Genomic DNA, 63,131 nt, shown 5'->3' with positions numbered 1-63,131 from the left:
TGTTAGCTAGGGTAATCTAACTTGTTTTGAAGTTTCTACTACCTCTATATTGCCTCATTACTTCTCTAGAAAGTCGGGATGCAGCTTTTAACCTATTGCCCGTGTTCACAAGCCCATTTCATCCCTATTGGATAAAATTCGGCAGCGGAAAATGGAGCTTTTAAAAAAGTAGGTGGATTATGTTAGAATTCTGTTTTAGTTCGGGCTTTCGTTGTCTTTTACATTAGGCACTGTGCTCATGCATATGTTAGTTGCAGATCCATTTCTACTATTGATGATAATGATGATGAATTCGCAAGGGATGTCCAAGTGGATGATGGATCTCGGCGTGCTTGTCTTGGGGATGACATAGCTGATAAGGTTGAACATAGTGAACGCCAAGAAATATTTACCAGTCCTGCGGACACGACGAATAATTTAGACCCATCACACTCAGGGGGTCAGGCGCTGCTACAAATTCTTTATTTGTGAAACCGAAGGCATTCGTTGTCCGATGGTTAGTGTTCATGCTCATCTAATACAACCGAATATGTTAGGAACTAATGGACCTTGCCATGGTCTTAAGAATGGAGTGCTGTTAAATATTTAAACTTCTTCAGCAGTCACGTGCATGCATAAGATATATAGTGAATACTGTCATTCGAATGTTTAAGTCTTTTGTCTATTTTGGGAATATATCTAGTTATCGTTCTTGCAGTCTGACTGTACTAATGTCCCCATTGAATCTCAGGTCATGGATTCCGAAGCTGACAATGTGTTTCGAGCTCCTATTAATGATACTCAGGTTTTTATGTCAGCTGTTTGAGAAGATGCTTCCTTCTAGTATTAGATTTTGCACACTGATTGTCTGTCTGTCTGCAATGTCCAGGAGCTCTATTCTGATTCCTCAAGAAGTGACACCACATGCGAGGCATTGAACGAGAAGCCTGCTAGCCCTTCAGAAGTTATTAAACCACCAATCCCTTCAATGAACTTGCAACTCGATTCTGCACCTCCTGATGATGTGTGAGTGCTTAAAAGTTTCTTTCTCCTTTGTGGTCTTTGAATTGAGTGCTGCCGACAATTAATTACATTAGAATTTTATATAATTTTCTGAACGCCATTTGCTTGGATATTGGTATTGCGTTTTTTTTTTTAAAAGCATGGGACATGTTAGTTTAATAGTTGCTACTTCATGATATATGGGTTTATTTGCAGATTAGATTAGTATAGGTGGGAATTTGTTAGAAAATTTTTGCAATGATGCACAACAGCAGTGGTTTAACATTGCAATGATGACTAGCGTATCCATATTTTGACATATTATGTTATGACCGTTGAACTTGCTGTAATTAAAGAGCTACTATCGCTTTTCCTTATTCTGGGAGTTTAATATGACAAGCTCTCCTGTTTTGTTTCAGCTCTTCTGATGAAGAGGACAATGAAAAGGAAATATAGATCCACATCCACATCGATCAGCCGACTCTTCACCACCAAGTGGTGACCCTGTGAAGGCTTTCGTTGATGAAAGAAGCAGAAGAGGAGGATAATAGTGACAATGACCTTGTGCGCTTCCAAGAAGATGAGGATGACGACGATGAAGATGATGCTGAGGAGCTTAATAATATGATAGCATCTGGATATGAAGAAAATCTAATTGATAAGGAAAGGCGTGACCAACTTCACCAGCAGTGGCTGGAGAAACAGGACGCAGCTGGAATGGATAATCTACTCGCAGAAACTTAATTGCGGTTCAAAATTGAGGGACACGACATCAATTGGTGAGGAAGACGATGAGGAAAGCAATGAAACTGGAAACGAATCAGAAGATGAAGAATATGTTGCCCAGCAAATGCAGCCCGAATCAATCTGGAAAAAGTGAGGCAGATGATTCCTCAGATGTTTTCAGATAAAGATGACGCATATGTATCATCCGATGACGAGGAAACACAGAAGATGCTGCCTAAACGGTGCTTATCTGCCAAAATTGTGAGTTCATACTTCTCTGCAACCTTGCAGGGGTCTACTGTAGCCGTATAACTGTTTTTTTTTTTTTTTTTAAATTTATAGCAAATGTTGACCTTATTATGGGGTCTAACACATTTAAATCTCTGCATACGCTGAGTACTTATGTTTTATTATTTGTATAAACTTTAATTGGTCATGTGTACTATGGAACAGGAGGAGCAAACTGCGTTCTTGTCACCGGCTGAGGATGAAAGTAGCCGGGAAGTTTTCAGTCTTATAAAGAAACTGAATACTGTGCCTGACACCAAGAGGAAAGGCAGGACACCCTGTAAGATGCTAATAATTTCACCAAAATTGGGCCGCTAGATTTTGTAAGATACTGATTGTTCCTCCTGTACCCTGCAGCGTTCTTTGATACTCCGCTCATTGGACAAAACATCAACGTATTATCCAAGGTGAGCTTGTTTTAATCCCATGATGTTTGAAAATGAATTGCTACTTCTTCTATGCCAGCTATGAGAAAGTAATAGTTGTCACTAACTATATGGTACAAATAGGGCCCCTTGATCTACAAGATCAGAAGAGTCTTTACTGATTCTTAATGGCCTGCTGATTTTCCTTGCAGAGGCATCTAAAAATTTCCACTTGGGTCCAGATATCTATATTTTTGTCTGCCACCACGTTTACCGTTTCTCTTTCTATTAGGCATGCGGGTATTGTGAACTGTGTTTAGAATGCCATATCTGAACTTTCATCTCGTAAATGTGGCAGTCATCATTCCTAAATCGTGCTTCCAATCATTCGTTGCCCTCTTCTCAAAAGCATGGACCAAACAAGGCTCGTTCTTTCATTTTTGGACGAGATGACAGCAATAGCAGGACTTCAATCTCAGTGTCAGAGGACTCGTTGGATACGGTAATGACTATCTGAATCGGAAGTTTGCACGCATTGTATAACTTGAACATAAGTACTGGTCTGAACAAAATAGTTCTTCACTATTTAATTTTCTTTATTACTCCCTCCAACTTAATAACTGAATTATTTAAGTATTTACACTTGAGAAAAAGGTAAGGAAAAGGATTTCAAGGTAACCTTCCACATCCGAGATGTGTCTGGTGTGGAGACCGTAGATATGGTGTTAGAAACTAAGAATTATGACAACGACATGACCGCTATGGAAGTTTTAAGTCACCTCACTCTTATTCACTGCAAAAATCGAATGTGCAGTTTCTTTCACTTCGTCGTTTATTCCTTGTGACTGCGGTGCCATCACTAATAAGGCTATATTATATCGATCTAACTTGCAGATCCAAAAGGAGACTCAGCCGCCAAAATCTGCTAGTGCCAAGTATCAGAGTAATACACAGAACCGATATCATAATTCGAACTCCTCATCTCAAGAGTCAGGTACTTGTCTTTTGGAGATATTAAGGAAATCGTCGCGGCATGCAGAGCGACGTGTCCAGAATGACACTGTTCGGCAAACGGAATCTGTATTTGCTGCATTCAAGTTAGCAAAGAAGCCAATTCAGACCGAGGGAAGAGGGTGATGTGCCGTGAAATTTTGGTGTTTAGTGAGAAGAGGAGAGGATCCTCTCGCGTTTAAGTATGGTCTTTTTTATTTGGCCATAAAAGAAGTTATAGGCTCTTTTACCGTATGTTTGGTACGCGAAAATTGAAGGGAGAGGGGATTTTTTTTTTTTTTTTTTTAACGCGTTGGATTTAAAAAATTAAAAAAATTATAAAATTTTGATGAAAAGAAAATATAAGATAAAAGGGCAAGTTAAATTAACTTAAAGTTTTTAATCTCATTTTTCTATTTTTTTAAATTGAGTTCATTAATTTTTTTTTCTTTTTTTTTTTCTGCTTCTCTTGTGCCAAACAAACGTTGATTAAAATTTGGTGCCTCTCTTAGTTCAGTAATGGTGATTAGTTTTTAAAATTAAGTTTCTTTCCCTAATTGTTATCTCGTTTATTTATATCATTTAATAACAAAAATAATGAAGTCCAGGTTAGGAATTGATGGCCCCGCAAAATTTTCAGGTATCACAAAAGCTTATCTGAAAAAATGGTTTCAATGCTCATTGTTGTAGCGATGAGTAAGGGTTTGGATTGTATTCCTTTGATCCTTATTATAAGACTTCATTTGACTTTTTATTTGGTTTTAATTATAAGATCTCAATTCATTTTGTCTCTTATATTTATATTTTTTTCAAAGATAATCCTTCTAATAATGATAGTTTTAGTCAATATACTTAATTAGCAAAGATATTTTAGGAATGATAATTTTATTTATTATAAATAACCATTTAATTAACTTACTTCTTTAATCTCTTCAAATAAGTCAATTGGGTCTTATAATTAGGATTGGAGGAGTACATGTTAAAACTGGACGGTCAATGCATAATATTATTTTATTTTCATATTTTTGGTATCTTGTTAGTTTAATATATGTTTTTAACTTTTGCTATTAAAAGAACAAATGTCATTTAAATTGAAAAATTTTAAATTGAAGTTGTTTGCATGAATACCTTCCCCCTTCCTCATTTGACGATGGATTTTTCAATTTTTTTATTTTGTGTAATAATTAACCGATTTGTATATTTGCTAATCTATTTTTTTTTCAAAAAAGTTATGTATAAACATATAATTTGCCTTTTTATGGGAGACATATTGTGAGGGCAAGCTGCAAGGTGTGGCAACAAAGATGTTGCTGCCCTTCAAATCTTCTAATGTTGATCCACGTGGCATGCTTCTTTTAGGTGTTGTCACTGGCTTTCGCTATGTTATGGATTCTTTGCCTTCGATCAGAGCTCTCGGCTAATTTCTAGTATTTAGTTGTATAATAGAAGAAATCCAGAAATACGACCAGACCAGTCGACCACTGTGATACTTATTAAATCCTGAAAATTTATCTTTCTTTCTTCATTTTTTTAAATTATTTTTTAATACAACATTACACGGTCAAGTACAAGTTTAAGTACAAGAAAACAATTTGATTAATTGGGTGTTTTATCCCCTGAAAGTTCTTGAATCTCCGACACAATGCGGGGAAAAAAATCTGAGGCTCGAACTGAGCAGAGTACGTGAAAATACTACTATGAAACGAATCAAGAGATCAATTAAGAACATTTAAGGGCAAATTAAATTATAGTCACTATATTATCAAAAAGGAATCATAGTCACTACTCCCTCCGTTTCTTATTATAGAGACATTTGATGCTTATGGCATGTTCCTATATATAAGAGACACTTACAGTTGTCTCTACTTTTGTGTGTTGATTACATTTTTACCCATACTTATTATCTCCAACTCACATTCTCTCTCCCTCCTACTTCTCTTTCTTTTAATAATTTAATTGTTCTATCTCATGCTCTCTCTCTCTTTATTATGGGGTATTTTTGAAAAAAATTATACTTTTTGGGACATTATTGTTCTTAACTAATTTTACTGTTTTTTTGATCAACGTACTTCGGTTATTTGTCTCTTATAATAAGGAACGGAGGGAGTATTAAATACTACCTCTGGTCCTTATTATAAGACTTTATTTGACTTTTTGTTTGGTCCTAATTATAAGACCCCAATCTATTTTGTCTCTCATATTTATGCATTTTTTCAAGATAATCCTTCTAATATGATAGTTTTAGCCAATATACTAATTAGTAAGGATATTTTAGGAATGACAACACTTATTTATTACAAATAACTAACTTAACTTACTTCCTTAGGGTATGTGGCTCAATGAGAGGAGGGAAGGGGAGGGATTTTAATGGAAGGAAGGGGAGGGAGGGGAGTGGAAGGATTTTAATATTATCTGTTTGGATTTATAAAAAAAGAGGGGAGGGGAGGGACAAAACATTTTAATATGGATAATTTTGCTCTTATTTTATTTAAGGTGTGGGCATAATGGTCATAACATGACAAATATAACATAATGGTTACAACATGACAAAATATGGGCATAATGGTCATAATATGACAAAATATTGCCCTTTCCCTCCAATTCTCCCAATTTTGAGGGGAGGTTAGGGAGGGGAGGGGAGGGGAAATTTTAAAAAAATTTCCCTCCCCTCCTAATTTGTGTGTTGCCAAATAAGGGAAAATGATTAAAATCCCTCCCTTTCCCTCCCCTCCCTCTCAAATCCCTCATACCAAACACACCCTTAATCTCCTCAAATAAGTCAACTGGATCTTATAATTAGGACCGGAAATAGTACTACCTCTGGTCCCACTATAAAATATGTTTGTAATTTATAAATAAAATTTTATGATTAGGAACCGAACTAATACGAAAGAGACACAGAATTGACTGCCTCTTGAAGAGCGAAGACCATGCAAATATCCCCTCCTATTTTAAATAATAAAATATTTAATCAAACCGACCTGACTAGAACATCATTTGCTTTTTGTTACAGTGGAAATCGCTCGGCTGATTTTGATTCCGGGAGGAAAAAGCGTTTGCTTGCCCTAATTTACCTCGTGGACCCAAAGTCAAACCGGTAAAAAGCCTCTCCAGACGGTCGGAAACTCCCTCCTGAGATTCTCTAAATCTGACACAGATTTAAGCTTCTTTATCTATTCCAGATCCAACTTCTTACACCCTCAAATACATCAGCGACTCGTGCCCCTCACTTATGGCTGCACGCTGACATATAACCCTCCAAGTTTCTTCTTCAATGGCGCGTTCTTCAAAAGGCAAGTTCTTTGTGCTTATTTTCTTGTTCTTTTTATCATCTCTACATGCTTCTACTGTCCTTGTAAAATCTGAATCTTGTTCAATACAATCCGAACATGACCACCATCCACGCCATGATGCTATTTCTGAACCTGAAACCAAAAATAATCCGAATCAAGAGATTTTGCTGAACAAGCTGGAGGAGCTAGTGAGAAATCTTAGTGATATAGTGTCCAGATTAGAATCAAAGCCGCCGGATCTCTCAAAGGTGGTTCTCGAGGACGAGAGATCGGCGCTGGAGGGGCAGGGAGCGTCTATCGAAATAAAGTATGAGAATAAAAGATCAAATAAAAAGGCTGAAGATGGGGAGTATGAGGGCAAAATTCGAGATGCAGAGAGAGCTCGAGGGGTTTCTGTAACGAAGTACTCTCCGTTTTGGTCAGAGAGGTTTCATTTTGTATCGACTGTGAAATTAGATTCAGATGCAACCTGTATAAATGTTCTGCCATTTCGGGACTATGAGGGTCTGAGTAAGTACGTAGCTGTTGGGGATGAGAGAGGAAGAGTCTACGTATTCTTGAGAAACGGAGATGTTTTGCTGGAGTTCTACACCTCTATGGCCTCCCCCATTACGGCAATGGTTTCCTACACATCTGCTCGCAAAAATGAGAGTGTCGTCGTAACAGGACACAGGAATGGCGCAATCTTGATCCATCGAATTTGGGAGGGGTCGAGTGGAGAAGATTGGAGTTCTCTTTACATGGAAAATGTTGGTAAAATGGCGTCACCAGAAAGCGAGGAGGTCGGACGGCCTATAGCGATCTTGGAAGTTCATTATGTTGGAAGGATGAAATACATTTTATCTACTGATAGTAGTGGGAAGATTAAGGTTTTCAGGGAAAATGGTACATTTCATGGTTCTGTCATGCCATCAAGTAAGCCGCTAGCATTCTTGAAGCAAAGGCTTTTGTTTTTGACTGAAACTGGTGCGGGGTCATTGGATTTGAAGGGCATGAGAGTTAGAGAATCTGAATGCGAAGGGTTAAACCGTTCCCTTGCTCGAAGTTATGTTTTTGATGCCACAGAGCGTTCTAAAGCATATGGGTTTACCTCAGAAGGTGATCTGGTTTATGTTCTGTTGCTCGGAGATGTAATGAACTTCAAATGCAGGGTTAGATACAAGAGGAAGTTTGACATGGAGGAACCTCTGGCTTTCCAGGCTATTAAGGGGTACATGCTAGTCGTTAGCCCGGAAAAAGTTTTCGTGTATAATGTTTCATCTCAGCATTATGTGAGGGTCGGTGTGCCTCGGTTTCTTTTCTCGACAAGTCTTGATGAGATCAGATCATCATTTTTGAACTATCCAACCTCGAGTTCGGATTCTAGAAGAGTGATACCTTTGATCGCTAGTGACCGTGAAAAGCTTGTCATCATCGGCCTTGGAGGTGGGTATGTTGGAATGTATTATTCTAATCTTCCTCTATACAAAGCGGAATTCAATACCATATTCTGGACTAGCCCAGTATTGTTCTTCATACTGTTTCTGTTTGGGGCGTGGCATTTTTTTGCAAAGAAGAAGGAAGCACTTACTTCTTGGGGGCCAGATGACCCATTTACCTCCACATCGGCTACAACTAATGCTCCAACCTTAGTATCAGGCTCTGGAGACAGATCCTTTGTAGACTCCTCAAGAAATACAGAAGTGATGGAACTTAGAAGCGGTGGTCTCAGGGGTCCGACAAGAAGATACGGCTCTCCTACAAGATATCCTGGTGGCGCACAGAGTTCATACAGGCTGAGCGCAGCAGATCACAACTCAAGGCCTACTTCAGTTGATCCGGACTATCGAACAGCATCAGAGCTCAAATTCAGGGGCTCAACCATGGAACCTCCTCCGGGTTTCCCAAAAAGAAGAGAGGGTCTATTTGTAAGCAATCAAGGTGTAAATGATCGCAGTTGACTTGTTTGGGTTAACTGCATGAGCTTCTAACTGGTATGACTCTCACATTTCCTTTGATTTTCAATCCCGAGGCGACACCGTGGCATTTGGTCTCGCCATCTTTCCAGTTTTCGGCTTGTTGCATAAATAAATAAATAAAGCTAAGCTTTACTGCTTCGTTTTCCTCCCCCCGCACACCTAACTTCCCCCGTTTCGGATATTAAGGATGCAGTGTGATTTTTAAAATTTCCATTCCCCCCGGGCTTTAAGAGCTAACTAGGCGATGATCTCCTTGGCAACCCGGATTGGACTTGGAAGTTTACGAGAATTTGGTTATTGTGAGTTGTTATTTTTTCAGGCGGGGGAATCAAAATAAAATTTAAATGAATGCACGGGTTTTTTTCCTGTTCAGATGTAATTTTGTCAATGATGGGGTTGCCAGTTAAAGCAATTAGTGAAATTAAGAGATAGATAATCGTAATTAAGGGTTGGGCTAACCCAGTTAATAGTAACAAGTCAAAAGACAAAATTTAAGGGCTTGAGAGGGGCAGGCAGAATTGGCCACAATTATGAAGGAGCTGTTGGGAAAAGAGGAGATTCTTAACATGTAGAGGTACAGGATTGTGGCTGAGAACGTTTTCACTTTTCAGGCGGCGACGCTGAAAACAGAATTGGAGGGACATCAAAGATGGGTGGACTAGGTGGTGACGGTGGTCATGGAGGTCGTGTGAAATATAAAGTCTGCATTGCCCTTCTTTGAGATTCAGGCTGCTGATTGAATATATTTGTATTACTGCCCTTCTCGCCCAAACTACTGATAATAATTAGGAGAATAGCTTTAGAACACTATGCATGAACATAAATATGGCAATTAAAATTTCTACGATCAACAAGCTGCTTTATAAGAAAGATAATAAGAGTTTGAATTTCAGGAAGTCATTGTTTATAGAATTTGCATTTTCACAGGAGCGTCTGTGAGCACCATCAAATCATTTATAAAGTCAGTGTCACTCCCGAAAATTAGTAACAACAATTCATAAGATAACCACGAATATGGCAGTTGCATTTATAAAATTAAAAAAAGAGTACAACCCGAGTGCATATATGTAAAAAGATAAGAGAAGTGGTGCAAAAACATGAACACGAGGTGTTTTACAAAGTTTAAGCGGGTTTGATGGAAATTAAACAATAATTTTAAAAATAATTTTATAATATATAAAGTAAATATATGGTGGGAATTATCTTTTTAAAAGTGCTTTTGAGGATTATCAAACACTCTCTAATTCACTGACCGAATGTGAATCTCCATGGTCCATGCCTTTTTTCATGTATCATTTCTGTAATGTATATTCGTAGAGTTACTGGGAAAGCCGCGCTTCCTGTCTTCCCGTGGACGTGGATGTGTAGGCTGTGAATTAAATTTGCACTGCAGCTAGCATCGAAGAATGAAGCGACTTGTGAAAAAATGATTAGCATCTCATCTCCTATATCCCAACTATGATTATATAAATTCGCATAGCTCGCCCGGAAAATATGTGCAAACACACTGTGCACGTGTTCACACAACTGAAGGCGATCAATGTGATCAAACAAAATGTCAAAAAAAAAAAACAAATAACGATGGTTCAATGATTCTTGGGGGATCGATGATTTGTGTTGATGACTCATGATTGTGCTAATGGCATGCAAATTCTGGAGCCAACACATGGAAACTCCGGGAGGTGAAATCGACAAATAAAATTATTTATTTAGCTCCTGGCGAAAAGAAACATGGTCTTTTATTTAACACCCGGCACACTTGTCCCGCTTCCCTTGTATCCAAAAAAGATCATAGGGGGAAAAAAAAAAATCCTTGTTCGGGCCAGATCGGGATCTGGACCCTAACTTCACTCCATCGCTGAAGTCGTACACGTAAGGTATACCACACACACTCACAAAAGAGTGCGAAAGGAAAGTGCATACTGCAGAATTTTGGAGCAGTTACGTTACATCGCCTTCTCCTCCTCCCTGTAACCTCTCCCAGCACCGTAAAAGAGATAATTACTTTCCGGTTCTGCTACCGAGTTGTGTGAAATCACAATCTTCGTAGCTGTAGTTACCGACATGGATAATTCTGGTTAGTTATGTATGCTGTGTGCACTTTCTCGTTTCTTTCATCTCAGTTTATTCTTATGTCACGTCCCTGCTTTGTTTCTATGTTTCCTCTTCCTTTCCGATTCTTTTTATGCTAGGAAGGCAATTCGAATGTCAGTTACAACTTATGTTATCCAGTTTCGAATTTTTCGGCACTCCCACTTCCGTTTCTTGTGCGGCTATTTCGTGTGCTTGCATTGGTGCTTAATCTTCATTTTCCGCTTGTTCATTCCGTTTTCCTTTTTCTTTATTTCTTACTGTATTATGCTCTTAAAGGAGCTGAACTGATCTATGGCAGTTGTAATCTATGAGGTCTGGGAAATAATTCCAATGGCTTTGATAGAAAGTTTTAACTCAGAGTTCAACTTATGAAGAATATTATTGTTCCGTTAGCACAATTTGTGAGACGTGAATAAGCTGTATAGTTGCATTTGAAAACGCTTTTGCTTTTCTTTTTCCTTTTTAATAATTTATGGAAATAACTTGATATCACTTGATCTGTGAATTGCGAATATGGAGTGATGCCTGAGAATGATTTGGAGTTTAACTGCCTAGATATTCTTCTTTATTGTGTGAGACATGGATAGAGGCCTGGATATTTGCATATGCTGTGTATGACCTCTCTCTCTTTCTTTCTCTTTTTCCTTTTATCTTTCTTCGCTCTGGGTTGATCGTGAGCAGAACTGTTAAAATCTAACTTTCATTCACCTCATCGTCTTATGTCCATTTGATGGGTGCTATGCTTCATCTAGTTCGATGACATGATTTCCCGGAAGAAAGTCCATAGGCCAGACATTTTAGATGTTTTTTGTATCATTTGAATTTATGACAACTTGTTGAGGAATTGATGATTGTAACATGTGAGACCATCTTTCTATTTGTAATCGTTATATTTTGCCTTAGAATGACATCTTTTCCATCAAATATTGATGCTCATGGCAGGAAATCCTCAAGATGTGACCGTGCCACCAGTTGAAGGTGTTGCTGGAGGAGGAACAGCTTATGGTTGGAATGATGGTGGTACACAGGGTTTGAATCTACACAAGGGATCTGTTGACCCTACAGAGATTCCAACTAGGGATATAGTATATGTGTGGAGCATGCCAAGCACAGCAAATGTTGGATCACAAGATATGCCTAGGCATTTGGAGCCCGTCAGTCCTGTGATCTTATTAGTGGCTTATGTTTATAATTTTCATGCGATAGTTTTATTTTGCCTTGTAGCTTGAAGTTTATATCATGCATGGACATATTATGCATAACCCCACTGTCTGTAAGCGCGACTCTAACATTACTTGTTTATATGAAATAGCTGCATAGATGAATTCGTGAACAATATTCGTTTCATGCTTAATCACATATAATTATTACTTTTGAATATAATATTATCTTTATTCTTGTGCGCTTTCTCTTCTTCCCCTGAGTAGGCATATGATACGCATGCTTCTGGACAAATTCGTCCTTACTCCATTCCATGAACAATGGAACATTTAAACTCATTACCTGAATCAACATGATTATTTATTATACAGATGACACATGACGCACTTGAATTTTTTGCGAAAAGAAATTATGGATTTCAGCGGAATATTTCTCTATGGACTGACTAATACTGTCATCTTTGGAATCTTCTTGTATTCTATGGTGAAGCCTGGGGATGTGTATGTTGCATTACGATGCTGATGCATAGAAGTCATGTTATTCCAAAGCTGGCATTGACTTAGTATTTGCTTTATGTTGAAGATTAATCTGCTGGCAGCTAGAAATGAGAGGGAGAGTGTTCAAATAGCTATTCGACCAAAGGTTTCTTGGGGTCGTACTGGTGGTGTTGTGGGAACTGTGCAGGTTCAATGCAGTGACCTATGTTCCACCTCTGGTGACAGGTTGATGTATTCTTACACAATATTGTATAGAATATGTGGTCTCGTGATTTTATGCTGACATCAGTTTGGGCAGGTTGGTTGTTGGCCAGTCTTTAAAGTTGCGGCGAGTGGTGCCTATTTTAGGTGTACCTGATGCTCTTGTGCCAGTTGATCTTCCTGTCAGTCAAATGAGCCTGTATCCCGGGTACTTATCAGTGCAACATTTCTCTATGTTTTCCCCCTCCAAAGTTCTAGGCGCACAAAATCGTGGATGAATTACTTCTTTTAACCTTTCTTTTGGCATGTCTTCATTTCTTCAGGGAGACTTCTGTTCTTTGGTTATCGATTGATGTCCCAAGTGCTCAACCCCCAGGACATTATGAGGGGGAGATTATCATAACTGCTGTGAAGGCAGATGAGTGAGCGCCCCCCCCCCCCCCCCCCCCCAAAAAAAAATAATGATTCTTCACTCTTGATTTTATATGAGACATTTCTATTCATCAGTTTTTGTGGCTGGCTGTTGTCAACCTTCACCTATATGCAGGTCTCCTGCTCAAAGCTTAGTCAGGGCTGAGAAACATCAGTTGTTTGAGGAGCTCAAGGGATGCCTTGACATAGTTGAGCCCATTGACGGAAAACCATTAGATGAAGTGGTGGGTTATTTTGTGTAGGTTTTTTAAATACTGTCGGTAATTCTGATGCTCTTATTTAACCTTGGTGTTATTATTGGCTGTTCATGTAAGCATCTATTTTTTAGGTACAAAGGGTGAAATCTGCAACTTCATCTTTAAGAAGGATTCTTCTGTCTCCCCTATTTTCTGAATTTTTTTCAGATAATGGATCAGTAGATATGATGGATGAGGATGCCATTTCAAGCCTCTCAGTACGGGTGAAGTTGAATCTGACAGTTTGGGACTTTATACTTCCAGCAACTCCATCACTCCCTGCTGTATTTGGTGTATCCTCCAGTCTTTAAACGTCAGACAATAAAACACATTTTTTTGCAATGCTTTCAGAAAATGTTAAGTGTTTGTATTGCCTTAAATGGGATATTATACTTATTGCTTACTTGTAGTTTTATTACAAACTAACTCTGGAAGTAGTACAGTTGGCATAATGTTGCCATTACATGTTTGACTCATGGATGCTTATTTAAGCTGATGCGCTTAGGGCATGCACGTCTGTGTAGGAAACATTATCTTACTTGTATAATAGTTTCATTGACTGTTCGCTAGATATCTGATACTGTAATAGAGGATCGTTTTGGTGTTCAACATGGGACAGCTGAGTGGTATGAAGCAATGGATCAGCATTTCAGGTGGCTTCTTCAGTACAGAATTAGCCCCTATTTCTGCAGATGGGGTAATGGCATGCGTGTTTTGACATACACTTGTCCTTGGCCAGGTATTTTTATGAGAACTTAATTATGACTAATCAGTTTTAAATGACATATGATAGCACTGCTGAAATTGTTCACTTCTTGCTACTGTAGCGGACCATCCAAAATCAGAGGAATATTTTTCAGATCCACGGTTGGCAGCGTATGCTGTGCCATATAGCCATGTAATCTCCAGGTATAGAGTCAGTTATCCCTGTTTGATTCTGCCAAGCCTATTTGTGATGAAAACTGATGAGTTTCACCCACCTGTTGGTGTGCCACAGTAATGATGCAGCGAAGGATTACTTGCAGAAACAAATTGATATTCTGAGGACAAAGAGTCACTGGCGAAAAGCTTACTTTTACTTGTGGGATGAGGCATGATCAGTGCTTTGCTCTTCATTCATGATAATTATGTCCACTCTAGGGTGACATCTTTTTGTTTTATCTACCGTTATTCCAAGTCTTAACTCTGGACACAGTGGTGGCTGCTGAGAAAATTTAGATATTTTTTTCCACCATAGTCTTAGGTCAATTATTTTACTTGCCTTCCCGGTGAATGTGTGATTTTATTATCTAGCTATGTTGTTTTTTGATTTTCCTAATGTTGTCACTACTAGTTGAATGCATCTTAAGATGATCTTTATAAGTTCGTTTACTTGTGTTTGACAGCCACTGAACTTGGAACACTATGATTCTGTTCGCAATATGGCCTGTGAGATTCATTCTTATGCTCCAGAAGCTCGTATTCTAACTACTTATTATTGTGGTACGTGCTTCCTACCTAAAATTATTCCAAACTCTGCTGTCTGCACCCTTATGGATAGCTTACATGTTATATGTTCCCTTCAATATGGTTTAAATTATTTACTATTGAGGCTGTGGCATTGGCTTTTGTATTATATTGATTTTTATGGAATGACTGCAGATGTAACATGATTCTCATATCTGACTCTGATTGTTTATCCTATACATGTGTTCTAATATCAGATAACTGGTATTAGTTAGAGCTTGATTTGAACAATTGTAAAATGTGTTCTCTTGGATCCTTTTCTTTTTGTCACCATTTTTTTTTAATTTCTTTTGAATGACTATTTGCAAACGTGATGTCGTTATCAGTTATGTTCACTGTAATTCCAATGCAAACTTCTTGGTGGTGATGGAAGGGTAAATTATGGAACGCTAGGAAACCTTTATTAGCACTCTTTGGCCCAAAAGCTATGGGCCTATCACTAAATCTTTTATAGTTTAGGATACTGTAGGTGAGTTACTAATTATGGGGAAAATTCTAGAGGCATTTGTGTGAGGCTACGAGCCTGAGAATTGAGTTTATATCATAGAGAGATTGTGGCACGAAGAGAAAGAGAGTTAGATGAGTATTGTGACCTGATGGCAAATGCTTTGTCCTGATTGTGTACTTAATGAAAATATGTGTCCTTTGATCCATCTTGGGAGTAACAACTGTTGAGAGAATATGCAATAGACTCGATGGGCATATAAGGATGGCTTTTTGTGATTCTTTTCAGTTTGTCTTTGGTAGTGGTGGGGCACGATTCTGCAGCTAATTATGATCCTTCCTTGGAAACGCCATAAATTGAAAATCTATTTCCTTGCCAACCTTTTCCACCTAGTTTATAATTTTAATATCTGCAATTGATTGTCCTCTTTATGATTATATATATTTTATTGGTGATTCTTATTTTATGCAGGACCAAATGATGCACCTCTTGCATCTACTCCATTTGAGGCTTTTGTTAAAGTTCCAAATTTCCTTCGTCCTCATAATCAAATTTATTGTACAAGGTACTGCTCTACATTAAACATATCCAAAGATTTGGGTTATTTGCTATTCGTTTTGCTGTGCCTGTTTTTGAGCTAGGGAGAAGGTATCAGAAGAGATGAGAATCAGACCCAGCTTCTTTCTTGTCTTTCCCCTAGGAGCAGTATCCTAGAAAAATACAACATTTGTCTTGGTATATGATGTTGAAGCTATTCATTAAGATGTTTTGGGATTCCTCATCAGGTTTTGATTTGATTATTACAATTTTTCATTAAACATGGGTACCTTTAGATTTAAGCCATACCGTAATAGCCATATACTTGGCACCTGTACTTTTTTGGTTACTCCAAAATATGTTTCAAGTAATTTTTCCTTTTAAAACAAGTTTAGTTTGGATACATATTGGGTAAATTTAGAAAACTCCTTTAAACCTTCAAATCTGGAAGATCCATAATTAATTTTTGCTAAAAAAGGTTATACAAAACTTGATATTTGATTAGAAAGGAATTTTTTTTTCCTGGTGACCATTGATGAGGAGAAATTTTGAGTGAAAATAGGGACAACTAAATTAGGATGGAGTTATAAGCTCATGTATAAATGGTTTGTGTTGTCTGCATAAGATCCATGTTAACTTATTCTTTTGGTGGATGGAAATGGTTATTGTTATTGAATTCAAAGCTTTATATTCTAGTTAATCCAGTGGCTCTTGATTTTTTTTTTTCCTCCTGAAAACAGTTACAATATCGTGAATTTCATGGCTGAATGACTTTGATGAAATTCAGTTCCCTCTTCACCTTCTTCAGACCTCATCCATTTTTTTGATTGCTCATGGTCAAGTTCTTTTTCTGATCCATAACCTTAAGGAAGCATCAACGTGAAATTTCTTCCTTTGCAGTGAATGGGTTCTGGGCAATCGAGAGGATTTGGTCAAGGATATTATTTCTGAATTACAACCAGAGAATGGTGAGGTAACATCATATTTCGATTTGTTCAACTCTAAGCTCTGTAATATATTGTGGCGTACTTGATATCTGGAAAAGCAGGTTGGTCTTTATTGTTTCTAGTAAGCAATTTTTGGGCAAAATCTCCAATATATAATAAATACTCTTCTGCGGTGTATTGTTCATTTATCTCTTAGCTGCTATCATATTTCTTATAATAGTTACTGTTCTCTAGATGCCTGCTTTCTAGGGTGAGACTCTGTTCTTTTGTTTCATTGGTCCTTAATTCCTGGGGGACCCTGTTCTTTTCTTCTTCCTTTCCTCCCTGCCATGCCTATGTACACAATGACATAATCATTATTTTACTATGAATGCTGCTAGTGTCACAGTTTTACAAAACAATCAACGACAATTCTGCTTCTGTTCAGTAAATTTGAAAGGCGGTGTATTAGATCAGTCACATAAGAACAGCTCTATTTTTAACAGGGCTATGGAGTTGTTGGTTGTCCGGCCACTGTCCGGGACTTTTTTCTTAAGTATAATAATCAATGATTGCAAGTGTGAACTGATCTCATCGAAGCAAATAGTCACGGTTGCTTTGCACTATAGCATGGCATCCCTTGTTGTGTGCTAAACATTTGTGTGTCTGAACAGATTGATTTATGAAAATTATCAGGTACTTGACGAAGTTTGTGAGCATTTTGATTGATTTTAAGCTCCGTTCTTTTACTGACTGTCAACAGTATTACATTGATGCAGTTATAGTATGTCTCATTTTGACCTCTTTTGATTTTTCCAACAAATGATTTGTTATTGAGAACCAATGTAAGTGGCTGAGGGAATGCATGATTTACTTAGTGCTTGAATAATTGATTGCATTGCTATTGTTTATTCAGTAGCACTTCTGTGTAAGATGCTGAGACTTTTTTTTTTTTTTTTGGGGTTCACTGTGGGGAATTCTTAGACTCGAGCAATTATTAAAGGTTGACAAGAAAAGGTGGATAGTGGAATGCGCACACCTGTTGCAATTTGTTTGCTTTAATAGATCAAACTGATTTTATTTTATTTTTTCCCAGGAATGGTGGACATATGTATGCATGGGACCATCAGATCCTCATCCTAATTGGCACCTTGGAATGCGAGGCACTCAACATCGCGCTGTCATGTGGCGAGTGTGGAAAGAGGGTGGCACAGGATTTTTGTACTGGGGTGCCAACTGCTATGAGAAGGCAACTACAGCCAGTGCAGAGGTGTTTATGTGCCCTGATTCTGCTGTATCGTAATTGGATTAGAATATTCATTTGTGAGAGGATTCTTTTTACTGATAGTCAATATATTTTCTTGAGGACAGATAAAGTTCAGACACGGCCTTCCACCTGGAGATGGAGTTTTATTCTACCCTGGTCAGGTGTTTTCATCTTCTGGTGAACCGGTTGCTTCTCTAAGACTAGAGCGCATACTTAGTGGCTTGCAGGTAAGAGCGATGTAATTTCAAAACTACTTAGCTAATTATACTGAATGTACTTGAACTTTTGCCTACTTGCTTCTGTTATGTAGATGCAATATTGTGTTTGTGAATATATTCTTATGCGCACGTTTTATCAATCTCATCGATAAATATTTATTTTTGTGGTTAGCAAGTGTTAGTTGTGCATAGTTGTTTCATATTCTGATGTTTTTCATGCTGTAATTTTTTCTAGGACTACGAGTACCTGAAACTATACGCTTCCCGATATGGTAGGGATGAAGGGATTGCTCTTTTGGAGAGGACTGGTTTGTATTTTGGTCCTGAGCGTTACACATTCGAGCATATGCCAATCGATGCAATGAGAGGAGAGATATTTAATGCCTGCCGTTCCTAAATTTTTGTATAGACGATACCATATGTTTCGAGTGGTCTATTTGGCTCTGGCCAAAAAAAAGAAAAAGAAAGGTCTATTTGGTGGCAGCTGTCATATCCAGGCTTTGAGTTTTCAGCTTTCAAATGTCAATTGATGTAGTGCATAATTTTAACTGTGGGTTAGATACCATTGTGGCTATAATATCCACTTGAGACGTAGATAGAGCAGAGGGAAGTGTTCTCCCTCCTTTCCCCCCCTTAATAGTGAAATGGGCGCACAATGTCGATGAGCTTCTGGAGTTAATTATCGCTTAGGCTTATGTAAATATTCATCCGATGTTGCTTTGCGAGGACCATGGAGTTTGGAAGATGCATGTGGGCTAATGCTATAAACAGGTTTGGCTACTGAATGGCAGGTTGTCCATTTTTGGTTTATTACTGTATTTCATGTCAAACACAATCCTGTCAATAGATTTATATTGAAAAAGTAGTCAATTTATCTCAGTTTTGGCAAGGAACAGAGAGAGCCCTGGCTTACGATGAATACGACTGTCCAATTTGTTCTAAATTCATGAATCATGATAGGCTGGGGTCGCATGCTGACCGCTATCCGTCGAGACTGAACTATAACAGTTGGGAGGCATGTGCAATTTCCCATGTCTCGGGGCCTTACTAGTTCACTGTAGCTTTCAACTATATTCTTACCCATGTGCGTTTTTTCCCCTTAAATTTGTTATGAATTTTATTTTATGGTGACGATATTGTGGCCGTTAAATCAATTCACCAAGTTGACGTTGTTAGTCCAGAATGCCTATCCCACTAATGGATAAACATCTTTTTTTCCCCCTAATACTAATTCTAATCTTATTTTGATTTTAAATGTAAAACTTTAGTTTATTTTGTCTCTTAAATTTATAATTTTTTAAAATAATATTTCTACTAATTGCATATAATAAAAAAAAATTCATTAAGGGGTAGTTATGATTATTATGAGAAGTAGTATTATGAGAAAATCAACATACACTTATTAAAAATAAGTAACCAATCAATTTTTTAATATTTACAAATTAGTTATGTAATTTTTATATTAAGGGAAAAAAAAAGAGAACAATATAAACTTTTTTTCGATTTACTAATGTGCTCGTGTATGAATAGAAATGATATTTTTAGAAAATTAATACTTATTTTTTTAAAATGATTAATTTGACGAATTTTTTAATATTCATAAATTTAGTATCTAATTACTATATTAGGCATAAAAGGGAGAAATGCAAGCTCCAAAGAAAAAGCTTCATTGGTTAAACAAGCCCCCCTTCGCCCCGGGGGGGGTCCTCATACTCGCCTCTTTAGCGTCGAACCCTTGCATCTCTGAGTCTTCTAGATGTGTGCCCTCAGGCAAAATGCGTGCATTCGAAGTTTTGCTTATCTTTATGGGTTTACATAAATTTAAAAATTTAATGACCTTAAATGATATTATTATTACTGGTATATTATTATTTGTGCTTTGATAGATTATTTTATTTTATACTATTCATAAGGTATAAAACTCGTGACCCCTTTTTTAAATTCTGTCTCACCTTAGTTAAAAAATACTATGCCAGAAAACAACGACAATATGTTGACAATTTGATGCCCATTGTATTTACATTTTTTTAATTCAAAAATTGATATTAGAAAAATTTATGCATTGCCTCCAATCCTAATTATAAAACCTCATTTGTAATTTATAAATAAGGTCTTATAATGAGACCGAAGGTAGTATAAATTAAAGTTAAATTCCTGTTTCGAATATATTAGGGGCGCGTAATTAAACTTTTGGAAGCCAAAGTAACAACTTGATTTTGATTTTTTTTGTAAATGAAATTCATGGTTCCGGAACCCGAATCCAATGTGGTTGTTAGCTGAGGCTGACGGCCCCTGGGGGGGTTTGTTTTTGGCAATATTTGTTTTTTTACCTAGAAAATGTAGCTGCACGGTGCAGCCGAGCTCATGTCGCGGCTTACGTGCCCCTCAGGGAAGCACCCAATTACTCAGCCAGGGCTCGCCAAGGAAATCAGCCGAGGCCCGAGGTTGGCGGAAGGGTTTCACGGTTTCACCAGTTATTTTGGACCAAAGAACTGAATAGAAATTTCCAGCTTCTACTTAGTTTACAAATTACTACTTTTTTTCTGTTGCCAACAACTTTACAAATCGCTACTACATTTTTACCACTGGCCGCTTGGTCGAGTGGTGTGTGTGTGTTGGGTGTGTGCATGCCTGTTCGAGTCCATTCCCTTGTATCTCAAAAAACAAATTACTACTATTTTTGTCCGTTTGCATTATATCGGATTCCCTTGTTTTTTACTGGTCCCCTCTATTTGGCTGTCTCGACGGAAACTTAGGGAGAGCAGTGAAGCTCGTGTCTTCTACCTCCAACCTACCTTCTTTAAGATGCATTTGCGGTCTGTTTCCCTTATTACGTCTTCGATATTTAACCATCTGCGGGTGGCCTTCCTCTGATTTCGCTTTACAATTAGTGTCTTTCTTTTCTATTGCTCTTATTGTTCCGGAACGGTACGATTCTCCTGTTAATTTCTATCTTCCAATTAGTTGGCTTTGATTTTAATTATTCTGTTGATACTTCTTGGTTCCGCGCGCCACGCCAACACCCCCCCCCCAAAAGAAAAAAGGAAAAAAAAAAAAACAACACACACAAAACACCCCGCCCCCAAGAAGGGAGGTCCATCTTTTGACGCTTCTCGACCAAAATTGGTGGTTATCTTTCTTATTTGCTTTCGAAAGCTGTCACTATTTGACTGTTTGTAATGTGTCGGATGACGCCAGGTGCCTGAATATCGAGCATATCGGGTGTTGCATTTTAACTGAATGAAGAAGTGATGCGTTGGGAGTTATGAGATTGGCTTTAGTATATACTTGTGACCATCGTGTTGGGATCCATTATAAAGTTGAAGAAAGGTATTTCTCGTAGTAAAATGCTCTCTGGTAACTTTTCAAGACTCAGAACTGCAGTCCAAAGATCGATTGTGGGGAGAGAGAGTGGAAATCAAGATTCTTTTGGAGTTTTGATTGGACAAGGGAAGTTGTGGTTTGGCGGCAGTTCAAGGTTATTTCATTTTTTAGGCAGCGCTTCTTGTGCTGATTTCTGTGCAATTCTCCGTCCTGATGTTGCTTTAGCTCCAAGCTCAGAAATAGTTGACCAAAGAAGAACCTTGTCTTTAATTGGTACTCTATTTCGCACATATTCCATCCCGTCATCATTCAGGCCTTCGTTTCAGGTGTGTGGGTACCACATTGATTGTGCATTTCGGGAGTCTGCTCAATTTTCAGTCAGCAGGAATTGTAAGCTGGAATTAATGGCTATTCCCTTTGCTGGAGCAGTAGTTGGTGAATGCTATTTTGATAATTTAAAGTCAAAGAACTGCCACCAGTCACTGTCAACAAGGAATGGCAGTAACCTGTGGCCAGGCAGAGGTTTGGAGGATGGCAGAAAAGTGAGCATGAGATTGAAAAACCATAAGCAACCAGATAGTCGTGGCATTTATGGTTATTTCATATATAATGTGGCAAAAAATTGGCGGAGTTATAACCCTTGGGCAGATTCAGGGTCAAGAGATTTCCATAGCTCATCATCAACATGTCTCTCTGCTGGGCCTGTTCCTGATGTGCCCTTTGATTCTTCCATCCGAGAAGAGCAGCCAACAAATTCTGTGGATTCTTCTGATCAGTATATTTTCTCCTTTTTAAGCTCACCATCTTAAAATATTCTCTGCGTTTAAATCAGTGGCCTAGTGACCTAATTATTGTGATGCTTCTTGAAGTGCAACATGCTTTCTCGGTATCTTTGATTAATTTGATGCTTTCTCTTATGAATCAGTGAAAGGCCTATGGTTTGATACATATTAAATTGTTCATGGTTTTTTTCTAGACAGACAAATTCGTTCAATACTCGATATTTCTTTTTTCGTCAATTCTGTATTTTTATTCAATTTTGTAATCCTACTAGTTGCAATGATTTCTTTTAGCTAAGAGTAAAAACACACTGATAAATATTTCCATTGCAGTTAAGTGTTTGCTCTTACAACTATAATAGACGTTGCTTTGTAACCTGAAGGCATTATGAAGGTATCTAAGTGTAGATATGTGGAATGTGGGAATTTGACAAGTGCTGTTTTCATTAATAAAATATTTGTGAAAAAATTCCAAGTATTGAATGAATGTCTCACTGGATATTGTTATCATTAGTATTGGTGTGGATTATGCGTTGAAAATGGATGAAGAGTTTTCCTATATATAAAATAAATAGGATTAATCAAATTTCAAATTTAGTAGCTTCAAAATATTATACTGTAGCAATTGAGTAGTCTAATGATTTCCATAAGGATTATTTGAAACTGTAGTTTAAATAATTTTCACGGTTGATTTATTAAATTTGCAACTTGGAACATTTATTCATTCATTTGTTTGGGACAAGATGATCAGTACTTTTAAGCCCACCCCCCACCCCCACTCCAAACCGGGGGGGGGGGGGAATCTTCCTGTTTTCCTCATCAAAAGAATCTGACAAATGCATACTCACATGGTCCTTAATTTTTAATCATGGTTGGTTGGTTAATTACCTTGCTACCTGCTGTTGCAGAATTTCCCATATGATTGCAATCTTAATGCTAAATTGAGATAATTGGATGATGACCACAGGAAAAGCCTTTCAGGCAAAATGCTTAAGTTGATTTCTGGATCATGTTACTTGCCTCATCCTGATAAAGAAGAAACTGGTGGAGAAGATGCTCATTTTATATGTAATGAGGAACAGGCGGTAGGGGTGGCAGATGGAGTTGGTGGGTGGGCAGACCTTGGAATCGATGCTGGAGAGTACTCCCGTGAACTGATGTCCAATGCAGTGAATGCTATTAAGGAAGAGCCCAAGGGTTCTATTGACCCAGCTCGGGTGCTGGAAAAAGCGCATTTAAGTACTAAAGCTAAGGGTTCATCGACTGCATGCATCATTGCACTTACTGAACAGGTATGCTACCTTTACATTTAAGATGTCTTGTTTAGAATGTACCAATAGTTTCAATCTTGCTGCAGTCCCACTGACTCTAGTGCTGTGTGCTTCCTTGTTATGTATCAGAAAGGACTGGAGTATTCTTGGTGCCATTTGTTTATTGTTATGGAAGTATTTTCCACTTGGGCAGTATATTACCACGATTTTTAATATCTGGCGTCAAGTTAATGTATTAGCGATTGAATGAGAAAGGACATAACGAAAAACGTAAGAGGCTGAAAAATAATTTATTACTAGTAAAATGATTACGTAGAAAAACAAGGGTTATGTGATATCCATGTATATGTTCAGTCATTTTCTGCTCAACGTACAACCATGCTCTGTGGAGCTATAAGTGGCCACTGCAATGTGTAAAATTACAGTTGGCAACTAGAAAGTTTCAGTAATGATTTTATCAAGTTTAGAGTTGAGGCTCTTCTCTAAGAGAAATACTGTTTGTTTTGGCGTGAGTAGTTTGTCTCTTCTGAAGTTGAGCATTTTATTTTTCAATTTACATAATATACATGCTTTGTTATTTCAGGGTGAATAGTGACTTGACTTGGTTATATGTCTTAGTACTTAATATATATTCTTTGGCTTGGCATTTAATAATCATAGAAGAGATTTTTAATTTGTTGATTTCAATGTACATCAATTGGTTGTTGTGTTCTTTTCGGTAGGCACTTCATGCTATCAATTTGGGGGACAGCGGTTTTATGGTGGTCCGTGATGGTTGCACCATCTTCCGATCCCCAGTGCAGCAACATGGTTTCAATTTCACTTACCAACTGGAAAGTGGAACTAATGGTGACTTACCTAGTTCTGGTCAGGTGTGGTTTTATGTGCTATGCTCTAAGCCCTTAATTTTTTCCATTGTGGCAAGCTCAAACGGGCTGCAGTCATAGCCTTTAGTTGTTAGAACCAAGTATGAGATGAGGTGCTTGTTTTGATAGTGTAGAAAAGCTATAGTCTGTTAGTTTCTCCTATTGGATGATATGGTTTCATGCGTATAATTGGTTCTGGTTGAGTTGATGTCAGGTGTTTGCAATACCTGTGGCTCCTGGGGATGTGATAATTGCTGGAACAGATGGGCTGTTTGACAACTTGTATAACAATGAGATAACAGCCGTGGTGGTACATGCCATAAGAGCCGGCTTAAGTCCTCAAGTGACAGCTCAGAAGATAGCAGCATTGGCACGCCAGCGGGCTCAGGATAAAGACCGCCAGACCCCTTTCTCAACTGCTGCTCAAGATGCTGGTGTCCGTTATTATGGTGGCAAACTTGATGATACTACAGTTGTTGTTTCCTATATTACGTCCTCTCAAGATCCCTAACTTTTCCTCTCTCTATCTTGTATATGATGCCCTTTTTGTTAGGACGACGCAAGTGTAAGAGATACAAGTCAATGGTGGAATGTTGCACTGTCTACCAAATTTTGAGAGAGAGAGACAGAATCACGGTTAATCAAATATGGATTGTACTTGTAGAGATTTTGTATGAATGGAACTCGTCGGGTTCCACCAATGCTGCGTTGCAGGGGATCTGCCTACAAGTTGAAATCCATTATCACCTATGCTTTCTCTCCATTTTTCAACCCAATTTTTTCCTTCCTTTTGGTGTGAATTAACTAATGTCAATATGCGCCCCCAAAATGTCGGAACTACTTGAAGGGGTTGCTTTTAACGAACAATGAATGTGAAAAGTAGCTTATTTTGGATAGAAGCCCGATTGAAAATATTGCATCTGTTTGGAAGGGTTTAAACCCAATGTAGCTTGTTTGCAATAAGCTCCCTGAACGTGCGTTCCAATAGAAGCCCAAAGAAGAAGCTTATTTTGAAGAGCTTATTGGTTTTAATGTGTCAGATATCGTGTAGCAACTGAACACAAGCATTAAAAAGCGTGTCGGTCTCATTTGTCAACGGATCAACAGCCTCATGCATGACAAGTGGTAGTGGGAATTAGGAAAGTTATTTTTTCTTTCTTTTTCTTTTTCAAGAGAGTAGCAAAGTTAAATTTTAGCACTCAAAAGTCATAACACACCTTTTTTTTTTGGGTAAAATCAAAAGTCATGTGACTCCCATTCAAACTGCTTCAATCCATATGCTATCATAAAATGGACTCTTGATGTACTTCCTTCCATTTTTGTTTTTATGTTTCACTTTATATTAAAATATTTTTTTTATGATTTTTCTACAGTTTTAAAATTTAATTTACTCATTAAATTTCATTTCTTTCATATTAAATTATTTTAAATTTATTGTATTATGTAAAATCATTTTTTTAATCATGTTTTATTGTTTAGTAAAACTCTTACCCGTTTTGATAATTTTACAACCAAACTTATTTTTACTCAATCATAATCCAAACAACTTTTTTACCAATATCACTTGTACAAACTAACTTTTTTTAGGGGGTGTTTCGATGGAAGTCAAACCATGGTTTTAAAAGTGCTTTTACGGTATACGAAATAAATATGCAGAGGAGTTTATCTCGTTTTAAGGAAAAGTGCTTTTGAAAAGCACTTTTCTATCTTGCCAAACACCTTCGTACTCCAATCCAATCACAATTCAACTTATCTAATTTAACTTTTATCCAATCTTACTTTTCTAAAAGTCAAGTTGGAAATAAACTACTTTTTTCACTGCCAATCCAAATAGACCCTTAAGCTCGAGGTAAAACAATTATTTAATTACACATAATAATGAGTTTCATAATAAACTGTTATTTACAGGAATAATTTATGCCTTAATAAACTGCTATTAACATAAATTTACTAAACAAAGGTATAATTTTTAAACAATATCATATAAGAATTAAATATTGACAAAATTTATCATCTCATAAATTTAATGTGGCAAGCCTTGCACCTAAAATTTAAATTTGATCTAAAAAATTTTATTATTGAATATAGAAATTAAGGAAATTAAAAATTACATAGACTCAGAGGAAAAAAGAAATAGAAAGAGCTGGAAAAATTCCAAGTTTCCAACCCTGATCAAGAAAAGGCCAGCTAATATCCAGCCCGTCCCACGTGGCCCATAATCAACTATGGGCCAGCACATTTTGAACAGGTACAAGAGACCTAACCCATTTTCATTCACAAGAGACGGCCTGTGGGCTGAAGACTAGGGTCTTTTAATTTTTTTCCCGTAAGTGGCCATCGCACCTAGTTGACAGCAATGATTAAACAACCGGACCATGCAGTTCGACCGGTTAAACCATTGACCAGACTTCTTAACAATTTGGTTTGGACCCAAAAAACTGCTTATATGATTGATCCCAATTAGATTGGAGTTGAACCTTCATTAAGCCAAAACCCGTAGTTGGACTAGAAACTAGAACAGTTTTTAGAAAACTGGACGATTTTTTAGCATAATTGAAAAATTAAAAAAGATATAAGAAAAATACACACTTGACTCCCTAAATTTTAGACTATTTGTATTGACTCCCTAAATTTTTGGGCTGATCACGGGACGGGACAGGACTGAGATACCCCGTCTCGAGTCTCGTCTCGAAAAAAGGACAAGACATAATTTCTATCTCGCGTCCCGTCTCGTCCCGGTTCTGTTCTAGTCTCGATCGGGACCGGAACGGAACTGAGACATCCCACCAAGACCCCACTTGTTAAAATTAAAAATTAAAAAAAACTCTTAAATCGAAGGGAAAAGGAGAAAGAGGGAAGCAGCAAAAATTTTCAATTTGATCCTTTCCCAATCAAATGAGGCTATTGTAAAAAAAGCAACATTAAAATTGAATAAAGGAACGCAAATCACTAATCGATCCCATTGCCACTTAAAGGAAGGCCAAAAATAATAATAAAGGAATGAATTTTTTTTCAACTCAAGCATAACACACAAACAAAAAACCAGCCCAGACAAGCAATTGAGCATATGGGTGTCCTCTCCCTTTTGATCTTTCCATTTGCTTGAATCAACTCAAAACCCATAGTGACTTCTTTTTCCTTCTCCCGTCAGCCCCAAACATGAAGAAGAGAGCTGCCATATGAGGAAAGGAGGAGAAATAAAGGAGAAACATGGAGAGATAAGCGTCAAGCAGAGAGACCCAAACGACTAGGGAGTGAGTATCGGGGACGGTAAGCACTAGGGAGATGAAGAAACTTACATTACCGAGTGGGATGACTAGATCTAGAATGGGGAGGGTGGTGGATGGCGATTTGCGATAGGAGATAGACGCAAATCGCAGGGCAAAATTGGAGTTGATCGTCGACGTTAAGCAAGAGAAGCCACCGGTCGACGCCATAGTGCTTAGATGCTAGGGGGAAATAGAGAACTAGAGAGTAGAAAGGAAGAAGTAGAGACCACGATTCTGCTAGTTTGGGGTTCGAATTTTTGAGAGACTGATAGAGAAAGAAAGTAAAGGGAAAAAATAAAAGGAAGGAGAAAGACTGAATAAATATTAAACAAAACAACAAAATAAAAAATAAAAATAAAGGAACCGGGACGGGACGTCCCGATGGTTATTCCGCGTTTCGTCCCGTCTTGGTCCTTTTATTGTCTTGGTCCCGGTATTGTCCCGTCCCGGTTCCATTCAGGACGGGTCTGTCCCCTGTCCCTAAATGACCGGGACGGGTACACTTACGAGCACTCCTGCTAAATTTTAGACTATTTGTAACCATGTCGTATTATGTTATTAAAAATTTCATATATTACGGTGCTAAAATCATCAGCTGCTGGTCTTTTTGTTTCAACATTTAGTCTAGCTTTCTAAACAATATTCTGATTGGAATGATTTAAACAAGTCTGATTTAAACATCTGATTTAAATATTTTAAACATACATAACTTCAAATATATAAGGTTTTGGTGCATTTTTAATGATTTGTAAATTATGATGTATATTATTATATTAGTTTATCAGGTCATCATATTTTAAATTATTCAATAATTTGGTACTTATATATATTAATTATATGTAGATAATATTATTTTTAATAAATTATTATGTTGTTAGTTCGACAAGAATGATCTGACTAATCTGACTGTTTAAATCATGATCCTGATCGATCTCTTTTTTTTTTTTTGAGTAAAAATGATCCTGATCACTTAAAACATTGGCTGTTGACAGCAGTAGCGGTTTGGCCACGCTTGGGGCGGACAGCACAAGAGCCGAAACGACATTTTTATTTCCCTTTTTAATTTGTTTAAATATATAATTAACAAGAGACAAACGACTTTGTCAAGCAGGGGAGACAACTTCAGAGTTCAGAGTGCAGCGGCCAGCGGTGAAGCACTTACTAACTACGAAGAGGCTGTTTGGCTCAGCGTTTCAGGGTCAATAAGTTACTTTTTTTAATTATAAGCAAGTTTGAAGAATTTACGGTGTTTGGGTTGACCTTTGAGGCTTTGCCCAGGAAGAGGATAGGATTCCTCATTCCCGTGAGTGAGTCTCACCTTTCTTAATGTCGTAAAGGGAGTTGTGGTGCCCAGATTCTTCCAACACGGCCTCTTAAAGAAATTCAGATTCTCATGGCGGGTCGTAGAGATACGTTGCTGGCCAGAGAGAAAGGCCAGTCTAATCTTGGATCTCGGATCTTTGTTGCTGTAGTTGTTGGTGTTCTTCTCGGTTGCGTTTTCGCCTTCCTCTTACCTCATGGTTTCGTCAGCTCCAATCGTCTCTTCCGTAATCGTCGAATCGAAATTCCCAATCTTCAGGTTTTTTTTTTTTTTGTAACTCTGAAATTACTACTATAATCTAATGTTGCATTTTGCTCGCCTCAACTAAATATTTGCCGTGGAGTTTGTTAAAACTTTTGTGTTTGATCTAAGAATTACATATACGTGGTTATTCAGTGTGTGATTCTCTTAGGACTATACTCGGTTTGTTAAAACCTTCCCCTTGATGCTGATATAATATTTACAAATTTCATTTTAGCCACGGATTCGATCGCTGTTTATTGAATAGTCGCTGCTAATTAAAGCCAAATTTTCTTTAAAGATCGTCTCCTCATGGCATGACCTCCTCAAGGATCTTGAGCCGCCATTCATGCACGAATACCTTCGTTTTATATTAATTACTTGATATTGAATATTTTGTTATATTATTACTGGTACTTTTGGACACACACCACCTAATGAGATGGAAAAAAAAAGCATATGCTGAATCTGAAATAGAAGATATGCGTCTGTCCATGTAAATAAACAGCAAAATGGGTAGGATTGGCCATCTGATTCTTGTTCATTCCATGCTTTAGTTTGGACCTGGGACTTGTCTTATTGGCGACCTTTATTTATTATTTTTTTCGAGGACAAGATTAACAGGACAGACCTTGTGCGTTAGCCTCTTGGCCTACGTTACATAATACTGCCCCACCTTTTGGCCTTCTCTGTCTCTCTTAACTTTCTCCTTTATTTGTTAGATTGGTTCATCTACTTGTGAATCACTGGAGCAAGTTAATGCCCTAAAGGTAGATATTCTAACGGAGACACAGAAGAATTCGGAGCTCAAGAAGCAGGTCAAAAGTCTAATGGAAAAACTGCGGCTAGTTGAGCAAGGAAAGGATCATGCCCAGGAACAGTTTGTTATGTTGGGTGAGAATCACAAGGCCGGGCCATTTGGCACTGTCAAGGGTCTGAGAACTAATCCGTCCGTCATTCCTGATGAATCTGTGAATCCCAGGTTGGCAAAAATCTTGGAGGAAGTTGCTATTTATAAAGAACTTATAGTTGCATTGGCAAACTCTAACGTGAAAGAGATGTTAGAGGTTTGGTTTACAAATATCAAGAAGGTTGGCATACCTAATTATTTAGTAGTAGCCTTGGATGATACCATTGAAGAATTCTGCAAATCTAATGATGTCCCAGTGTATAGAAGAGATCCAGATGAAGGAATTGATACAATCGCCAGGAAAGGAGGCAACCATGCTGTCTCAGGGCTTAAATTTCGCATTCTAAGAGAATTTCTACAGCTGGGTTACAGTGTCCTTCTTTCAGACGTTGACATTGTATACTTGCAGAACCCCTTTGACTATCTCTACCGCGATTCAGATGTGGAGTCTATGTCTGATGGTCACAATAATATGACAGCATATGGGTTCAATGATGTATTTGACGAGCCTGCGATGGGTTGGGCACGATATGCTCACACAATGAGAATATGGGTCTATAACTCTGGTTTCTTCTATTTAAGACCAACTCTTCCCTCAATTGAGCTTTTGGATCGGGTAGCTAACCGGCTATCTCGCGGATCAAAATCATGGGACCAGGCTGTTTTTAATGAAGAACTCTTCTTCCCGTCACGTCCTGGCTATGATGGGCTTCATGCTTCCAAAAGAACTATGGATATGTACCTCTTTATGAATAGTAAAGTTCTCTTTAAGACTGTTCGAAAGGATGTTAAACTTAAAAAACTGAAGCCAGTTATTGTACACGTTAACTATCATCCTGATAAATTTGCTAGAATGAAGGCAGTAGTGGATTTCTATCTCAACGGGAAGCAAGATGCATTGGAGCATTTCCCAGATGGTTCTAAGTGGTAGGAGCTTTCGCCAAATTGTGGTTCTTACCCGTGAAGGACTTGCATGTTCTAATTTATCGGACAGGAGCATTTATAATAGTACCTCCCGGGGCTCGATTTTAATTTCCAATTTGCATCTTAAGTGTGAAGGACTTTGGTGTGAGCTTTCTTTCAACGCCCCCCTGGCATATTGACTTCATCCATTGTTTTGCGTGTTGTCACATTGACTGGAGTTTGTTACCTTCTTTTCTTTTTCCTTTTTCTTTTTTCTTTTTTGTTTGGGGGGGGGGTGTTTCACAGTGGATATCTTATTGGTTGAGCTAGCTTCCTGTCCACTGTACTCATTAGATTTCCGTTTGTGCTTTGTGCATTAGGTTGAAATTCAGTGTCTCCATAGAATGGAATATAGAGCGGTTGTTTAACTAGCAATGACTGGACTGTTTAAAATGCATTTAAGGTCTACAAATGCTAGTGTCTTGGAAGTAACGGTGACTCGTGAGCTTTCAGATTTCAACTTTTTGTCACTCGTAGATTGGACGGAGGAGCCCTTGAATTCTCGTTGCTCGCTTATTCGTTCGGGAAAAGTAGTGCAAAATCGAAGTGATACTTTGGATATAAATGTCATCGTGCTGGCTTCGGTCTCCTCCTTCTCCTCTTGTCCGAAACCCATCATCGGATTCCCTCTCAGGTTCTCACCATCAACAGCCTTATCGCACTACCCTTCCACAGAAGAATCTTGTTTATGTAGATTGAATAAGAAAATCTTCCAAATCTAAAATATCTCTAATCTTTCTTTCTTTCTTTTCTTTTTTTTCATAGTAAGGGTGTTTTGGACTTTTTATCATCTAAATACACATATTTGATTAAAAATATTGAAGGATTTTTTTGGGACCAAAATTGAAGGATTTCGTATGCACACCAAACACGCTTTAAAATTCAGTAATTCATATATATTCCCATTTTTATTCTAATTCCGATTTTTTTTTCCAATTTCAAATCCATCAAAAAGGATTGCATTGTGCAAAATGGGGCCTGCTTTTGCTTCAAATGGTATTGAGTTCTTTCCATGGGTGTTTGGATGAAACCAAACCATGGTTTGAAAAATAGCTTCTGAAAATAGATTATGGGGAGAATAAATTTTGTGAAGAATAGATTTTGCGAAAAAGTGACTCTGAGAAGTGAGAGTGTTTGGATAGTTGTTATCAGAAACACTTTTTATATATACAAATTACTAAAAAAGACATAAATTAATATGATAATTACATAAAAAGATAGATTTTATGATATATTTTAATTTGAAAGAATAAAATTGTTAATAATATATTTTTTACCAACATAATTAATAATACATAAGATAATATAATTAATGAATAATTAATATGTGTATATATATTTATAAGATATAAGATTAATATGTTTATAAAAAATTAATTGAGGGATGTTAAAGTCATATTATTGTTGAGATCTACTTTGACAGGCACAATCATACTCTTTAATTTGAGCCAGAAGCAGAATGCATTTACTTTTCCTGAAAACCATGGTTTTGGCCCAAACCATGGTTTCAGATTATGGCATCAAAATTGATACTGTTTAGATGACATTCTATCCAAACTATGGTTTTGCTTCTCAAACCATGGTTTTGGGAGTCACCCAAACAGGCCCTTAATCTAATGGAAGCTATTGATTTTTTTTCCCCATATATAGCTGTGTATGATGTGTATACATGCTGGTCATTATTCATGTTAGTCTCTGGCCCCCAAAAAAGAAAATGAAAGAAATAGTAGTCCAATTGGATTATTTTTCGTTCAGATTTTTTTTCCCTTGGAAATAAGGGATCATAAACGAAAAATAATGGTATGAGATCGTAACGCCTGGAAAACTAGTGAACAATTAACTAGAAAATTGAATAATTTTCTGATGTATCCTAAACTAAATCGCATCAAAGCCATCCTTAAACAGGTTAAAGAATTTGTAAGCCTTTATTATCAAGTGTAAGAATCAAATGACAGCGTAATTCAATTTGGAAAGCACTGGTAAAACGTGTTAGAATAATTTGAGTACCTCTCTCGCAAGAATTAAAACTAAAAATCTCAAAAGCCTTATTATCTTCCATGATTATCGTTGAGGAAGGGCGTTTCTTTGCCCGAAGGGTAAAATTTAACACAGTTTTACGCTGATCTTCCAGAGTGCCGAGTATCTAAATTCAACATCACACCTTGAATGATTAGAAAGGCAGCTTTGAGATGGTTCAGGAGACATCTGATTTGTGAAAACGACAATTGGGTTTTATATGACTACGTTTATGCCTCGAAGGCGCAGGAAGGAAGAGGCCCATTTGATTTTGAAGGGCAATAATAAATTTTACGAATTGCATTGCCCAACAGTACAAGGCCGCAACGCTTTGTCGTTTATCTCACGCGTTGGGGAAATGTTGTCGTTGGTTGCAGGAGCAAGGGACCCTACCGTCTAATTCTTTTGCCTGGGACAGGGTAACGTCCTCAGTCGCGTTCAGGTCCCCCCGTGGGCTGTCTCGTCTCGTCTCCTCTGCCAGTGCCACGTTGAGGTGGCCAAAATCCCAGAGGCCACGCCTTATCGCTTACCAATTTCAATCATGTAATGTGACTGATCTCCCTTTTGCCCTCCCATAAAGTTTACAAATCAAGTGGCCCTTTCACATTATTTCTGTCTCAGTTTCCCTGGGATTCTTTGAGGAAAGTTCAATTATGGCTGCTCCCGAGTTTACTTGTTATTATTGACCTCCTCCTCACAGTTCAGATGACTGCATTTGTGCTCACTCCTCATTACTTGTTGCGAACAACAGGCTTCATATAGAATCTCTCCTTTGTCCATGGATCACTTTTTACGTTGATGGGACGTGTTTGTGTGTGTTCCAACATCTTTATGCCCCAGAATTCAACTGAAACTGAGGATCGGAACAAAGAGAAAAGGAAAGAAAAAAGTCGAATCGCCACTTCACTGTTCTACTCAAAGAAAATGTGTGGTGTCGATGGGAGAAGACCCCATGATTCCCATGAAATCCTTTAAAGCGGTTGAATACGCAAATGATACCAATGAGCTGTCCATATTGCGTGAACGCACGTCCATGCGGATAATATATTCCCATTGCCCATTGGGACGCCCACCTACGACCCCTTGGATAATGGTTTATTGCTGAATCGGCTAGGAAAACATGCTAGGATCCGAAATTTCATCTCGCTGTCTACTACAACAACTCAATTTATTTTATTTCTTATATTTATTATTTTTTAAAATTTATTTAACTTAAAAAAGTTAATATACATATTATAATATGATATCATGCACTAAACCTGCAATTTAAAGCACTAAGCAAGATTTTTTTTTTTTAAGGAGGAAAGCCATTAAGATTCAGAGTCCCCTCCTAAAATCCTAAACACAAAATACAAGGGGCGCAATAATTAACTGAAGTCTTCTCGGAACACATAAATGCATGAAACACGCATTCATGATGCAGTAAACCGAACCCGAGGAGAGATTTGGGAAAGCAGGAACTCACTGGTCAACATGATTTGTCCTATTTCCCCCAATTTCCTTCTTCCAAGTATTTCCGTAGAAAATAATCTCTGAGTCGAATTCGCTTGGATCTTTTGAAGGGGAAAAAAAAATAATTCACTCTCATTTTCACTTTTCGCGGGCTGTTGATTTATTCTGGGGGCAAGCAATTATTTTAGCAACTTGCAGCAAATTGGAAGAAAGAAAGAGAGGACGGCGATGGTGTCACGGCACATCACTGCTGTCCATATTATCTAGACGCTCTAGCCACTCGTGTTGGTCTTTTTCCTCATAGCTTGTCTCTTCTCTCTCTGGTTCAGGCTTTAGCAGTGAGTGACACAGGGAGCGTCTTCCCCTTCCTCTCCTCTTGGTCCCCAAACATCCGTTCCTGGTCTTCCTCTGTCCTTTTCTGCAGTTCATTCGTTTTTCATCATTCGCAATTAGGAATAACTGTGTGCTTAAGTTACTCTCTGTCTTGCTGTTGCGGTGCTGCTGCTTCTCTTGGACTCTCCAATGGCCATACTCTTTCATTCTGTACTTGTGAGTTCCGCATTTCTTCTCATGTTCTCTGTCTCCTTGTATCCTCACAGCTTTGTGCTTTGATTCATCTAAATTTAGTTTTGACTGGTTAGTCATTCGTGCAGACCCAGCGGTTAAAATATGTCTCCGTAGTGTCTTCTTTATTTTTTCTGCTTGCTCTAATTTGGCTTGAAAAAAGTAAGGTGTGTGGGAAAAATACAGCATCCGGTAGGGACTTTGAGACATTACGACTTTTTGAGACTGTTCGCTTCTTTTCTCGGCCACCAAACGAAGAAAGCACTTCTGTGGTTGGGGTCCTGCGAATTACTGCGCTTATTCTATCCTGTTCGATCTGTATATTTATTTGCACAAGCATAATTTGAAAAATTATGCAGTTCCGAGCTAGATCTGAATTTTGAATAGACCAGAGAATTTCTGTGAGGCCCACTTTCATCCCGTCCACCGGAGCTCTTCCTTTTTCATTTGTTGACTGGAATTTGCTGTTCTGCTTCCATTCCTCCGACGCGCTCACCCCCGTTCAAAACAAATATGTATATGGTTTGTCGCTCATTCCTTAAGAAGTCAAAATACTAGGCTTACTCTACCCTCGTTATGATCAGACAGGCAGGAGAAGGATTGATTTTAGCTGATAAGTCACGTAGTTTTTGTTTTAATCTATTTTTGCGTCTGCGACCTGGTAGAATTCCCTATCGTCTACATTTTACTGGTACAAAAATCGCTAATATAAACTTGTGAAAACGGCTTTTCTGCTGAGAAATTCATCGTATCAAATTGCATTTTTTTCTGTTAATTAAAAGCAAGGGAACTATTAGTGGGGAACCGATTGGAATGATTACATCTTATAACACGTTCAAGGATTCTAAAGAGAGAATTATTCCTCTTTCATTTGCCATTAGCCCATCACCAGCACTAATTAGGGTGAGGGATAATGTGTCCTTTTTTCCCCCGCGGTGTATGAACTTATACAGCTGATTCTTTTGTTCAAATGATTGTTGGAAACAGATCCTTTGCTGGTTTTTCCTTTAGGAAAGATGAAATTGAGGTCTGAGAAAGGATGGAAGACTTTGGTGCCTCTTCATTTGAAGGGTAAATCAGCACTCAGTTTTTCCCTGTTCCCCAAAGTCAATTCAACTAGCTATGGTCCTGGCGAAACCCCAGTTTATCTGAATGTATATGACTTGACACCCATGAATGGTTATATGTACTGGACAGGCCTAGGTATCTATCATTCTGGTGTTGAAGGTATGGCTATAGTCTTTTTCTTGAATTTGATCTGTGTGTCTCAATCCAAGCTTAATATATACATTAATTTGGCTTCTGCGCTTGAGACTTTGGTTTTTTATGTTGGAGGAACACGTTGCTCTTGTTAAAGGAAATTCATTCTCCATCGTGATTAGAAAGCATTGGCAGGGGAGAGAAGCTAAATTTAATCCTTGTATGTGACTTTATGTAAGCAATTGTCTTGGTAGGTCCTAAAATGTCTAAAATTATCTTATGGTTGGAGGAGGGTGCTTTTATGAACCATGTGACAAGTGGGGGGATGTGGAACTGACCTGGTGCTCTTGATTAGTGATGATACTAGTAGGCACGTGATGATTTGCCTAATAATATTTTGGCAAGTAATTATAGAAGAATGTTCTGAGTTATTTCAGAAGTCACTAAATTCTGTTTGTATGAGAATTATTTGACAGTCCATGGGGAAAATCTTGGTAATTGTTTGTAGTGTGAATAATATCAAATCAGACAGATTTTGCTTATTTTAGCATTATGATAGTTATATTCATCAGGAAATCATCTCCCTCCTCTAAGCTCTGCTGTCAACAACTCGACATTAGGGTTGTCTCATCGTGTTGTTTCTTTTCTAATTTTAATCTGACACTGGTAACAACTAGAAGGCTCTCGAGGCGGGGAAACTGGGAATGCAACTGAGCACTCCTGGAAATGGTCATCTCTTTTATATTTAGCTGTCTTCTTTTTATGCTTATTTACAAATACCCAAAACTTGCTGCTTGGCCCTCTCTGACCTTCTCAATGAACTTAGCTGCTGATCTTAAATTTTAATCGGGGGCTTGTCTTCTCTGGTGCGCCCTTTGCACTGTGCAGTATATGGTGTAGAATATGCATTTGGGGCTCATGACTATCCCACTAGCGGTGTCTTCGAGGTGGAACCTCGGCAATGCCCTGGGTTCAAGTTCAGGAAGTCAATATTCATAGGAACCACCTGTTTGGATCCTGTACAGGTCAGGGAGTTCATGGAACGCCAGTCAACAAAGTACAATGGGGATACATATCACTTAATTGTGAAGAATTGCAACCACTTCTGCAAGGACATCTGTTTCAAGCTGACAGGGAAATCAATTCCAACATGGGTTAATCGACTGGCCAGACTAGGTATGCCTTTCTTTCCTTTAACTTCCGATAACATGCTAAATCAAATGGGGTTTGTTTTTCAAGATACAAAGAGTAAGTTTATTCTGGATTTTGTTTTTGACGATACTGTATGGTCAAGAACTGAATTTGCGTCATTCCAAGTCCTTAATGCCCGTTTGCCCTGTTATCATATGCACAGTCGTTGTTATTGATCTGGAAGAGAATAGAATCACGTTCTTGATTGATTTTACATAATTAATATAGTTTCTAATGTAACTTGAGCGATATTCCTTCATAAGGGGAGGAAAATTGGTTGATATATGGCGTGTGAGGTGGTAAAAACGCACATTCAAGTCTGCGCAACTCGTAGGTCATGTCATTCATTAGATTTAATGGCAATGATGGGCTTCGCCATAAGTACACCATTAATATCATCGTCATTGAACTTGTGGCAGGTTCAGTTTGCAACTGCATTCTTCCAGAAGCACTCAGAATTTCTGCTGTGAAGCATGATCCTAATTTTCAGAGTCGTGACAGTGAAAAAAGAAGGCTGCGAAGTGCCGTCAACTGCCTGTCCTCAATCTCAATGCGGCAAAAGCACTTGTCAACGTCTTCACTGTTTCTACAGTCACCCCTGAGAGGGTGCTTATCGTCATGGGAATTGAGGAAGTCCATTAAAGAAGGATAACAAGCTAATCTGAGAAGGTAAGAAATGCGAATGTTTGATCAGGACCTGTCTTCCTACTTCTGACTCAGTCTTGAACATTGGAAATCTTTTATAAGTAGCTTTTGCATTTCCCCTTGAAAACAACGTCGCTTGAAGTTTTTTATACTTTTTAACTGTTATGGCTCCATCTGCTGTACATCCAATTGAGAATTATCGGTTCGGTCCTTTCGGAGGTGAAGAAACTAGATTTATAAAGCTTCACCTCTGTCAGCTGTATTTCTTTGTTGTAATATGCCGCGTCTAGTTTAAATTTATTTCCTTGTTATAAATTTTACTAACTTCTTTTTTGATATAAGATCTAATTAACCAAATTACTTTGTTTAAAAAATCTGTTACTATTAGTTAAAGGTAGTAAAATGTGGAAGAGATGTCCTTTCAACTAACTAAACTAGATGAAATAATAAGCATGTATGAAAAAATAGATAATACGCTTAATTGGGAAAAAATTATAAAAATTAAAATCTTAAAAAAGACTGAACAGAGTATTAAATGCCCCCCCCCCAAGACTTTGGGTGTTTTTGTTTGGGCTTACAGGTATTTTTTTATAAGAGATATATTAAAAATGTGTCGACATTTAATGTATTTTTTTATATTTAATTTCGATTAATAACGTGTTTCTTTTTTCTTTTTTTTTCTCATTGATCATATTTTTTCTCTTTTTTCACTTCTCTCCCATCCACATTTTTTATAGGTAAAGGTATTTTTTAAAAATAAATTATATTTTTATATATTTACTTTTAAACTAATTTTAACATTATTCCAATAATCATCTCTTATAAAAAAAATGGGAAAGAGTAGCAATTACCACATGTATTCTATAAATATAAAATTTTGTTGAGGTTCGGAAAATTCTCATTGAGATTTTCATACCGTGCGTTCAATCCAACAATCATAATTCAGGAATTCTTGGAATTACCCTGTCCGGAAATTGAAAGTTCCGATGTCAAGTTCTGGCGTCCCTCAAGATCCGGAACCTGTTGAAGTTAGGTGTAGATACCTCTCGCCTTGGACTAATTTATAAATAGTTTATTAATTGTGATCGACAAGATATGATAACAGCTATGCCAAACAAGTCCTTAGAAGACTGATAGGTTCATCATAGGTAACCACTTTTCAGTGGGGCGAAAGGGAATTTGGCAACAAAGATGATGAATTTTGAAGGGCAGAGGCCTATCGACACTTGCGAATAAGTAGAAGGTCATTGAGTGGTAAGTAAATTCAGTGAGGGGTAAGGGAGAAACAATGTTAATCACTTAATCCAAATTCAGAACCTTAATGCTTCGGCCGGGAGGGAAAAAAGTACATGTCGGGTTATATGGGTCCTCCACAAAATGTTGAAAGCTGCTAGCTAGTCAGCACCTGTCCAAGATTAATTTCTTTAGCACGTTACAACTTACAACCTAACCTTGTTTTCCGCAAGCATTACATCAAATAAACAGAATCAGCAATGGTATTCTGAACCAGCTCACTGCAGAGGATTTCATGATCGCCCGTAAAACTTTTATAAATAAATAAAAGGCCTCTGCTTTGAAAATTGCAACAAAGCCCAGAGTAAGTACCTATAATCAGACAAATATTATATGAATGCTTGTGCTGCACAGGCTTTTCTATATTTTCTTTAATTTCTTCATTTTTTTTTCCTGTAGAGGTAGAACCATACAAGGAATATACAGACCCCCAATCCGTATTAGCAATTGCATTATAAACCTGCAGGAGAACGAAAGAGAAGATTCAGCAGTATGCTTCATGGCCTTTCTAAAACAGACGACATCATTTTATCACAATGAAAAAGCTGACAACCACTCACATGACTCTTAAATTGGGTGCTTCGACTATAACCCATATATTAAAGGTTACTTAAAACATAAAAAAAATAAAGCAATTAAGACACTTCGGTGCTCACACTATTTACAAGAAAATTACGCGAGTGCCATTTTGAAGTTTAGGTGAATGTATTAAGAGGTATTGACACCCCGCGCAGAAGCTGTCCATTCGAGAACAACTACCAAATTTGAAACTAAGACAGAATATATGTTATTTCAGACCGGGGCCATCAAACAATCAATCGTCTTTCTGATGCAAAACACTAGGCAAGCTATTACCATTCAGAGAAGAATGATATATCCGCTTTTCTGCTAGCCCAATATCTGAAAGTATCAAGTTACCCTGCAAGCAGAAAATTTAATAAAGTAGATCTAGTAAGTACCAACAATTAGCTACGCAATAACACTGGAGACAAGACGTAAATATTCCCTTTTGAGTTAGAATGCACAAGTAGCTCCACGGAAAATAATGGGAATAAAATTTTACATAATATTGCAAAGTGTGAGCAGTAAGATTTTCATATCACAAACCAGCACTTGACACTCAAGAAAAAATTGTGAAGAGTATCCCCACACACCTTTTGCATTAGCTAAAGATCATGTGAAAAATAAAAGGAATGACTAACAAGATAAACCGAATCACCATATAATCTCTAAATAATTTTAGAACAAAAGCATATCCATGCAAAATATATATCAGTGACAGAATAAAGGCGATACTTGATTCAATTTCCATATATCCTTAATTTTTTCCCTCCTCATCTTCTATCAGTCTAGTCCCACTCCTTGTAGACTTCTATTCCGGATATACCACATCCAAAAGTCAAATCCAACCAACGTAGTGTCTAAACTGGTTAGGAATCCTTATTATGCAATCAGTGAGATACAACCCAAAGAAATAAATGTTATGCTGGAATTTATACAAGATATAGTATGATTAGCTTTCAAAATTTTTCATATCATATATCAGTCAACAAGAGTTGCATACCTCACCAGCCATCAACCGTCTAACATTATTAGCATATAGTTTGGGGTCATCCTTCTCTTGCTGTGAGGGGTAGTAAACAGGTAACCTTGTCACTTCCATATAATTCACAAACTGACAGAGAAGTAAAATTACATGGCGCACCTGCACTAAGAATATAAGTTAAAGTTTCTGCAGAAAAAGAAAGACCTCGATCTAATTATCAAGGAGATTCGAGTAAAGTTGCTAGGTTTGATGCAGGAAAGTTGCTCTGTAATCCAACAGGGCAAATGAACTATGACTTTTCTAAGCATGTACAAAGCAACTAGCCAACCATTGACTCCCTCAAATATTTCAAACCCAAGATCAAACTTCAAATCAGAGCAGGGTACAGACTAACTTCTCAGATTCAGGCCACGATTCTAGGGTCAAAACCTGACATTCTTACCAAAAATGAGAACCCTAGATGCTGGATACTATGTTAACTCCTATTGATAGAAATCATAGAAAAGTGGGAAAATTTTGATCATTGAATACTTGATAACTACTCACCCCGGATATGGAATCCCAGGCAGGACTGAATCTCTGGTAAGGGTATCTTAAAATTACAGGAAGCACAGGTACACTTGCCAAAAAACTGCCAGTCTTGAATGGAAGGAGAAAGTCCCCATTTGTGGTTGTACCTTCTGCATAACATCCAACAAGTTTAGATCTATAAACTATACCAGATATAATCGATATCACCTTCGATGGTGAAAGGAAATAAGACAGCACATGCAGCAGAACAACCAAGAAGGCATAAGTTTCAAGAACGAAATTTCTGGTTTAGATTTTGATATAGGAGCTGATTTAAAATATTATAGGTTAATTATATCATAAATTCATAATCATATGGTCAACCAGTGTTATTTTAAGAAATGACAAGCTTTCTGTCTTCAAAATAATTTCGACGCCTGCTCTTGGGGTCTTCCAGTTCAAAATTAGTCACATCAAATCCATGTATGGGCTTTTATTTTCTAGACATTTCCCTGACTGGTCCCTGTTACTTGTACTGTAACTATGCTCATTAGTAGCTGGTTATTGAACTTGAGCCACAAGTGGTAGACTACTCGGTCTTCAAGCTACAACAGTCCAACTCAAGTTAGGTGATATAATCATATTGAGACTGGCATCCTGATTCAATAAATACGTCGGTCATAGGATAAACTGCCAGACATGAAACAACCAGTATCATCAACTACATATTACAGAAAAGGCAGAAAATCAATTATGAGAGGAGCAACATCTATCATTTTATACTAATGCCAAAGACAGGTGCATAAAAGTGTGCCGAAGTTTTTTATTTTTAATTTCCATTTGTACTTTGTAGGTTTAAAATCACATGTCGTTCTGTGGTGAGAGATTTGTTGAGTTAGTATTTTATTTTTATTCTATAAAATTGAAACAGGGAAATTTTGGAAAGAGACCAAAACTTCTAAAGGCATATATTTAGTACAGATATGAACTGTCACATAAATTTAATAGCCTTAAGGTCCATCAGTTTTATTGAAACAAAATCGGACATCACAAAGAAACCATTTCATAATATCATAAAAACTGATAAGCTATATATATATATAGACACACACACACATACCATTCTTCCATATTCAAAACTACCAAGAAAGATAACCTCACGGTGATAAGCAAAAGGTAAATGTAACTAACAAGAAGAAATAATTTAAAGGGTAATAACCTGGAAATAGCATCATAATTGGGGCAGACTTGTTACGGTGAGCTTCTTGAATTCTTTCTGTGACAACACCTGCCGGGGAAAAATTTACAGGCCCATTCATCCCAGGATAAAGATTGGAGAAAAATCAAATCCAGCAACAATGCACAACACACAAAGCTCCAAAACATAACATATCATATTGAACAACGTACTAGGACCCTAGTTTGATGGACTAATATGCGCGCATGTCCATGATGAAAACGCCAGCTTTAGCACCTCTAAATACTAGATACAACAAATCGCAAGGGCTTGAGAAAGTCTAGTTTCGTTGACATTATATGATGCTCAATAGAAAAATGCCCAAGTTAAAGCTTGAGAAAGGCACAGGCAACAACTAAAATTTGCTTCTACTTTGAGAATTGCATTTAATCCTATTAATACCAAGCCAATGTTTCCCGATAGATAATCTTTAAAGGAAGGAATTTGAGCATAGTTCCCTTTTCCATAATCTATACTCAAGCCAATTCCAAGTTCTTTTCTATTTACCTCATGAAGCCCAAACTACTTCCAGATTCAATGTATGTTTGAACTCAACAGTTATTGAGCTTATCCTACTGGCAGTTGTAAGTTAGGTTCTCAAGAAAGCATGCTCACAACTAAAAGAAGAAAAGTCTAGCCATTCATTTCAACTCTACCGTAATTCCAGAATATAGCTTGTGTATGTTTCTGTTATCATTCAATCAAGAGAAAATCAAGAAGGTTCCTTGATGAATGACAATGTATTTGTAAAAAACTAATAAAAGAGTTGATTACTTCAACAATTTATTTATCACTTCAAGATGCAAAAGGCCTCAGGCAATTAGCATGCCATTGAACAAAAAGACAAGAAATTCACACAACAAGAGAGTGGAAAGATGAGGTATTTCCCTTTATGCACCTGACCTGAAACACCCTTGAAGTCTGAAGACTTGGACTCCCGCTGAACATAAACACACCCAAGGCACTTGCTGCCATAAAACATGACATAATATGTAAGCACCGGTTATCAAATTATTTCACTGATAAAGAAAAATGAGTGCACATTATTTCAGAGATAGAATAGAGCATTCTCAATTGATAAATCATAAATTCATCACAAAGTGAAAAAGAGCTGATCAACCACATCAAAAGAGCAAAAGGGAACACATTAAGAAAGCCAACAAACCTGATAAGACCAATTAGAGGAAGTCTAGCCACTGATCTCTTCAGCAATGAAATCCACAATTGAAATCAGAAGTTTAAAATAAATGTCAGAAATAATTCAAAATGTCAATAAAAACACGAAAAGTATAAATCAAAAGCATAAATTGTTACGAACATCGCAAACCTTAGCAACAAAACTTGGGAAGGAGGAAGACATGTGATATAAAATATCCAAGTACGACACATGATTGGATATTATCACACCGGGTGCTTCCATCTCTTTAGGTTGATCTTTGCCTGCCTTCTCACATTGAAAGAAAAGGATGAATTAGATCAAAATAACACACACACACATTGAAACAGAAAATCTTGCAAAAATGGTAAAAGACATAACAAGATCAGAGGCCAATGATGCTAAAATTGCTGAAACACATTCCATTTGTCCCTCTAGGAAGGAAGGAAGTACACGGAGTCCATGTCTCTCAATAAGTAAAATAGCAGCAAAACGAGGATCCTATAACCCAGAAAGTCTCGAAAACAAAAGGAGGGGAAAAAAAAATCTTCATCCTATTGCCACGGCTCAAGCGTCAAGTAAGAAGGAACAATGAAATATAAGCATAATTTATTTATTGCATCGATTAGAGGCCTCGACACCTCTGCTGATGTGTCTGGATGAGTAAATGATTGTTCAGCGCCGCCCCATCGTCATGGTGGCGCAGGTCCTCCTAGACAGATTACGCTCAGAGCATAACCGAAATCGTTCCAACCTTAGATTACGTATAGGATATTGGTATGGGAAGCATGTGTCCAGAAAAAGATGAAACAGCAAGTAACGAGTGAAGTTTCCATGATATTCCCGAAACTAAGTAGGACAAGCGTGATGATGATTAATCTGAAAGCAGAACTGATGGAAATGGAGTACCTCAGTGGCAGGCTTGTCATCAGTATTCGGAAACCGGTATGTCTCGCTTATCCAATAAAACCCAAGAACAAAAAGAATGAGCCTGGAGATGCTTCTCCCACTCTGAATAATCAGAGCCCTCCTAAGCCCAGCCATGTTCGCATAATGTTCCTGTTCTTCCTCTCGATTCGGGGGGTAGAATAGCGTGCAAATCCTACATATCAAGTAATAGGTGAATAACAAGGCGAAGCACATGGCCACCCTAATTGGAACCAGCGTGACCAATGCCAGCCCAAGCAGGAGCTTCTCCCTCGTCGGCAACTCTCCGCGTCCCATGATTCCATAAGCATCATATCTAACAAAGGCAGCGAATTTCTTCTCAAGGTCTTCGAGGTGGCCAGAAGAGACGTGGGAAGTTGGGTCCGGCTTGAGGAGGGGACGGTCGTCCTTAGCCGAAGCCTCATCGTGGACGGGGTCCGGATCTGCTGAACTGTCGAGTTCAGGCGGATTCGAATTCAGGTCTTTGAGTTCAGTCTCCATAGCTGAAGCCTTTGATTATAACAGCAAGTTCTTCATATTGGGATGTTGAGTGAAAATCAGAAACGTGATTTGCTTCAGAAGTGAATGGAGAAAACGGAAGAAGAATAGTGCCAATGCAGATGCAGCAGATCTGAGAAAAGCGCGTGCACTCGTCGTGATCGTTAAGGCTATCCCTCGGCGTTTAATTATCATATTTCATGAATAACTCCCATCTTTTTCAAGACAAAATTAGAATTATAAATTTTTTATTAAAATATGCTTATATGTTAGTAAATACTATAATTTCTAATGCTCCGTATAATTATTTTCATTAATAAAAAATAGTAAAGTATAAAAATAACTAATATTTTTATTAAGAAAACTGAAATTCAGTTGCGACAATAATTTGAAATTTTGATGCGGTGGGCGGGGATTTATAAATAAAGGACCGGCTAATTCAACTGTTTGTGGCGCCGTTGCAACGAGAATGTTCATTCTAAAAACAAAAAAGAAATGAGAGGCGGCATATTGTTAATCCTTCAGTCTTGCGTTGGCAGGTAAATACTATTATTGGCTGAAAAGAGAGGGAGGGTTGGGTTGTAAACCTCTTGTGGTGTATTCTATGGAACTAGTTTCCATTATGCTATTAATAGTTCAAACTTAAAATTTTCAACTTATAATTTTAAAAAAATTAATCTTTTAGTCATTCAACTTTTAACTCATTTGTAATTTAGTCCCTCAACTATAACTCGGTGTGTCTTAGTCTTAAAACTTTTAACTTGCATATAATTCAGTCCCTTATCTTTTCAATTTTCATATTACGATCCTTCCCCTCCACGACTGTGCGTGGCAACATACTCTTTCAGCTCAGCTCCACCTAGTTTTTTCTTTTTAACAAAATTTAAACTCAAAAAAAAAACTAAAGTGCTAGAGAGGATCGACAAGGGGAAAAAAGAAAGTTGCAGAGAAATTTACATTATTAGACTCAAGTTTTCTGGCGTCTGTCTTTTTGGTCTCTGAAAAACAAGACAACATCCCTATAGATGAGCCTAAAGATTCACAACTTCACACAGTGATGAAGGTGGACTGACCCAAGCTGCGGAAGAAGAAGGCGGATTCATCCAATTCAAGGTGTACCTCATATTTTCGACAGTGGCTTCTCAATTTGTTTAGCCGAATATGCAACCATTGCTTCCATTCCGGCATTGGTTTCGATGATACATCAATTCTTCTTCCCCTTGGCATCTTCTTTCAATTATCCTAAGTTACAGTAGAACTCAGGCCTTCCCATTAGTTCATCGATTGAGCTACCAAGCACTGATGTCAAAGAAATTGATAATAAGGAATCAATTTAAAGCACCAGTTCCCATCTGATGCATATAAGGATATTATCAAATGTGATTGTCTTGTTTTTCAGAGACCACAAAGACAGACGCCAGCAAGCTTGGGTCTGATGATGTAAATCTCCCAGCAACTTTTTTTCCCCTTCGTCGGCCCCCTCCAGCCTTTCATTTTGTGTGTGTAAATTTTGTTAAAAAAAAAAACCAAGTGGAGCTGAGTTGGAAGAGCATGTTGCCGCATAGAACTGAGTTGTGAAGGGAAAGGATAGTAATATAAAAATTAAAAAAGACAGGTAGACTGAGTTATATGTGAGTCAAAATTTCAGGAACTGAGTCGCACCGAGTCATAATTGAGATACTGAGTTATAAATGAGTTAAAAGTTGAATGACTAAAAGATTAATTTTCCCTATAATTTTTAAATAAAAATTCATTTCATGAAAACCTGATAATTAAGAAATTATATTTATTTTAAATTATATACCTGTTAAAAAAATATTTTTCAAAAAAACAAAATTTAAAAATTTAAATCTCAGTCGTCCATATTAAATTTATATAGTTGGGATGATGTGACCAATGCGATGAGTATTGAAATTGGTTCCTGCTTTGACTAAACCATCTATATCTGATTTGAATGGTTTAAATTTAATATTTTTAATTAATTATTTTTAAATAAAAAACTATTTTTTGAAAAAATGATAGTTAATAGATTATCTTTATTTTAAATTCTACACATATTAAAATAACTATTTTGAACAAATCAAAATAAAAAAGAACTCAAATCCGGATCATCTAAATGAGATATGAAAAATCTAAATTTGATAAGCTTACGGTGTTTATCAAAATAATAAGCACCGAAACTAGTTTTCATCAAAATAATAAGCACTGAAATTAGCTCCACAACAATGTCATATTGCCATTTTAGTACTTTTTTCCCCTTAAAAAAAGTCTCTTTGCACATAGTAAAAATCCTCTGGATTCTTGCATGCTATTGCTCGCATAATTTGAGAAACATGCGGAGTTACATGCGCGCGCGCACATATATATGCACATAGGAATCCGCATATGATGAGAAACCACCTCCTCCTCCCTTTTTTTCCTCAGATTTTTTCATTTTTTTTTTTTTTTTGTATTTGGGTTAACTTGTAGGAAAAATGCCAAATAAATACCCTGAAAATTTCTAAACCCCAAATATGCTCTCAGATACGCAAATACCAAACCAGATCAAGAATACCAATTTGGGATTTGCAAATGTTGCTGATTTACCCACATGTCCTTCTCTTCTTTTACTTTTTCCTTCTTCTCCCTACTGAAGCCCTCTTCCTTGCTGTACTGTCATCCAAGCACTCTTCTGTCTCAAAAGCAACGATCTAATATCACCGTTGTTCAAGGGATTGTGCTGTTTGAGACCAAATCAACACTCCATAAACTGTTTTGCTCCTTTGATCATTGTTGTCATTGCTCTCTTTCCCGCTTTATGGTTCACGGTGGCCATGAGCTCCGACGACAATAACTTAGAGGGTGGAGATTCCTCTACACCTGTGTGTAGCTCAAAGTCTTCAGGAGATGATGAAGATTACTCTGATGCCATGTATGTTTGGCCTGCCTCCACAAAGGACTACTTCAGGAAGGGATTCATATGGCAAGAAGCTTATTATTCCAGTAGCTTACATGGAGATTACCAGGAGTGAGGAAATTTCTCGCAGGTTACTGATTGAGAACAACAAGAAGAAAGGCGAATTAATGTTTTTTTTTTTTTGCTGATGTGTGATTGGCTTCTTCTCTATTTTTATACTGTCCGTTGGAATTTGGCTTCTTGTCAATTGTTATATTAAAGTTGTCAATAGTTACCTTTTTGTTGTTACTGCCAATATGTTATATATCAATGAACTTGTGCATCCTACGATCTTTGTATACATTTTACACTTGCTAAGTTTATTTCGATGTGCAATTTGCAAACTTAAAATTTTAACTTTGTTTAACCCTTATAACATTTTTACTTACTTTGGCAACAGGTGATTTGCCCAAATTTGTCAATTGCTTTGCCTTGTAATAAATTTCATAGGTCAAGTATAGTTCATTTATATAAAGATATTATTAATTGATATCAAAAAGTTGTGAATAGCCCCAACCAATTGGCGATATATGATTTGCCCAAGTTTGCCAATTGGTTTGCCTTTAACGAATTTCATAGATCAAGCATAGTCTATTTATATAAAGGTATTATTAATCGATATCAAAGAGTTGTCAACAGCCCTGACCAGTTGACAACTTAAGATTTGTCTAAATTTGTCAATTGGCTTGTCTTTAACGAATTTCATAGATTAAGTGTAGTCTATTTATATAAAAGTATTGTCAATCGATATTAAAAGGTTATCAATGTCCATAGCAATTTAACTCCAATTACGCAATTCAGTTTTAATTAAATAGTTTGTTAAATTTTCACTTTTTATTTGTTAAAGTTTTGCCTCATGATTCCTTTAATTTAGGGCTGAGCAAGCAACCCATAGCCCGGCTACCCGCCTGCAACCCATGAAAGCTGGGCCCATTTAAGCCCGCCCAAAAAAAAATATAAACGGGCAGGCTTAAACGGGCGGGTTTAAGTATTAAATGGGTGGGCTACGGGCAGAGGCACGGGCTGCCCCATACCCGCCCGTTTAGACTTTTATTTTTTTTTTGAAAAATTTAAAAAAAAAAGAGGGATCTGACTTGTGAATTGATTGAGAGAGACTTAGGACGCCTCTCCCCTCTCTCTCACGAGCTCTCCTACCCCACTCCTAGTTTCCCCTAGACCCCCCTTTTATTCTGCACTACTCCTCTCCCTCAGATTGAATCTCAAACTTGAGCCCTCGCGCTGCCACTCACCTCTCGATCTCTCAATCTCTCACGCATACGACGAAGGCGATTAGGTGCACAAGGGACACGTCGCTCACTCAGTCTCAGCACCAGTGTTCCACGGCGGCTCTCGCCTTCTTGCCTCTGGGTCTCACACGCTCCATCTCATCGGCATCTGAGCAGTGAGCTCTCCTCTCTCGTCACCTTCGTAGCACCGTCCGTCGGCCTCTTAGTCCTATCAATCTCCCTTGCCTCTTAGCCTTGTTGACGGCATCTCCCACCTCTCAATCTCGTGTCGTCGTCTCTCATTTCAGCTTCAAATCTTCCATTTATTTCACTCTTTTTTAGTTTTGAGCTCTTGCCTTTTGGGTCGACATTTATGTGTAAGATTTGAGATTACTTTCATTAGCTTAATACTTGTATTTGCTGATATTTATATGTGATTGCTGCATTGCTAGTAAACACTGAACATTGGTTCTGTTTTAGGAAAGGTATTTCCATTTTTACGTCTTTAAGCTGCAAAAAGTTTAGTATGAATGAGAATATGAGATAATATTTTCATGTCTTTCCATTCTTAAATGAGTTCCCCGTTACCCGCATCAGCCCGCCCAGTTAAACCAACCCATTCAACAACGGGTTTAAATGGGTATCTATGGATACGGGCTAACCCGTACCCGTTTAAATTTAAACGGGCGGGCCACGGGTTAGGGGCCGGGCAGCCCAACCCGCCCGTTGCTCTGCCCTACTTTAATTAATCATCTGTTATAAACTTCAAATATCACAATTGGAATCTTGGAATTCATTATAGGGCAAGCCAATTGACAAACTTGAGTAAATTACATGTTGCTCTCTTGTTAGGCTTGTTGATAACTCTTTAATACTGATTAACAACACTTTTATATATATGGATAACATTTAATATGTAAAATTCATTACATGACAAATTAATTGGCAAAGTTAGGCAAATCACATGTTACCAAAATAAGTAAAAATGATATAAATGTCAAATGAAATGAAAATTTTAAGTCCCCACATTGAAATAAACTGAGCAAGTGCAGCAAAGAAAGTGGGGTGCACAGGTTTATTGAATATAACTAGGACAACTTTAGTGTAACAATCGACTACAAGCCAGATTTTCATTGACAGTATAAAAATAAAGAAGAAGCCAAACACATATCAGCCAAAAAAAAAAAAAAGACATTGATCCGCCTTCTTCTTGTTATCTCAATCAGTAACTTGTGAGGAATTCTCACTCTTGGCAATCTCCATGCAAGGCACCAAAACAAAAATCTTCTTGTCATATGAAACCCTTCCTTGAGGTAGTCCTTCGAGGACGTAAACCCAACACAAATGGCAGTAGAGTAATTTTCATCATCTCCTGGAGACTTTGAGCTGCACACACATATGCAGAGTACTATCCACTCCCTCAGCTATTGTCGTTGGAGCTCATGACCACCGTCAGTGGCAGTCGCAGAACGAGAATGAGGGCCATGACAATGATTAAAGGAGCAAGAGAGCTTATGCAGAATTGATTTGGTCTCGTGATCAACGGTGATATTAGATTGTTGTTCTGGAGAGAGAAGAATGCTTGGATGACAGTAGCAAGGAAGAGGGCTTCGATAAAGAGAAGAGGAAGAAGGAAGTAGTGAAAAAAAGAGAAGGGCGTATGGGTAAATTATCAACATTTGCAAATCCCGGTAATGGTATTTGTGTATTCAGGAGCACTATTTTGGGGTTTGGAATGTTGAAAGTATTTACTTGGCATTTTTCTTAACTTGTATCTTAGCACTTTAGAATATTTTTTAATAAGACTAAGTATCCCAAACTAATTAATTTTTAGTATATTAGAGTATTTTTTTCAATTAGTGTGTTATTAGAAAAGTACTTTAATGTACTGGATATATTAAAAATTAATTTATAATATTAGGTATTACAGGAAAAGTATTTCGGGATGTTGGATGTAATAAATATAATTAATTTGGGATGTTGGGTGTTACTAAAAAAATAGTAGTTCAGGATGCTTGATGCACTAAAAATTAACTTTGGATATTGGGTCCTACTGTGAAAATACTTTAAGGTGTTGGATGTACTAAAAAATAATCATGATATCAGGTGGTACTGAAAATAACTCTAGGATGCTAAATGTACTAAACATTAATTAATTAGAATATTGGGTGTTACTGAAAAATATTTTAGGATATTAGATACACTAAATATTAATTAATATGAGATATTGGGTCTTACTGTAAAAATATTTTAAAATACTAAATGTACTAAAAATTAATTAATTTAAAGTGTGAATGCTTCTATAAAATATTTTAAGAAATTAGATACAACCTAATCTGAATAAAATAAAAAAATTATTAAAAAGAAAAGAAAAGAAAAGAAATGGAGAGGGGCTCGATCATGCCCTGCTCAGCGCGGAATCATGTACATAGCTAGGGCGATCTCAGCAAATAAAACAGTGTTGAGGTTGGATAGCTTGTGTTGATTGTTTGCCTGTTTGACGAATTAACTGAAATACTCCTCCGGTCCTAATTATAAGACCCAATTGACTTATTTGAGAGATTAAAGAAGTAAGTTAAGTTGGTTATTTATAATAAATAAGTGTTATCATTCCTAAAATATCCTTGCTAATTAAGTATATTGGCTAAAACTATCATTATTAGAAGGATTATGTTGGAAAATGCATAAATATAAGAGAAAAAATGGATTGGGTCTATAATTAGGACCAAATAAAAAGTCAAATGAGTCTTATAATAAAGATCGGAGGAGTATCTAAAATATCTAGACTCCCTTTGTGAGCCAGCATGAGGTGCTCATTGAATCGACGAGCACCTGGTGCTCAGCGGCCAAAAGGTCTCGTATCAGAGACACAGTGAAATGCTGAAAGGATTTCTCTCTCCACACGCATGAAAATTGAGGCTGTAGTCACTTTTTTTTTTTTATACTCACTTTTTTTATTTAAATATCTTTATAATTTTAAAAAAATTCAAACATAACAATTATTTTTTAAAATTAACACACACACATACTATGTTAAACTTAAACCTTCTACAATATCTTACAAAAAATGCTAACTAGCCTATAGTTCTTACACAAGTTGAGATGCATACTGAAACATTTGTTAAGTAGCAGTATTTTAAATTAATTTACAGTTTATTTAACACCCTAAAATATCTTTTAGTAGTCTATCATAACCAAAATCAAACAAAATATTTCAAGTAAAATCAAATGTCCAAGTGCATTAAATAAAAGAAAAATCTTATATCAAGTTTTTCATATTTATTATCTCATTTCTCCAATCTTATACAGCCATGTGTCCTTTTTTGTTTATATGAATTTATAATTAAATGCTAATATTTTAATAATACAATATGTAATTAAAACTTCATATAATGAATATTAAAAACTTGACGTAAGTATTGTCCTAAATAACAATAAAAAATTTAGCCTCCTTATATTTTTAATACATTTGAAAAAATATTTTAGGTTGTTAAATAAATCACAAATTAGTTAGGAATACCGAATGCTACATTAAAAAAATTTCAAAAAATAGATGTTACTTAGAAAATGCTTTAAAATAATACTAGATGCAACTTAGAAAATATTTTAACATGCATCTTGACCCATATAAAATCATGAAGAATCAAACTGTATTGTTCATTTTTTTTAAATATTTTAGAAGGCCTAATTTTGTTCTAAATATAATTTTGAAAAAATATTATTTTTTTTACTATTATGATGTTTAAATAAAAAACTAGGTGGCCAAGAGGCCATCCACTCCATGAGACGGAAGACTGGGAAGATGGGATGGATAGCCATCAAGGTGGACTTAGAAAAGGCCTTCAACAGAGTCAACTAGGACTTTCTAAGGGAGACGCTCTTTGAAGCAAGGCTGCCAGCTAACTTAATCAGTATTACTATGAGATGCATAACGTCCTCAACTGTGCAAGTTCTCTGGAATGGGAAGCCAACTCCATCTTTCAGCCCTCAACGTGGTATTAGACAGGATGATCCGCTATCCCCTTATATCTCTGTTCTGTGTATGGAACGGTTATCACAAGCTATTAAATTTGAAGTTGAGAGGAAAAACTGGCAACTGATCAAAATGGGTAGGAGAGGCCCCCCGTCCCATCTTTTCTTTGCTGATGACTTAATACTCTTTATCTCTATAGCAATAGGCCAAGTAGTGCTTATCAACAGAATGCTCGCTGATTTTTGTAACTCCTCGGGCCAGAAGGTTAGTGAGGCCAAAACCAGAGTCTTTTTCTCCAAGAATGTGAGCAGATCGGATGGTATAGACATATATAACAGATTGGGATACAAAAAGGCTGAAAATATTGGGAAATATCTTAGAGTTCCCCTCCTCCATAGCCGGGTTACCAAAGAGACTTATGTTATTATTGAAGAACGAATTAAATAAAAGCTCAAAGGCTGGAAAGCAAAAACGCTCTCACTGGCCGGAAGAATGACCCTCACTCAATCTGTCCTCTCAACTATACCTATTTATGCAATGCAGTCAACTAGATTGCCCCACTCTACTTATCAAAGGATCACGGCAACTATCAGAGACTTCGTCTGGGGGAGCATCGAGCAGCGTAAAGGCATACCATTGGTCAAGTGGAACACGGTATGTCAAAAATGGTGGATGTGGTCTTAAAAATGTGATGGGACAAAATTCAGCGTTTCTTCTCAAAACTGGCTTATACAATTACTATGCAGCCAAACCTATTTTGGGTCCAAGTCATCAGACACAAATATCAATGGACTCCTTTTCATAAGCCGAACCTTAAAAGTAAAAACAGCTCCCTCCTATGGAGAAGTTTGACACCACTCTGGGAGGAGTTAAGCTTAGGCATAAGCTGGAAAATAGAAGATGGTAAGAGCATTAGATTTTGGTCTGACATGTGGGTAAGGGATCTAGGCCCGCTGAAACACTTGGCCTTTACTCCTCTAGATGAAATCAACCTAGAAAAACCATTGATTCATTTTGCGGCATGTAATGGGAGTTGGAAATGGGATGAGTTTGCAAGCGTTTTGCCTCAGCATGTCCTTGAACAGATTGCCGCCATTCACCCGCTGGCCTATAATACAAATCCTGATGAGTGCGTATGGAGTCTTACTAGTAGCTTACATTTCACTACCAGGTCTGCCTACAGACTCATCATGGAAGATGACTGGGATGAGGAGAGTGATCGCTGGAAGCTTTGTCTGGAAATGGCCTGGGCCCCACAGAGTTAGAACCTTCCTATTGCTGGCTATGAGCAACAAGTTGCTAACTAATGAGGTAGACTCGACAGCAATGACGAACTAGAAGTTTGGCAGCATCTGTGGAAGAGAGAAGGAGGACCTGAATCATGTCCTACGGAGGTGCAAATTAGCTAATACTTGCTGGAAGCTTATGTACCTCTCCAAATTCACCCACATTTTCTCAAGCCAACCCATCAACAATGGCTCGACCTAATCTAGGCGTCGCCCACACAACCCCCCTTGGGCGATTACTTTCGGTTTAATGTGCTGGAAATGTTGGGAAGCAAGAAACCGTAGTATGTTTGAAAGGGAAAGCACTAACCCTTATCGCTTGGTGAGTGAGGTGTTAGCTCTAAGCAATCATGTTATACAAGCGAAAGAAGTCCTTGCCAAAATGCGCTTAGGCTGATTTATTTAGGCTGTTTTGTTTTTGCTTTGCGTTACTGCTTCTTGCCGTTGTAAATATATGTTTTTTAATAAAATCCTACTTTTTATTAAAAAAAAACTGGGTGGCCTTAAAATAAAAAAATAATAAAAAGAACGAGTAATTACCGCCAAAGAGGGGGGTGATTGGGGACTGGGGCAGCTGGGCATCAGCCATTTCAGCGGGTCACTTCCCTATGATGCGACACCGTTTGACCGCACCTAATGCGGACTCGAAGTATATAACCTCCAAAATCAGAAATAGGAAGTGAGGACAGGGTAAAAAGACAACTAAATCTTATACGCGCCAAACTTCACGCCCTCTTGTGTGTGCAGATTTGGAAGTCTCTCATGGGTTCGCATTCCGTGCTCATCAGCCTGATGAGCACGGAGTGCTCAGCGCTCAAAACGCTGTGCGTTTTGAGTGCTGAGCATTTTTATTTTTTTTTACTTTATTTTTTGTTACAAAAAAGTTTATACCATCTCAAATTATTAATATAAAACTATCTTGATATTTAATTTAGTCTTAAATATAATATTCTAATCTACTTTATCTCTTATATATATTTATTTTTTCAATATAGTCCTTATAATAATTGTACGTGTTAAAGATTTAATCCATTGTTGATTTTAGTTAATACACATAATTAGTGAGAGGTATTTTAGAGAAAACACTTATTTATTTACAATTGAATAATTTAGCTAATTTTTGTAGTATACTTAAATTAGTTAAACTAACTCTTATATTAAGAATCAGAAGAAGTATGTATTAAAATTATTTTTGGTTAACATTTATCAGTACTCAAAAATATTTTTTAGATGTTTTCAAATCTTAAAGTATTTTATGATTTATTAGTACCTAAAATATTTTTTCACATGCATTTAATGTTTTAAAAAATTTCTATTTCTTGATATTGTATCATAAAATATTTTAGAATACTAAAAAATATTTCAGGATACTAGATAAATCATAAAAGACTTTAGAATACTAGATCCTAAATATGTTTTTAGGTAAGCCCAGTCACAAAGTATTTTAAAATAATGACATATATGAAAAAATATTTTAGGTACCAAATAGATCACAAAATACTTTAAAAATTAGATTCTTAAATATTTTTTCAAATGCATTGTCAAAATATTTTAGAACACTAAATACATAAGAAAATATTTCAGAATATGATAAAATATTTTAAAATATTGAATATGTGTCAAAAAATATTAAGATTAGATAAACTTTAACTAAAAATAATTCTAATACATATAATTTTTTGTAATAAAAAAAAAAGTCCCTCATGCTCATCACTCCGTGCTCATCAAGATGATGAGCACGGAATGCGGATCCGTCTCTCAATTAACCATTTAGGAAACATCTAAATAGAATTAATTATAATTTTAAAAATATTTTTACAAAAAAATTATCTCATTTTATGAAAATATTTTTTTAGAAATATTTTGAGGATTGTGATTTCAGCTAGTATTGGATGATGAAATACAATGCTGAGGCACACTCTGTCATCTGCCTGCAATTATTCTTGTTATCTGTCTTCAGTTTATTCAAGCACGAAGCATTAATTATGAACCCTGTATCTCAGTAAGTCTCAAATTAAAGATGGAAGGAACCAGCGAAACCACATGCTCAACCGCCAGCCTCTGCATGTATTACTCCGTGCATGAGGCCTTCCACAGTCAGCCAGAGAAACCACGACTCGTACGAGGATCCGCCATTGCGTAACGTTTCAGTAGCCCTCTGCTTCAACTCTTTGACCTTACGTCTCACGGCCTTCCCTTCTTCACCTTCTAACATCATCATCCTCACCGCTTTCCTCTATCTCCTTCCTTCCATTACGCCTCCATCACTCTCGCCGCTCTGACTGCTATCCCAACTTGTTCCACCAGCATCGTCGCGTTCATCCTCTGCTCCGCGTAAAGCGGCCACGCGATCATCGGCACTTAGTCCGTTTGCCACGCCTCCAGCGTCGAGTTCCACCCGCAGTGAGACAGGAACCCTCCGGTCGATCGTGCATGACCTAGAATCTCGTCCACTTGCGGCACACCACGACGGCACCACCACCCCCTTTCTCCGATCCTCTCCTCAAAACCCTCCGGCAAATACGACTTGGGATCGTCGGCATCGCTTCCTCCCGCGCCTGAAAAACGTGGCACATGCATTCGCGTCACTCGGCGTTCGAACCACCCAGATTAACCGTTGCTGACTCATTCTAACCCCCAAGCCAGCTCAATCACTTGTTCCCCCAGTCAGAGTACCCCCCTCTGCCAGTGTCACCAACAGCACCGACTCAGGAGGTTGTCTGTCAAGCCAAGCCACACGCTCGCTCCGGCTTCTTTGATGATCGGTCCAACCGGGTAAACTGGCGGAGTTGGGATCTGCCGGTAGAATGGGTGCTCTCTCAGAGCTGTGAGGGTGACGTGGTTCGAGATCCACCCAGGTGTTGAGTAAAATGCCAGCAGCCATGGTAAGGCGGCTGAGGTGGTAGAGATAACCATTTGTATTCATCAATCTTGCGATTCCGACCCTGGTCTAACAAGTCTTGGGTTCGGATGGGTGCGCAACCGGGGACCTCAACCGGGTTGAGGAAGGTCCACGAACGCTCCCTCAACTTCCCGGTCAAGCCTGGGAAGAAAAGGAGAAAGCAAGCAAGTGGGAAGAAGGGGTGAAAAACGTGAAGGTGGGGATGGAACCGCTTGCAGGCATCAAAGCTTGGTTGCAAAAGAGATCAATGATGAAGCTCGAGGCTTGGGGGTAAGTTCTGCTAGGGTGCTTCCAAGCAGAGCAAGCTTTGCTGCGCGATAATAGAGACGGGCGACGACTGTGTGTCTCCGGGACACCATGGTGGACACGTCAGCAGGGGGGAGATCAACGATGTGGAGGTCGGGAGGGAGGCGTGGGGAGTGCAGCAGTTGGTTTTGAGCGGCGGAGGCTTCGGTGGTGATGTTGAGGAAGCTTACGCGAAAGCCGTGGTGGGTCACAAGGCGCAGCGCCAGCTCAAAGAGAGGTGTCACTGACCCAAGCCGGGGCTTGGCAGAACGGCAACGTCGGTTTCCATATGGCTTCCAAGTGACGGGCTGACACCGCCCTCGGTTCCCATAACAGTATCAAAGGCAGGAGAGGGAGAGATTGCAAGAACCAGCGGCAAGGGTTTTAAGCGAGAGCTAGCGGCGTGAAGCTGCTTGGAGGTGGGGGTGCTAACGTCCGCATCCTACTGCTATAAATATACAGGGATTCACAGAGCCATCTATAATAAAACAACTTTATTGTAATCAGCTTTTAATGGCAAATGCACGAATAATCTTCTGAAATTTCACAAGTTTGCAAATTTCTTTATAGCTTAACTTAAGCAGAATCTGCTACCCATGATCAGCTGTGCCTATTCCCTATGTGTCTTTTTCAGTTTTTCTAATGCCGTATGCAAATATACGGACATTGAATCGATCCCGCGTCACTTCCCGTTCGGAACAGTTTATAGTAATTTTTTAATCGTAATTTACAAAATACAAAATAAATATATGATAGAAGTTTTATTTTGATTTATATAAATTATTTTATAAATAATTATAATCATCAACTCCAACAAGTCCTAAAGCTTTCTCTCGAACTGGCGTTTTAGATATTTGCAGCACATAAGCGAGGAGTTGAGCCCATGCATCCAGGAGAGGTTTGGACGGAATGGGCGTTTTTGAAACCTAAAATTGGATTGGTAATTTGATTTATGTTTGAATTAACTTTTAAATAAATAGTTTTATAAAATAGAAGTTTATTTGAATTATTATTAAAAAAATAAGTTTAGTTGTAAAGGCAATATGAATTACTTGAATAATACTACTTCCTTGCTTAATATTAGAGCCAGTTTTTAGATTTAATTTTGATCTTAAAAATAAGATCTTAATTTACTTTATTTTTTATATTTATTTATTCTACCTTAAGTAGTCTCTAAGATAATTGCATATGTTAAGTAGTTTCCATCAATAAATAATTCAACAAACATGAATACATGATTAATATAATATTTTTAAAAAAAATAATACTCATTTATTATAATAATTAATTTGTTTAACTTTTTTTAACATTTATAAATTAATTATTTAGTTTTTCATTTTAAAGACCGGACACAACATGTAATAATTTTGTCTTCAGCGTATTCTCGCCAACTCATAGACATATTGTCTAAGGGTGTGTTTGGATGAAACCAAACCGTAGTTTGAAAAAGTGATTCTGGAAAATAGATTCTGGGAAGAATAGATTATGTGAACGATTTTGTAAAAAAGTGATTCCGAGAAGTGAGAGTGTTTGGATAGTTGTTTCAGAAGCACTTTTTATATATACAAATTACTAAAAAAAAGACATAAGTTAATATGATAATTACAGAAAAAATAGATTTTATGATATATTTTAATTTGAAGGAATAAAATTATTAATAATATTTTTTTATTAACATAATTAATAATACATAAGATGATATAATTATAAATAATTAATATGTATATATATTTTTAAAATATAAGATTAATATGTTTATAAAAAAATTAACAAGATACATATCCTATAGGCTCTCACATTCTTCCTTTTTTCTCCAAAAGCAAAAAATTTTGCTTTTTCAAAACCATGGTTTTGGTCCAAAACCACGGTTTACCCAAAACCAGTGGGTGTTTGGGTGACTTATCACTCAAACCATGGTTCACCCAAACGGGGCCTAAGTCATCCATAGGTTTGTAGGTAGTTGAAAATCAGCTTTTGGTAAAGCCAAAAATTGATTCAAACACGAAAAGGAAAAGATAAAATGACTAATGTGCTTACGGATCTCTGGTCTTAAAAAAAAAAAAAGAGGATGTGCTTGTGGCTGGAAAAGCAGCCTTCTAGTTCTCCAAACATGATTACCAAAAGGAACCCTAGCTTTTCTATTGGCTGGTGCGTAGCTGCCTTATCTCATTTCTGCTTAATTATCTAAAATTTTTAACTAGTCATTATTTCACACTATCTCCGTTTCTTAACATAAAAGTTAGTCTGACTTTTAATTTAGTGTTAAATATAAGACACAATTCATTTTATCTTTCATATTTAATCATTTTCCCGAGGTGATCTTTATAGTAATTACACACATTAAATGTTTCATCAAATATTAAAGCTAATACACTTAATTAGTAATAATATTTTAGAAAACACAACACATCTGTATTACAAATAACTAACTTAACACACTTTTTTAATGTATCCAAATTGATTAATTAGTTTTTATATTAAATATCGAAATTAATATTTCATTGTGAAAAAGTTGGCGATACTTTGACGTTCCGATCGGATTATTGTAGTGACTATTCTTTTCCATAACCGGCGGCGGGCTGGTTTAAAAGTTAACCCATTAAGAAGTCGATGCCATACCAGCCTTTGACGTATTACCTCCTCCTGCAGTGCTCAATGCAAAACTGAGAAACTTAGTTGAGCGAGATCGTAATTTTAAATATAAAATTTTAATTTAATTTATTTTTAATTTATAATGTTTTATTTAAAATATTTTTATTGATTGTACAAAATTTTTATCAAAAAATAATATACATGACTAAATAAAATTATTTAAGAAAATCAATACATATTTATTATAATTAACTAATTTATTTTTTAAAATTAATTATCTAATTTTTACATAAAAAGTGAGTATTAATGTTATACTGTGCTACGTGATAATTTGCGGACAAATAATTGGTCGATCTGACTGAGCGCTGGCCGCCAAAGAAACCAGTGCGTCTATTATTTGGGTATTTTGACTAGTTTGACAGCGGACTGCGATCGCCCGTCAACGTGAAATCACTCACATCACTCAAAAAAAAAAACAACAAAAAAACACCACAGCTTCACTCTCATAACAACAGGTCCTATTTATAAAACATTTTCAGCATATTTTATGTAAACAAAAAAACTTCAAATTTTATTAATTTTTATTTAAAATTTGATAACTTTCTAACTTTATCCATATTTAATATACATTATACTTCATGTAAATAAAATCAATACAATAATAAATGAAAGATAAAATCGTAAATTCATATAAAAAGTTTCTCTCAGTATCGTATAAATATGATAAAAATTTTTTTTTCTGTTTTATAAATAGCAGCAGAGGAGTATTGCATTTGCTTTCTTTCCAACAGCGTCTCCGTTTTGACACGCGTGCTCCTGCACTTGGATATGTCTTGTACCCTGATTTAATATGTTGGTTTCTTGATAGAAAAAATTGGAAAAAAAAATTATATATTCTTTAATAGATGCTAATATATAAACAGTAAACTAACAAGATAACAGGGCATATTATGGTGGATTAAGAACTTTTCAACTCACTGGATCGAATAGCGTGGAGCGCCTTGTGTCCCGTCAGCACCCCATTCTGTACGGAATCTCGCTGCGCAGTCCATAATGATCAGATGGTACCTGTTCTGTTCTTCATGTTTCTCTTTTCCTGCTTTTATTCGGATTCTTAATTCCATCACAAACACAACTATATATAAGATATCAAGATCCTCAATCATGGTTCGTGCATAACAAATGTAATGTCTGCTTTTAATCCATCTGGCCATACGGTCGCCAGCCCCTGCCCCATTCGTTTGGAATCGTATTAAGCATCTTCATTATCCCTGCCCTTTATGCCCAGCAATCCATCGAGACATAGGAGGTGTTTCGATAAAATCAAACCATAGTTTCAGAAGTGCTTTTAGAGTTTACAAAATAAATATGTGGAGGAGTTTGTCTCGTTTTGAAAAAAAGTGTTTCTTAGAAATATTTTTGAAGATTGCCAAACACTCCCGTAAAAATACGGATATTGTGTAAATATAAAGGAATCATTCTCGTGAACCTTATAAAACTCACCAAAATCAGAAAGTTTAACGTAGTGAAACAATCTTATGTGTTTTATCGTACATCATACAAATTCAAAAATATTTTATTTCAGCTTTTACAAGCTACTTACTGTTTCATTCGGGAAAAAAAAACTACTTACTGTTCGGTATTATACTGACCTTTATTTGAATTCGAGTTAGTTCCAATCCCAGTAATAACTAATAAAGTTATCCCGACGGGTTTTCTTTTTCTTCATTTACTAGATTGGGATTTAAAGCCGTGCTTATTAAAAGGTATTGAATCGATCTGGCCATTAAAGTACGAACCACTTATAGAGGCCAAACACTACCTCATAAGCATTCGAGTAAACTATTTTAGTTTTTTTTTGGCATGTAAGAAAATAAAATAGGCGTTCCACTCGTGGGTGAGAGAGGGAGTTTACCCTCAGGGTTAAGGCAGATGATAGACAAGGACGTCACTATGTTAGAGCCCGATAAAGGTTGCCAGCAAATAGCAGCATTTTGTGTTTTGTGGATGCCCACTTGGTTGGCTTTATTCTGGTCGTTCTCATACTCGTTCCCTTTCAAGAAAATGGTGCGGACACAAAGAGGTGCCAAAAAAGGCAAAAAGGAAAAAGCGTGAGAGATGATTTTTAAGTAACAAAGACGGCTTGCCTAATATATAAAATATACTACATCCGGTCCTAAATAAAAGATCTCGTTTAGGTCTTATAATTAGGACTTAAAGATAGTATATCTCAACCGTGTGCAGTCTCTGTGACCCAGAAGAAGCCGACTAGCTTACAGTGAACATCACAAGAAGAATGATCATTTCCAGAATGAAGCTAAACTGAGTGTCCTTGCTACTTATAAATTGATTTGGCATTGTCAAGGAAGAGAGAAGATCTCTGGCTTTCAATGTTCGTGTGCCTGTTTTATCCTTCTTTTGTGTCGTATCATGGGCGCGTTAGAAAGAAAGAAAAAACCGGTACTCCCTCCATCTCTAGAACGATACATGACTTCTTTTTTAGTTTCATTTCTTTTTATAATACGCGGTTCTCAGTTTTATGATGTTCTAAATTTTGTCTACAGATACTCGTATTTAATATTTTTTTCCCCATCCCTTAATAAATGATCTTTTAAACCTGGTTGAAATATAGA

The 63,131-nt window shown here is 37.1% G+C and overlaps 7 protein-coding genes and 1 long non-coding RNA gene across 14 annotated transcripts; 7 read left to right on the top strand and 1 right to left on the bottom strand.

Moving 5' to 3' along the window:
- Positions 1-458: 458 nt before the first annotated feature.
- LOC114716720 (uncharacterized) lies at positions 459-1,432 on the top strand. The gene is made up of 4 exons (XR_003737656.1): positions 459-496; positions 731-784; positions 869-1,005; positions 1,401-1,432. It is a non-coding gene; the product is annotated as an uncharacterized LOC114716720 (long non-coding RNA).
- Positions 1,433-1,825: 393 nt separating this feature from the next.
- On the top strand, positions 1,826-3,640 carry LOC114716777 (uncharacterized). The gene is made up of 5 exons (XM_028901835.1): positions 1,826-1,968; positions 2,161-2,275; positions 2,353-2,402; positions 2,719-2,862; positions 3,255-3,640. Exons 1-5 carry the CDS (start codon positions 1,867-1,869, stop codon positions 3,495-3,497), a joined length of 654 nt encoding a protein of 217 aa, XP_028757668.1. The 5' UTR covers positions 1,826-1,866; the 3' UTR covers positions 3,498-3,640.
- Positions 3,641-6,379: 2,739 nt separating this feature from the next.
- On the top strand, positions 6,380-8,746 carry LOC114716776 (uncharacterized membrane protein At1g75140-like). Its single transcript, XM_028901834.1, has one exon. It carries the CDS (start codon positions 6,625-6,627, stop codon positions 8,581-8,583), a length of 1,959 nt encoding a protein of 652 aa, XP_028757667.1. The 5' UTR covers positions 6,380-6,624; the 3' UTR covers positions 8,584-8,746.
- Positions 8,747-10,412: 1,666 nt separating this feature from the next.
- Positions 10,413-19,113, top strand: LOC114716742 (uncharacterized). 2 transcript variants are annotated; one of them, XM_028901787.1, is made up of 17 exons: positions 10,413-10,678; positions 11,638-11,849; positions 12,439-12,578; positions 12,652-12,762; positions 12,878-12,976; positions 13,102-13,210; positions 13,315-13,515; positions 13,793-13,961; positions 14,050-14,131; positions 14,220-14,313; positions 14,608-14,704; positions 15,645-15,738; positions 16,611-16,683; positions 17,733-17,906; positions 18,008-18,130; positions 18,357-18,552; positions 18,590-19,113. In XM_028901787.1, exons 1-16 carry the CDS (start codon positions 10,666-10,668, stop codon positions 18,516-18,518), a joined length of 1,953 nt encoding a protein of 650 aa, XP_028757620.1. In that variant the 5' UTR covers positions 10,413-10,665; the 3' UTR covers positions 18,519-18,552; positions 18,590-19,113. The 2 variants fall into 2 exon arrangements, with proteins under 2 accessions (XP_028757620.1, XP_028757619.1); XM_028901786.1 differs by having other exon boundaries at positions 18,357-19,113.
- On the top strand, positions 17,277-25,132 carry LOC114716743 (probable protein phosphatase 2C 55). 3 transcript variants are annotated; one of them, XM_028901791.1, is made up of 5 exons: positions 17,277-17,281; positions 21,939-22,220; positions 23,192-23,516; positions 24,218-24,367; positions 24,576-25,132. In XM_028901791.1, the coding sequence occupies exons 2-5, from the start codon at positions 21,994-21,996 to the stop codon at positions 24,870-24,872; spliced, it is 999 nt and encodes a 332-aa protein (XP_028757624.1). In that variant the 5' UTR covers positions 17,277-17,281; positions 21,939-21,993; the 3' UTR covers positions 24,873-25,132. The 3 variants fall into 3 exon arrangements, with proteins under 3 accessions (XP_028757624.1, XP_028757621.1, XP_028757622.1); XM_028901788.1 differs by lacking the exon at positions 17,277-17,281 and adding an exon at positions 20,855-21,049 and having other exon boundaries at positions 21,320-22,220; XM_028901789.1 differs by lacking the exon at positions 17,277-17,281 and adding an exon at positions 21,522-21,599 and having other exon boundaries at positions 21,772-22,220.
- Positions 25,133-28,774: 3,642 nt separating this feature from the next.
- On the top strand, positions 28,775-31,254 carry LOC114716715 (arabinosyltransferase RRA3). Its single transcript, XM_028901759.1, has 2 exons — positions 28,775-29,209; positions 29,914-31,254. Exons 1-2 carry the CDS (start codon positions 29,024-29,026, stop codon positions 31,030-31,032), a joined length of 1,305 nt encoding a protein of 434 aa, XP_028757592.1. The 5' UTR covers positions 28,775-29,023; the 3' UTR covers positions 31,033-31,254.
- A 3,546-nt stretch (positions 31,255-34,800) lies between these two features.
- Positions 34,801-38,452, top strand: LOC114716762 (deSI-like protein At4g17486). 2 transcript variants are annotated; one of them, XM_028901817.1, is made up of 4 exons: positions 34,801-35,081; positions 36,084-36,323; positions 37,185-37,472; positions 37,907-38,452. In XM_028901817.1, exons 2-4 carry the CDS (start codon positions 36,113-36,115, stop codon positions 38,137-38,139), a joined length of 732 nt encoding a protein of 243 aa, XP_028757650.1. In that variant the 5' UTR covers positions 34,801-35,081; positions 36,084-36,112; the 3' UTR covers positions 38,140-38,452. The 2 variants fall into 2 exon arrangements, with proteins under 2 accessions (XP_028757650.1, XP_028757651.1); XM_028901818.1 differs by lacking the exon at positions 34,801-35,081 and adding an exon at positions 35,630-35,713.
- Positions 38,453-39,425: 973 nt separating this feature from the next.
- On the bottom strand, positions 39,426-45,448 carry LOC114716761 (lysophospholipid acyltransferase LPEAT1-like). 3 transcript variants are annotated; one of them, XM_028901815.1, is made up of 9 exons: positions 44,784-45,448; positions 44,046-44,162; positions 43,884-43,921; positions 43,622-43,686; positions 42,701-42,769; positions 41,518-41,651; positions 40,990-41,130; positions 40,281-40,344; positions 39,426-39,885 (listed from the first exon to the last, which is right to left on the bottom strand). In XM_028901815.1, exons 1-9 carry the CDS (start codon positions 45,300-45,302, stop codon positions 39,878-39,880), a joined length of 1,155 nt encoding a protein of 384 aa, XP_028757648.1. In that variant the 5' UTR covers positions 45,303-45,448; the 3' UTR covers positions 39,426-39,877. The 3 variants fall into 3 exon arrangements, with proteins under 3 accessions (XP_028757648.1, XP_028757646.1, XP_028757649.1); XM_028901813.1 differs by lacking the exon at positions 39,426-39,885 and having other exon boundaries at positions 40,225-40,344; XM_028901816.1 differs by lacking the exon at positions 39,426-39,885 and having other exon boundaries at positions 40,279-40,344; positions 40,995-41,130.
- Between the last annotated feature and the right edge of the window lie 17,683 nt (positions 45,449-63,131).

Source organism: Neltuma alba, unplaced genomic scaffold, assembly GCF_004799145.2.
Source record: "Neltuma alba isolate B1F8T4 unplaced genomic scaffold, ASM479914v2 tig00011687_pilon, whole genome shotgun sequence".
Classification (NCBI taxonomy): Eukaryota; Viridiplantae; Streptophyta; class Magnoliopsida; order Fabales; family Fabaceae; genus Neltuma; species Neltuma alba.
This window is presented reverse-complemented; position numbering and strand designations above follow the sequence as displayed.

Coding starts and splice junctions, on each gene's coding strand:
- LOC114716777 (XM_028901835.1), top strand. CDS start 1,867: ATGATTCCTCAGATGTTTTCAGATAAAGATGACGCATATGTATCATCC. Junction 2,276..2,352: donor GAGGAAAGGCAGGACACCCT/GTAAGATGCTAA, acceptor TGTACCCTGCAG/CGTTCTTTGATACTCCGCTC. Junction 2,863..3,254: donor CAGAGGACTCGTTGGATACG/GTAATGACTATC, acceptor TCTAACTTGCAG/ATCCAAAAGGAGACTCAGCC.
- LOC114716776 (XM_028901834.1), top strand. CDS start 6,625: ATGGCGCGTTCTTCAAAAGGCAAGTTCTTTGTGCTTATTTTCTTGTTC.
- LOC114716742 (XM_028901787.1), top strand. Junction 16,684..17,732: donor TACAACCAGAGAATGGTGAG/GTAACATCATAT, acceptor ATTTTTTCCCAG/GAATGGTGGACATATGTATG. Junction 17,907..18,007: donor CAACTACAGCCAGTGCAGAG/GTGTTTATGTGC, acceptor TCTTGAGGACAG/ATAAAGTTCAGACACGGCCT.
- LOC114716743 (XM_028901788.1), top strand. CDS start 21,469: ATGCTCTCTGGTAACTTTTCAAGACTCAGAACTGCAGTCCAAAGATCG. Junction 22,221..23,191: donor TCTGTGGATTCTTCTGATCA/GTATATTTTCTC, acceptor TGATGACCACAG/GAAAAGCCTTTCAGGCAAAA. Junction 23,517..24,217: donor TCATTGCACTTACTGAACAG/GTATGCTACCTT, acceptor TCTTTTCGGTAG/GCACTTCATGCTATCAATTT.
- LOC114716715 (XM_028901759.1), top strand. CDS start 29,024: ATGGCGGGTCGTAGAGATACGTTGCTGGCCAGAGAGAAAGGCCAGTCT. Junction 29,210..29,913: donor TCGAAATTCCCAATCTTCAG/GTTTTTTTTTTT, acceptor TTTATTTGTTAG/ATTGGTTCATCTACTTGTGA.
- LOC114716762 (XM_028901817.1), top strand. CDS start 36,113: ATGAAATTGAGGTCTGAGAAAGGATGGAAGACTTTGGTGCCTCTTCAT. Junction 36,324..37,184: donor CTATCATTCTGGTGTTGAAG/GTATGGCTATAG, acceptor TGCACTGTGCAG/TATATGGTGTAGAATATGCA. Junction 37,473..37,906: donor TAATCGACTGGCCAGACTAG/GTATGCCTTTCT, acceptor AACTTGTGGCAG/GTTCAGTTTGCAACTGCATT.
- LOC114716761 (XM_028901813.1), bottom strand. CDS start 45,302: ATGGAGACTGAACTCAAAGACCTGAATTCGAATCCGCCTGAACTCGAC. Junction 43,922..44,045: donor TCCCAAGTTTTGTTGCTAAG/GTTTGCGATGTT, acceptor TCATTGCTGAAG/AGATCAGTGGCTAGACTTCC. Junction 42,770..43,621: donor AGACTTCAAGGGTGTTTCAG/GTCAGGTGCATA, acceptor TTTCCCCGGCAG/GTGTTGTCACAGAAAGAATT.